The sequence below is a fragment of the Pelodiscus sinensis genome, chromosome 3, assembly GCF_049634645.1.
Source record: "Pelodiscus sinensis isolate JC-2024 chromosome 3, ASM4963464v1, whole genome shotgun sequence".
NCBI lineage: Eukaryota > Metazoa > Chordata > Testudines > Trionychidae > Pelodiscus > Pelodiscus sinensis.
Genome location: NC_134713.1, coordinates 13,167,474 through 13,239,562, shown reverse-complemented (window position 1 = coordinate 13,239,562; position 72,089 = coordinate 13,167,474). Strand labels below are relative to the sequence as shown.

At 44.7% G+C, this 72,089-nt stretch overlaps 1 protein-coding gene and 1 pseudogene across 1 annotated transcript; one reads left to right on the top strand and one right to left on the bottom strand.

Annotated features, from left to right (window-relative positions):
• Positions 1–21,793: 21,793 nt before the first annotated feature.
• On the bottom strand, positions 21,794–22,940 carry LOC102454705 (E3 ubiquitin-protein ligase RNF149 pseudogene; annotated as a pseudogene).
• A 13,439-nt stretch (positions 22,941–36,379) lies between these two features.
• Positions 36,380–41,290, top strand: PTCHD4 (patched domain containing 4). Its single transcript, XM_006120686.4, has one exon. The coding sequence runs from the start codon at positions 36,474–36,476 to the stop codon at positions 38,004–38,006; it is 1,533 nt and encodes a 510-aa protein (XP_006120748.2). The 5' UTR covers positions 36,380–36,473; the 3' UTR covers positions 38,007–41,290.
• The last annotated feature ends 30,799 nt before the right edge of the window (positions 41,291–72,089 follow it).

Here is a 72,089-nt window from a genome sequence, read left to right as displayed (position 1 = left end):
GCCTGGTAATGCAGCATTAGCAAGTAGCAGAAGGGAGAGGAGCAAAGAGGCGCTCCAAGCCATTTTTCACAAGAGGGCACGCAGAGAGGAGAGTGCCCAGCTGCTGGGTATTTCTGGACTCTTTCTGCTCTCCCCTTCCTCTTGTGAAAAGCACTTTGGTGCTTCCTCTCACCTATCCCCCCCAAACTGAAAAACTTCTCTCAGCTCTGCCTTCCTCCTGCAATGACTGTGATCAGCTCTTCTTTCCCTTAGACCATCTGTGTCATGAAGGCTGGAGCTTCTTTCCACCCCAGTCTTCAAAAGCTATTGATTTGCATTACGCATGAGGCCTCATGATGCTCCCCACACCACAGTCTTTCCCTACTATAAAGAGCTGGCCATAGGGGATAAAGATGAGAAAATGACAATAAACCTAGTTTTACTCTTGCATTTAGAGATGAGAAGTGATTGAGACTCTGTGGCCAAGAATTATGCCTGACACACTGGAGCAGACGATAAATTTGATGAGTACCATGACTAAAGAGACTGAGACTAGAGAGACGTTGGGGTTTTTTACCCACAGTGAAGAAGCAGAAGAGGGAATAGAGAATAGCTGAGGTTTCTGGCATCAACCTGTAACACAGGCCGGAGGGACCTACCACACCACACCACAGGTGGGGAGCTGCTTCAGCCGGGCAGGGCCTGGCACAGTGCAGTGGTCCCAGCAGACCTGGAGCAGCTCCCCACTCATGACACAGCTGGCCCACTGGAGTAGATTTCACTGTACAGAGTTTTTTACAGGGGAAAGTCTCCTGCTTGGGGGTTTCTTTAAATGGAGGAAAGAGATGAGCCTGAACCCAAATTTATAGATCCAAACATCCTCAAGCATTACAAGGCCAAACAAAAATCAGTTGTTCAGCTTGCAAACCTCTCAGTATTTGTTAATATTTTGTAAACCTAAAGCTTCCCAGTGCTAGGAATCATTCTGTATCCCTTGGACAGAGTCATATCAGTAGAAAAGTACTTTATAGTAGCATAGTAATTCCTGCACAGGAAGGGCAGTAAGCTATACTACTGTCAGTTGTCAGTCCCCGTAATACACGAGGTTCGAAGGGATGCCGGAAAGGACGAGACCACAACTGGGAGTTTCAAAAAGCACAAACTGATTTTATTTTGATGGCGCCAGACAATCATCAGAACAAAAATTAAACAGATTGCCAGACAACACAAAACAATTCCCTGAGGCTTTTCTAAATCACAATAATTTCCAATAACTGCCCAAGGGTTAGGAACAGTTGAATTAACACTGGTATTGTCCATAGGGCTGATTATTTACACAACTTTATACAAGGAAACAGTAAAAAACCTAAACCACAACTATTTATAAACTAACTTAGTAACTTTTTAGCCACTGTCACTTGGCAAGCAATAAGGACAACTAAAAAATCAATTAGGATAGGGATGATGGGGGGGGGGGGGGGGGGGGTGTTATACCAGTTCTGGAGACAGCAGGAACACAAGTACCGGTCACATGCTCATAAACTGTCTCCACTCGGGTCGACCAACTCGGAGTACGCTCAGTAAGACTCAAGAGCGGGGGGTGCAAGGCGTCTGGGTGATCAGGCCAGGCATTCACTCAATGCGAATCCCCAGTGAGAGAGGGGCTGCCTGCCTATTTTATTGCCTGTGAACTTATCACCCCATAGGTTGGTTTTTGCTGCAGTGGGTGGAGTAGCAGGCCTGAGCACCAGTCAGCCCACTGGCTGATCTGTTACTGCAATGGGTGAAGCGAGCAGGGGAAGATTATTAATTTACATGCCCTTATATGGAAAACACTCCACCTCACAGACAGAGCCCCCTATACCAGCCTCAGAGGTATTACAGGCTATGGCTCCCTGCGACGGGCAGCCATTTCTGATGTTCTGTCTCAGACATGCCCCCGTGGCTGTCCGGAGCAAGCGGTAAGGGGGTTGCCTAAGGTGAGAGCGCACGTAAGGGTAATCAGCAAGAAGCCAATTGGGTAAATTGAGGTTCTGGTGAGCTGCTGTCTTCAGAAAGGGGAGAAAGGAAAAGTAAGCAACAGTAACAGGGAAAGCGGAAACAACTCTGTGGATAAGAGCTTTTGCAACAGCAATGCTCACTAAAAAGGCTAGTAACACAAGAGCACATACAATCAACCACTGCTTAATGGTGGATGCCCAAGTACTCAGTCCCCAAGAGGAAAGTTTTGTTTGCCACCAGTCCCATTCTTCCCGCTGTTCGCGAATCCGAACTGCAAGTGAGGTCAGCTGTTGGGTGATGGCTGAAATGTTGTTCCACCCGGGCTTGAAACGCAAATGGTATTGGTCCTTAAACCTGGGGTCAAGGTCCTCGAGTGCCATACAAAAGTCCTTCTGCAATATAACCTGTATCATTAGACGATTCTTTTCGGCATAATGAGCTAGTACAGTGAGAGCCAAATCGACTTGTCGAAACCCTTCAGCGGTCAAATTAGTGAGGGCTTCGAGATTGCGGGACATTTGGTAACATATCTCCAAACGAAAGATTCAGTGGCAGACTTAAATTTTTTCCATCTTGATGGTTCTCGTCGGCTCCGGAAGTCAAACAGCCGGTGGGGGGCTCGAATGGATTGGTACCTGAAAAACAAAAAGGGGACAAACAACGCCCTCAAGGCGGGCTAATTAAGATCGAAGAGAAAGCCAATTGTGATGGACTAACGTAGGTTGCTTCAACGCTATTTAATCCCTGTACAAAGACTATCTTTCCAGAGGGGGTGTGGGGCATATCGGGGGGGATGATGGATACCTGTGCCCCCGTGTCTAACAAAAAGGGGATAATTGTCTCGTTTTCAGTAGTCAGGTTTTGATAGGGTCAAGGGTCATTTAAATCGGGCCGAGTGACCGCTAGGCACTCGGCCGCTCCCCATTTTTTGGCTGCGGGGGAATAGGGCGATCTTCCCACCCCAATTTCACAGCCAAGTCTTTCTGTTGATCACTATTCATTTTCCTAATCGCTTCCTTGGTGAGTTCCTTACCCAATAAAAATCCAAAAATCTTACGCTCGATGAACGAACGCTCGGGGTATTTGGGTTTGGGCGCCATTTTGGACCCTTTCACCAGAGTAGAGGGGGTTGCAAGTAGGGCGGCCTTTAGTGTTGCCCACTTCACCCTCTCTACAGCGTCGTATAGTCGGCCAATAGGTTGTCCTGTGTATCCCCTTAGCCACAGAAGAGCCCCTGTGTCTAGATTAGGACTGTTGTCCACGGCTAGGGTAACAGCCGCATCTTCTATGGGAATCTGAGTGGGATCATCAACAAAACGAAATGGGTTTTGTGCTACCGTCTGAACGTTAGTTAAGTTGAGGGGGTGTGCAGTGGGATCCCAGAGCAGAATAGAACTCCCAGCGATTGCGTACATAAGGGTAGTGGAGTTATTCACACAATCAGGTGGCATCTGTACTGCGCGAAATCCCCCTTGTATTTGGAGGTGCGCGGCAGCTGCGGCCGTTACAGGCCAATGATTATTCACTGCCAATACTCCCCCCATAAGGCCCCGCGACCAACTCCCGGTACGGGTTAACGTTAAGGCTTCCTCCCGGTCAACCCAGTCACTCCCCTGTTCCAAGGCTAATCTCCCTACCCAGATTATAGGAGGCTCATCCGGACGTCGGGCAGTATCCATGATGAACTCCTTCATTTCCGCCTTGGTTCGGGGGCGGGTCTCAGTTACCTGAGAGGTATTCCCCTGACCATCCATTTTTAATCGGGTTACAGTCACAGGGAGGGCCTCCGGTACAATCAGGTCGGGAGCTGTGGGTATGGTTGAACTCAGGGTAGTCAAGCCAGGGTAAATGTTTGGTGGGTCATGAGAGCCTTGGTATGGGGGAGGAAGTTGTGTCTCTAAAGGAGGCGTCTTTGGCGCCTGAGGGGAAAACTCCGGTTCTCCCTCCGACTGCGAGTGCGCCACCCCACGGGCGCAATTTGTAACGGCCCCATGGTAGACGGTAACTTTATCAAGGGCTGCTGCTAGGGTATTGCAGATGGCAGCCAGAACATCCTCTGATTTATAAGAATCAGGGCGTAGTTTTTTAACCTTTTTTATCCCATCTAACCTTTGGACCAATCCTATTAACAGGTGGTGTGCAGGTGATCCATGTGGGGCTCTTGGCTCGGGGGCCAAGATGGAGGGGGCTACCCCACAGAGTTTAATTACCCTGTTCACCTCTTTCCAGAGGCTAAGAGGGTTTGAATTAGGGGCCGTTTCACCCACTTGAGTGAGACGTAGTTGAAGGCTATTATCGGCCGGGGTGGCCCTGAAGGTGGGATGGCAAGTTAGCAAGCAGCCCACATCGCTCAACCCCAAAGGAATGGTGTAGGTCCTACAATCATGGCCGTGTCCTATGACACAGACCCAGTCAAAAGTGTTAGGGGCCCCTTCGCGCTGTCGAGTACAGAGGAGGTGGTATTGCAAATGATTAAACTGATCCTCCTCAGAACCTGGGGTCTCAGTTTTAGCCCAGGGGCAACTCTCAGAGTTGTCATGGTCTCCGGGGTTCCGGCATCCTGTTCGTGACGCCATGTCAGTCCCCGTAATACACGAGGTTCGAAGGGATGCCGGAAAGGACAAGACCACAACTGGGAGTTTCAAAAAGCACAAACTGATTTTATTTTGATGGCACCAGACAATCATCAGAACAAAAATTAAACAGATTGCCAGACAACACAAAACAATTCCCTGAGGCTTTTCTAAATCACAATAATTTCCAATAACTGCCCAGGGGTTAGGAACAGTTGAATTAACACTGGTATTGTCCATAGGGCTGATTATTTACACAACTTTATACAAGGAAACAGTAAAAAACCTAAACCACAACTATTTATAAACTAACTTAGTAACTTTTTAGCCACTGTCACTTGGCAAGCAATAAGGACAACTAAAAAATCAATTAGGATAGGGATGATGGTGGGGGGGGGGGGGGGGGTGTTATACCAGTTCTGGAGACAGCAGGAACACAAGTACCGGTCACACTCTCATAAACTGTCTCCACTCGGGTCGACCAACTCGGAGTACGCTCAGTAAGACTCAAGAGCGGGGGGTGCAAGGCGTCTGGGTGATCAGGCCAGGCGTTCACTCAATGCGAATCCCCAGTGAGAGAGGGGCTGCCTGCCTGTTTTATTGCCTGTGAACTTATCACCCCATAGGTTGGTTTTTGCTGCAGTGGGTAGAGTAGCAGGCCTGAGCACCAGTCAGCCCACTGGCTGATCTGTTACTGCAATGGGTGAAGCGAGCAGGGGAAGATTATTAATTTACATGCCCTTATATGGAAAACACTCCACCTCACAGACAGAGCCCCCTATACCAGCCTCAGAGGTATTACAGGCTATGGCTCCCTGCGACGGGCAGCCATTTCTGATGTTCTGTCTCGGACATCAGTCACCTTTATTTTGGTAGAATACGCCCACACTAGGTTTGCACCTGTATACTCTGTCAGCAAAAAGTCACACCCCTAACCAAAATAGCCATACTGGTCCAAAAATGTGTGCCCTTAGGAACGTATATTACAGGTTGTGATACACAGAGCAACAAACCTATCCGAAACAGGGTTCCCAGTCCGGTCCTTATTCCTCCCTCTTTTCTTCCAGGTTCTGTTTTTCAGAAGGAAAGGACGCATTCAAAATAAGATATCAGAATGGTGGACAGCTAAGCAGGCTGACACTACCCTAATGAGGGAGGCTCCAGACACAGTGGAGACAGTTTTCAGATGCTATGTAGAGAGCAGCCAAAAATGTAATGATCCCCTGTTGGGACACACAGCTAATGGTCATGTTTCATACATATTAATGAGCTATTAATGACCTGCTAAATTCTGTTAATTGGACTGTGGGTATGTGGCAAGGAGAAACGCTGGGGATTTTGAAGGTTTACACGAGCCAACACAGCTCATGGCGATAAAGCTGGGCAGGGCTGAAATCCAAGGGAGTGGTGCCCTGTGGGATATGCTAAGCTAGCCCATTTTATGCAATTGGTATTAGATAGGAGGATTTAATCAGGTAGGGGACTGAACAAAGGGCAACTCTCCGCTTTGGATTTAATTCTCTTGAAACGTTTTGTATTGTCTGCAAATTTTGGCACTTTGTTGTTTACCCCTTTTTCCACCTCTGCACTGTGCACACTCAACAGTGGTCTGGAGATTTATCAGGGTTGTGCAGTGAAATCTATTGCTTTTCGCACCACTGCCTCGTTTGGCGCAGCAGTTAGAAGGTGTGCAATGAATGAGGCACAGGCTTGCAAGGAGAGAGAGGACAGTTTCCTGGTGAAGGCACTTGAATGCCACCCTGGAGAACTGGATTCTCTCCCGGCCTCTGCCAGAGCATTCCTGTGTGTTGCTGGGCAAGTCACCTAAATCGAAATGTTTGCAGGTGGTTACTAATTGTGCGCACCTCATTTTCTGGGAGCCCATGTTGGACCATCTGAGGTTTGATTTGCAGCAGAGCTGAGCACTCACAGCTACAATTGAAGTTGATTGGAGCTGTGCTTTGAGCACAAACAGTTCTATAATGATGGTAATTACTCTGGAAAATAGAAGCCTCGATGTCTCAAGTTGGGTACCCAGAATTAGTGGGTATTTGACAATTTTAGCTTTAATCTCTCTGTGCATCAGCTCCCTATTTATAAAGCGGGGATGATCATATGACTTACCGGCACGTGTCTATTTTGAATGGAAACTTGTTGATGTTTGCAATGCACTCAGACGCCGTGGCGAGACCACCTTAGAAACACCCACAAGACTATTAATAATTCTCTGTTCAGTGCAGGGTTTGAATGGTGTGCAATAAATAAGACTTAGGGCCACACATTCAATGAGGCGAATACTCATAAAACTTCCATTAAAACTACATTAAAAGTACATTATGAAGTTGGCAAAGTCAAGCACTCAGAAGTTAGGAAATGCCAGATGTAAGGTTGTCTTGCATGCCCTTAATTCTGGAATTTTGCATACGCATTATGATACAGTCTTTAATAACATAGTAATTTTCCATAAGATGCCTGTCTCTGTAAGACACCAGGCGGTGGCTTTGCTCGGGTGTCCCTGGTCTGCTGGGGGGGTCCAGCGGCTGGGGGGGTCTGCTGGGGGGGTCCAGCAGACCAGGGAGACAGGAGCAAAGCCGCACAGGAGGCATCCCGCCGCCTGTGCGGCTTTGCTCGGGGGCAAAGGAGCAAAGCCACACGGGCGGCGGGGTCCCTCCGCCTGTGCGGCTTTGCTCGGGTCTCCCTGGTCTGCTGGGGGGGAGGGGGCACAGCTAGTGTGCCCCCCCCCCAGCAGACCAGGCTTTTGTTGAGGGATGCCTCAGGTAGAGCAACTGGGGTGCTGCCCAGTTGGTCCTGTGGGAACCTACCGGGCAGCGCCCCAGCTGTTCTGTCCCAGGCTCCAGATTCAGCAGCTGTTGAAACTGATCAGGCTGATTCCAGGAAGCTGGGGGCAGAGCAACTCTGCCTCCGGCTTCCTGTAGTCAGCCTCTGGTCAGTTTCAGTGGCAGCAGCTGAATCTGGAGCCAGTTCCGACTTACATACAAATTCAACTTAAGAACAAACCTATAGTCCCTATCTTGTACGTAACCCGGGGACTGCCTGTATAAGACTCTGTCTTCTCTGCAAAGAAAAAAAGGTGTGGTTTTACATCAAAAGTGTGAAACAAAGCACTGCAGATTTTTACCTCAGTGTGGCGACCTGAGGTAGACTCCAGGTGAAGATGAGGTTCATTTGACTAGCTGGATCAAGAGTGGCAACAACTACTGGTGCTCTGCCTCCAGCAGGATTTTACATCAGGAGAGTTATTGAAAAAACATGCCAATGTTATTCAGCAAAGTTCGCCTTTGTTAGACTATTTGGTGTATTTTGAAAGCAATAATAACATAAGCAAAGTGTCATAGGGCCAGATCTTCAACTGGTGTACATCAGCACAGCTGCATTGACTTCCGTGGTATGCTGATTTACACCAGCTGAGGAGCTGACTTACAGATGTCAGAGCTGGAAAAGACCTGTTAAGTCATCCAACCTAGCTCCCTGTCAATGGCAGATTGTTTCCCACAAGCTTTGTCAGTCTAGCTTTAAATTATTCAAGTTCAGCCTCTCCTGGAAGACTATTTCACAGACTATTGGATCTCATTATTGCAACGTTTAATCTGAATATCAGTTAAAATGTCCCTTCATTTTATCCAATTGCTCCTAGTTATACCCCACTCCTTTGGGTACCTCTAAACCAGTGGCTCAGATCCCTTCCAGATGATGTACCACTTTCAGGAGTTTGATTTGTCTTGCGTACCTCCAGGTTTCACCTCACTAAAAAATGACTTGTTTACAAAATCAGACAAAAATACAAAAGTGTCACAGCACACTTTTACTGACAAATTGCTGACCTTCTCCTTTTTACTATATAATTATAAAATAAATCAATTGGAACATAAATATTGTACTTATTTTTCTGGATATTGTTGTATCATGCAAGCAAGGTACTAACAAACTTCAACAGGACTTTATTTACCAAAAGTGAAACCTCTTTAAAAAGCTGCTGCATCCCTCAGTAACTCTCACTCAGCCCCTACCAATCTTCTCCCCACTCCTTTCTGTTTCCTGTTTCCTGTGCTTCCAGACTTCCAACAGCCAATGCTCCCAGTTCTAATAATTACAAGCAGCATCTAAAACACCACATTCCCTTAAGAAGCTCTCTCAATTATAAAATAAACATTGTTGTTCTAACCACAGCAACAAATATGGAACAAGCCACTATACTGTTGGCAGAAATATTATACTGTAAATACTACATAACATAGTCTCTAGTCCAGACAGGTGGTAGTCTGTGTCTGACAGACCATCTCTCAAACCCCATTTCTAGTGCAATGTCTTGTTGTGTTGGTACTATAGTGAAGTCATCCAACACGGGCTGGGTGTTGGCCTCATCTCCTCTTGGAGCATAGGCAGGTGCAAGATAGGAAGCATTCCATACACGCCCATCAGAAAGTTGATAGGTTTAAGGTCCCCTCTTCTCAATGATTTTAAGAGGAGATGTGAATTTATGGTCCCCTTTGCACAGAATTCCAGGTTTTCTTACTCTAACGAAGGAACCACACTCAAACTTTGGTTCCTTAGCACCTCGCTGTTTGTCTGTGAAAGCCTTTTACTTTGCTTGCTTCTGTTCAACTGTTTTTCTCACATCAACCTCTTTTGGTGCATCAGGTCTGGACTTTAACAATCCAGCAATGTTCCGTTTAGTATTCATCTGTTTTCCATGAAGTAACTCTGCGGGTGATCTTTGTGTTATGGCATGTTGTGTAGCCCTGTATGCTTGCAAGAAATCAGTAGTGAAGGTTATCCACGATCGCCCTTCCAGTTTAGCCGTTTGCAAACTCTCTTTCAAGATTCTGTTAAACCTTTCTATTTCCCCATTGGCTTGAGAGTAGTACAGGGATGATCTTCTATGTAAAATGTTCCTCTCTGCTAGAAAAGTTTCAAATTCCAAGGAAGTAAATTGACTACCATTATCCAAAACCAGTTCTTTGGGGTTACCTTCCCTGCTAAAAACTGTAGAGAGGAACTTAAGTACTGTAGCAGAAGAGATTTGTGATGTAAATGCTACTTCAGGCCATTTACTGAAATAGCCTATTAAAGTGATGGCATAATGACAGTCAATTGGTGCAGTATCAAAGTTTCCTATGATGTCAATCGCGACTTTTTCCCATGCAGAATCAGGAAGAGGAACAGGCTGTAATGGTGGAGTACATTTTACTGCTGTCTTATCATGCATTTGGCAATTGACACAGGATTTTATGATTGCTTCAGTTTAGGAGTCCATCCCTCGCCACCAATACAGATCCCATAGTCATTGTTTGGTTCTGACAATTCCTTGATGAGTATCGTGTGCCAGGTGTATGAATTTTGACTGTAATTCTTCTGGCACAAGTAGCTGGTGTGTACCTCGTAGCACACAGCCATTAATCAAAGGAAGTTCATCCCAAATTCTAAAGTAAGGCAGCAGAACTGGATCAAAGCTTTTAAGGTTACTGGGCCATCTCTTTGTCAGAAATTCCCATAGCTTTTGTTGAATTGGACACGCCAAACAAGCAGCTTGGAATTGCTCTCTTGTTACTGCAGTAAGTATGCTTGTAATAAGTGCAATTACTTCATCCTCATCCTCCAGTGAACCATTTGGTGAAGACAAAGGCAGGCTAGAAAGGCAATCAGCTATCACATTTTGGTTTCCAGGCTTATATTCCAGTTCATAATTAAAAGAGAGTAGTCTTGCAGACCATCTAGCAATATGATTTCCTGCTCTTCCTAGTCCTTTCGTGGTTAGCAATGTTGTCTAAGGGCTGTGGTCTGTGCTCAACTTGAATGTGTGGCCTCACAGATAAGTTCTCAATTTTTCAGTAGCCCAGACACAAGAAAGTGCTTCTTTTTCAACTGTAGAATATTTTCTCTCAGCATCACTCGGTGTCCTTGAAGCAAACACAACAGTCCTCTCTGTGTTGTCCTCATGAAGTTGTGTGAGGACAGCCCCAAGTCCATAATCAGAAGCATCAGTAGTCACAATTGTGGGCAATGCAGGACTGAATAGTGCAAATACTGGACTACATACAATCAAGTCTTTCACAGTTTCCAAACTAGCTTGTGCATACATTGTCCACACCAAAGTTAAACTTCTCCGTAGTAATTTTCATAATGGTTCAATGTCAGAAGCATAATTGAGAATACATTTTGCATACCAGGAGGTAAGACCCAAGAAGGAATGTAAGATTTGCAAATCTGTTGGAGGAGGAGCCTTTGGTTACTAGGATATGATCTGGATCAGGTTTTAGTCCAGCCAGTGAAATTGTATGCCCCAGAAAGGAGCGTTCTGTTTGTCTAAATTTGCATTTAGACAAGTTGAGCTTGAGGCCTGCTATGCTAATGCACTTTAGTACAGACTGCAGATTATTCTCATGCTCCTCAAAAGTCTTTCCAAACACAATCATATCATCCAGATAGCACTGAACTCCATGTTGATTCTTCAGAATCAATGACATCATTTTTGGAAGGCACTTGGGGCAGATGCAAGACCGTATGGAACACGTTTAAAATGAAATAGTCCCTCGTGTAATAAATGCTGTGAGATCTCTGCTATCTTTATGCAGCATAACCTGTTGGTACACGCTCTGCAAATCAAGAGTAGAAAACATCTTTGCTCCACAGAGTTCTGCAAATACTTCTTCTATGTGAGGCAGTGGGTGGCTGTCAATCACAATAGCTTTATTTGGCTCCCTTAAGTACACACAAGAGTGAATGCCTCCATCCTTCTTCTGTGTCACCACTATACGTGAAACCCATTCAGATGAGTCAATCTCTTCAACAATGTCCTTTTGTACAAGTTTTTTAAGTTCCTCTGAAACAGCTTCCCTGACTGAAAATGGTAAGCACTGTAACTTCTGTCGTACAGGCATCACATTATGTCGCATTTTAACTTTGTGCACAAACCCATAAGCACAGCTAAGTTTCCCCTCTACCTGGTCTTGAGTCCCAGCTGAAACTGGTGTGTACTGCAAGAGTGATTTGCTGAGGAAGCTCAGTTTGTCCATTAACTACCTTGAGGTTTAAAGCAGCCAATAAATCTCTGCCAAGGATAGGAGAGCCTTTGTGGACAATGTAGAACTCTGCAGTTACACAGCAATCACCAAAAGTCACCGTTGCTGGCAGGCAGCCACGTACTGGAATTTGGTTTTTCAAATAGCACACTAAGTGAAGTTTAGGTTCAGTAAGAGGCACATCTTTAAAGTAATGCAAATAGATGGAATCAGGTAGTATAGATACTGCTGAGCCAGTGTCCAGCATTAGCTGAATAGGATGTGATTTGCCTGAAGATGTGGCAGAAACATTTACAATGCACCTTATCTGTTCTGGAATATGTGCAGTAGTGATTTTGTCCACACTCAGCACCATAACATCTGGTATTATAACTGCATGCACTTGTTTATTGGATTGACTACTGCGGCATACCTTAGCAAAATGCCCAATCTTTTTGCAGTGATTGCACTGAGCTACTTTTGCAGGACATCTTGTGTAGCTTGCGAGATGTTGTGGGGATCCACAGTGAAAGCATGCTTTTGCTATGCTTTGAATTTGCTGATTCTGTGGTTTTTCATTAGCTTTCTCCTTTTAATTGTTTGTCTGCAGTGATACTGGACTTTTTTTGCAAAGGAGTCACAGCCTGGACTGGGCCTCCTGTATCCATGCTCATTATTTTGTCATCTGCTATAGCTGACTCAATTAGCAATGGTTATTGCTTTTTCCAGTGTAAGTTGTGGTTCTAGAAGCAAGCGTTCTCTTATATGAAGCATGGTTGTTTTCTCAATGAGCTGATCTCTAATCATCTCATCTGCCATATTCCCAAAGTCACAAGTTACAATCAGACTCCTCAGAGAAGCAATATACTGCATTATAGTCTCCTCTGGTTTCTGCTCACGCTGCCGAAATCTGTAGTGACTTTTGGCACAAAAAAGTTCTTTAATGCGGTGAGTGCAGTCTCATATTTATCATCTGCAAGGGGAAAAGTGTAAAATATCCGCTGCCTTTCTGCTCCAAGGCAGTGGATTAGTAGAGCACATTTTCTTACTTCAGAAATCTCTGTAGTACTGATTGCAAGCAGGTAAGTCTCAAACATATGGATCCAGGCAGTAAAAGCAATTGGAGGCTCACCTGGGCTTTGCAGAAAGGATGTAGGTGGGTTCAGAGGCAGAAGATCCATCCTCGTTGCCAAAATGTTGTATCATGCAAGCAAGGTACTAAGAAACTTCAACCGGACTTTATTTACCAAAAGTGAAACCTCTTTACAAAGCTGCTGCATCCCTCAGTAGCTCTCACTCAGCCCCTGCCAATCTTCTCCCCACTCCTTCCTGTTTCCTGTGCTTCCAGACTCCCAACAGCCAATGCTCCCAGTTCCAATAATTACAAGCAGTATCTAAAATACCACAGATATAATATAGAGATCAGTGCAAAAAAAAAAGCCATTGTCCATAGGACGTTTTGGTTTGTACTGACTTCCCTAGGGCTTTTTATGTAGCTTGTTGTAAACCTAAGCAAATATCTAGATGGGTTGATGTACCCTCTGAAACACCTCTTTAAACTCTTAAGAGTATATGCACACCCCTTGTTGAGAACTGCTGCTCTAAACAGTTCTTCCCCTTGCATTGTGAATACATTCTTCAAAAATGTGTGCACTATTCTTTTTTTTGTCACACTCACAAATATCTCAGTCATCCTTGAACCAGACTCTACATACTTGCTCATTTTAGTCTCTCCTCCTGCCCCTTGATAGTTTTTTGTTTGTTTGTTTTAGTTTGATTAGGTTTTTTTGGGCGGGGGGTTGTTTTGGAATCCCACAAATTTGCTTACCACTTCCTAGAAATGAAATACAGTAAATAGCCAAACTCATTGATTCAGTTCGGATAAATGTTTGAGATTGCATCACAATAGCTTACATAGATAAATCAATTTGACACTAGACTAAAATGCTCCCATTCTCTTATGACCTGATTCATAGTCCTGATCTTCCTAGCCATACATCCATTTTGTACCTTTCAGCCTAAGTCTTCTAATCAGCTTCACAAATCTAACCAGCCTTTTTGGAATAAATGAATAAATAATGAATTCATTAGTAACTTGATCTAAATTCGTCTCACGTTTCTCTATGTGTCACTTAAAGTCGATCATCTGATGACAATTTCTATTTCTATTATCACTGTTTACAAAGTTAATCAAAAGAGAGAAAGGAGAAAAAGAAAAAAAAAGATTTTAATCATTTCTAAAGGACAGCGGGAAAATAGGTGGTATTCAAAGGATAGAAATATACAGCTTGCAAGTTGTGATTGAAATGTAAATCATGTGACAAGCTATGAATATATATTCTACATTTAGATCTATTCCAACTCAGAGTGGTTTTTATTATTAAGTATTTTAGTGTTCATTGAACAAAAGAGAGAACATCCAAAATATGTGCTATTGCAAAATATGACTTTAAAACAAAAAGTGCCAAGCTGACCTTTAACTCTGAAAAGTGACAACATGGTTCTGTCAGTAACACATTCTCCTTGGGCTAATAGGACATTGCTCCAAATCCGGCACTAAATTGCAGGCTTATACCCAATGCCAGTTGCAGTGCAGTAACCAAAACAAAGACTGTAGATGCTATAACTAAGGAAAGATTTTAAATCAAATTTGCGAAATTATTGTCTGAAATCTTGAGCTACTTGCAAAGATGTCAAGAGAAGGATGAATCTTTGCATTCATACTCCAGTTCAAACTTTGCTTGGGTTTACTTTGCAGATTTTGATTTAACATTTTTTAACATCTTAATGAAATAATTCCACTGTTTTTAAAATGTAGATACCTCTATTTATTATTAGTACAATTAATGTATGAATGCTATTATTATTCAATCAGGATTAAAGCCCCTTGTTTTGTCCCTGTGTAGATACATATATACACAGTCCTTGCCCTGGAGAGCATACAGTTGGAGAAACACAAACAGATGGGAAGGTTGGGAGCAGGGAGGTAATAAAGAAGCGAATGGACTTTGTGGTGATTGGTATTGTTTTATTAGTCATGTGTTTTGTAGTTGGATTTTTTGTTTGTTTGTTATTTTTAATTGGAGGTGAAACCAGGATGGAGGAACTGGCAAAAAAGGGGTGCTAGTGAAAATAAGGGAATAGGACATGGGAGAAAGAGGAAGGAGAACACTCGGTGCTTGTCACCTGCCTCACTCCTGTGTGCAGCAGTCTGGATGGGCATCATTTACTTACAAAAATGAAGGTGAATATAAAATTAGCATGAGAGCTTTTTAATATTTATCTTCTTCCATCTCCTCAGCATGGGAGTTGCACCATCTCAGCCTTTCTTACTCAGCAGTAAACTGTTCTTTAAGTAAGCTTAATGGAGACTCAGGGCATGTCTTCACTACCCGCTGGATTGATGAGCAGCAATAGATCCAGAGAGGTTGATTTATTGCGTGTACTATAAATGTTATAAATCGACCACTGAGCATTTTCCTGTCAACTCCAGTACTCCACCAAAATGAGAAAAGTGAGAAAGGGATTGACAACTTTAGACTTAGTACTGTGATAATACCATGGGAAGCAGACTTAGTTACAGCAATTTCAGCTATGTTATTCATGTATCTGAAGTTGCGTAACTTAAGTTGACAGCGACAGTACAGACAAGGCCTAATAGTGGGACCTTTGGAAGGGCTTATGTTGGCCTGACTCTATAAATGTCTAATTGTCAATGATTCTAATGGGAGCAGAGTTAGGCCAATGTTGAGTGATCTTGAAACTCTCACCCTTCAATAAGGCTTTGTCTACGCTGCAGGGGTTTTGTACAAAAAGCTTTTTGCGGAAGAGATCTTCCACAAAAACTTCTTGTGCAAACGTGCATCCATACCTCATGTGCTTTTGCGCAAGAGAGCATCTACGCTGAATGGATGCTCTTGCACAAGAAAGTTCTGATTGCCATTAACAGAGTAGCCATCAGAGCACCTGTGCTTTTTCTGATATGCTCTTGTTGCACAAGAAATCCCTGTTGAGCATCCACACATGCCTTTTTGCGCAAGAACTCTTGCGCAAAAAGGAGTTATTCTTTGTAGAAAGAGGTATACCTATATCGCAAAAAGCCTTCTGTTCTGCTGTTTTACTGTACATTTTCTTGTGCAAAAACGAGCTTGAGGTGTGGACGTGCCGTGGGTTTTTGCACAAAAATGGCTGGTTTTGCGCAAAAACCCTGTAGTATAGACATAGCATCAGTGTAAGGGGCAGTTGAGTTTACTCCAACTTCTGAATTTGGTCCAGGAACTATAACCTTCAGTTGCTCATGGTGTCTCTATCACTGAAGAACTTCTAAAATACAGTGAAGAGACCAGAATGATTTGGTGGCTCTGGGCAATAGTCCAAAGACTTCAGAAAGCATCAGCATTAATAGAAATAAATGCAAACATTTAAAACAAAGATGACAGCACTAGTCCTGATGCTCACCTCCATCAGGAAGTGCACAACAATTCATCCTATGATATTTTTGCAATTGCGGTTCATGTGGGAAGTGGAACACAGCAGCAGCTCAGAAACCATCTGTTCAGGCATGCAAAATATCGTTAGGCTGGCATAAGTAGGTTGAGACAGTGGGAAAACCTTTTAGGCATAAATGATTGGGGCGGGGGGAAAGAGGCTTTGCTCAAAGTACTAAACTATAGCAAAATTAATGTCCCGAGACAGATTTCCCTAGAGGGCCCTTTCAGTAAAGACGTCCCGTTCTGCTGGATGATATTTTACTGCGCTTCATTCAACACTTCTGTTAGAGAAGCCAGGTTTTTAAATGAGCCATTGGATTATTAGAGGGAGGTGCAACTTAAAAGAGCAATTCAATACTGAGTACTTTTCAAGAAAGAGAGACACAGCGGGGTACAAGCACCTTTCTTGGTATGTCTGTATAAATCTAATTAACATTAGTGGGTGTTATCCTACACACAATGTTATCAAGAGCGGAATGCACCTGACAGTCTGTTTCATCATGTTTTAAAAAACTATTTTGCTTCTATTCAGTCCTGGAATTATCACAAAGGCCCTGCTCTTCAATGGCTTCTAAATTTGGGTTCAAGCATCTGTTTTTTTATCAGAATGCTTGCTCATAAAGGGTGACTCTGACCAGGCTGTTACAAATGCAGGTGGCAGTGCAGGCAAAGTCCCTGACTGCCCTGGCTCAGCACAGCCCCCAAAGCGTCTGACATGTCCCTGTGGTCCATAAGTGCAGGGACAGCCAGAAAGACTCCATGTTGTGCCCCACCTCAAACTCCAGCTCCATAGCTCCCATTGGCCAGGAACCATGGAGGGAGTCACTGGAATGGAGATGGGTAGTGGAGATGATTGTGTGGTAAAGTGAGCCCTGAAAGGCAGGTCTACACAAGTCATATTTGCTGGCATAGCAGTGTTGGCTAGGGAAGTCGTTTTAAGACCTTTCTATATCCGCAAAAGCCCTGGCATTTCTGTGATGGGGTACTTCTCTATACTGGCAGAAGAATGATTTTGCCAGCTTATTTCACTCAAGAAACTGGTATAAACGATTCCAGGGAAAATATGTTTGCTGATATAAGCTGCATCTCTACGCTGAGTTTTGCCACTATAGCTATATCAGTATTGTTGCATCACCAAGCCTTGTTGAGTCTGCACTAGGTTTTAATCTAAAATATATCATTGTCATAATCTCCTCCTCCCCACCAGCATGGATTTAGTACAAATACCTCTCTTTCTCTCACCCTTTTTAATCTCACTTTATTCCTAATTATTAGTTATGCTGCACTAGTTCCTGGAGGCCCCATCATGGATCAGGGCCTCATTGTGTTTTGTGCTGTGCAAAGAAGTAATGCTTAAACAGTCCCTACCCTAAAGAGCCTGCAGCCTATTGATTATGTTAAAAGGCAACAAGTGGACAAATAGGAGACTGGGAGGTGAAGGACAAGGAAACTACAAAGATGGGTATGTTTGTGTTACTGAGTTAACTCGTTCATCAAAGTAGTGCCAGGCTGCTGCTAGGCCAGTCAATGCCAGGTGTCTGGATTTGTTCACATCCTGGTAGAAGCATGTTTTAAGGGCGTAAGGAAACTACGTTGGGGTATGTCTTCATTAGCCCCCTAGTTTGAACTAGGGAGCTAGTGTAGATATACCCTTGCTGTGAGTTTACAGATTTTGATGGGAAGTTGTATAAGAGAAGGAGGAGGAAGAGCCAAGGAGCTGTGGGAGAAGGAGACAGGCTGATGTTCAAGGCTAAGGTCGATATTAGAATGAATGTGAGGGTGACCTCTGCTTTAGGGTCACCAATATAGTAGGTCAGGATTTACTGTCATGGTGTCCTGATAGGTCTCGTGCTCCATCAGTGATACTAACCAGAAGGCTGTGTGCAAGTGTGTGCTCAATGATGTGGGCTGTGTTGACTTGTGCAATTAGTGAACACAGGAAACTCAGAGAGAACACCCGAAGACCACAGATCAGATAAGGATCAAAGGCATCCGGCCAGGTTTATTGTTAAGCAAAGTACAGTAATAGGTGTCAATAGACTCTACAAAACCACTACGCATATGTATCCAGTACAATGGACTCAGCTCAATCAGTGGGGGGTACTACTGCCCCTTTGGCTGGACAAAGATGGCCCTTTCCAAGACACGACTTTATATCCAGATACAAATAAGTTACACAACCCTCCTGACATGTCAGGTTGCCACCCCCTGATGTTGTCAGGTTACCATCCTCTGATGCTAATTAGATACCGCACATCACTCTGCACCTCGTGGTTCGATTAGAACATCTCTATGCTAGAACATCATTCTGTCAGTTTAGACCCTTTCCTGAAGCTGGGTCAGTATCTATGGGGAGTGTGGGTATGAAGATCTTTTTGAATGAGCTGGTGTTACCACCCTTTCTGAATGTGCTTTCAATTTATGACCACTGGGACCTATTGCCAATTAGTGTTTTACACTCTCAGCCCTGTTCGTGCCAAGTTCTGTGAGCAGGGGCCTGCCTCTTGCTCACAGCTTACCTTTGCTTTACATTAACCAAGTTTTGTCCATTGTTAGCTAGGCCTCAGGCCTCAAACCAAGCCTGTTCTATAAGGGCTTTTGTTTCAGGCCCTCATCTTACAGCAACCTCAAAATAAGATATTAGCTTTGAAAGGTCAGTTATCATCCGCCTGCCAATGTATGATTCATTCCTGCAATGTACTGAGCAGTCTAGCCCCATCAACAAAGCAATCAAGCAATGGAACGTCTAAAGTTGATCCACCTTAACTTTAAGCACATGATTGATTCTCCATCCAGTGAATGGAGCTTTGCTGGCTTTCTGTTCCCCTCTGCTTGCTGTCTATAGTACAGTACAGGGACTTTGTGTAATAATATGCAATAAGTAGCCTGTGACTTTGACCTGGCTCATCCTGAACTTATCCAGGATCACAAATTTCCTCAGTCAGCAAAATCCAAGTTGAGAGGTGCATTTCCACTGAGATATTTTTTTGTTAACTGAAAAATTTCTAACAAAACATGTTTGTTAGTCTTTAAAACGCTGTAAGTGTATTTGTTGGCTTTTCTAAGTTTTTCCAGTTACAGACTAACTTGGCTATCCCTCTGAAGCTTTGGAAAATTTCTGACATGCCAAGTGTTTACACATCACTGTGGACACTGAGTTCCAATGCACACTAGTAAAATAGGCAAAATCTAACATTTTATACTGTAGTTTTCCCTGCTATGAATGACTGTTGAGAGTCTGCTTTTGGCATCATAAGTAGCGAGTGGATAAAAAACATTTTAAATTAAAAAATTAACCCAACTGACTTTTCAGCATACTTTGTTATCCAGTCAGAGTGTGTGAGTTTCCCTAGCATCATGTCTCTGGTACAGTTACAAGGGTTTTACCTCCTGTCTTGCTGTTTCTAATTTCTTTGATAGGTTCAGTGACTGTGGGTATAAATATGTATATATGCAAGTATGTATGTACAAGTCTCAACATTCTATTTCTATTGGTTTCCAATCTCCATCTTTCTTTCTCTGTCCAATGGTAAGTCTGCTTCCATGGTCTGCAGTTCTGTTTGGTCTCCTGATTCAAAGACCCGTGAAGTCAATGATAGTCTTTCCATTGACATTAGCAGACATAGATTAGGGCCTTGATGTAAGGGTATGTCTAAACTTGCTCCCTAGTTCGAGCTAGGGATGCAAATGTAGGCGACCAAAATTGCTAATGAAGCGGGGATTTAAATATCCTGCGCTTCATTAGCATGATATCGCCGGCGCGTTACTCCACTCAACAGCTGATTCAAACCAGGAAGTACGCGTTAGCTCAAACCAAACCTCTTGCTTTGAATTAATGTTACTCCTCATGTTTTCAGGAATAACGTTAGTTCGAACCAAGAGGTTTGGTTCAAACTAACGCATCCCGGTGCTCACTTCTTGGTTCTAATCAGCTGTTGAGCGGAGTAAATTTATTTAATTAATTAATTAATTAATTAATGGAGATTGCCTATCTCCTAGAACTGGAAGGGACCTTGAAAGGTCATCGAGTCCAGTCCCCTGCCTTCACAGCAGGACCAAGTACCATCCCTGACAAATTTTTGCCCTAAATCCCTAAGGGTATGTCTACACTGCCACCCTAGTTTGAGCTAGGGTGGCTAATGTAGGCATTCAAAGTTGCAAATGAAGCCTGGGATATTTAAATCCTGGGCTTCATTTGCAACTTTGAATGCCTACATTAGCCACCCTAGTTTGAACTAGGGTGGCAGTGTAGACATACCCTAAATGGCCTCTGCAAGGATTGAACTCACAACGCTGGGTTTAGCATGCCAATGCTCAAACCACTGAGCTATCCTTCTCCCCCCCCCTTTTTTTTAAGTATGGTTTAATACAATGTAGTGTTGAAAATGCTTTCAGCTTTATGTACATGCTAAACAAACAGTGTAACCAACATTTATCCATACAACTTTTTATATGCTGTTCTCTCATCCTAGTCTTCATCTGTGCTACAGCCCTCTGGAACGCACCAACATTGTAATAATTCTTATATCATAGAATCATAGAATCATAGAATAATAGGACTGGAAGGGACCTCGAGAGGTCATCGAGTCCAGCCCCCCGCCCTCAAGGCAGGATCAAGCTCCATCTACACCATCCCTGACAGATGTCTATCTAACCTGTTCTTAAATATCTCCAGAGAGGGAGATTCCACCACCTCCCTTGGCAATTTATTCCAATATTTGACCACCCTGACAGTTAGGAATTTTTTCCTAATGTCCAATCTAAACCTCCCCTGCTGCACTTTAAGCCCATTACTCCTTGTCCTGTCCTCAGAAACCAAGAGGAACAAATTTTCGCCTTCCTCCTTGTGACACCCTTTTAGATATTTGAAAACCGCTATCATGTCCCCCCTTAATCTTCTTTTTTCCAAACTAAACAAGCCCAGTTCATGAAGCCTGGCTTCATAGGTCATGTTCTCTAGACCTTTAATCATTCTTGTCGCTCTTCTCTGTACCCTTTCCAATTTCTCCACATCTTTCTTGAAATGTGGCGCCCAGAACTGGACACAGTACTCCAGCTGAGGCCTAACTAGTGCAGAATAGAGCGGCAGAATGACTTCACGAGTTTTGCTTACAACACACCTGTTGATACAACCTAGAATCATATTTGCTTTTTTTGCAACAGCATCACACTGTTGACTCATATTCAACTTGTGGTCCACTATGACCCCTAGATCCCTTTCCGCCATGCTCCTTCCTAGACAGTCGCTTCCCATCTTGTATGTATGGAACTGATTGTTCCTTCCTAAGTGGAGCACTTTGCATTTCTCTTTATTAAACCTCATCCTGTTTACCTCTGACCATTTCTCTAACTTGCTAAGGTCATTTTGAATTATGTCCCTATCCTCCAAAGAAGTCGCAACCCCACCCAGTTTGGTATCATCTGCAAACTTAATAAGAGTACTCTCTATCCCAATATCTACATCATTGATGAAGATATTGAACAGTACGGGTCCCAAAACAGACCCTTGAGGAACTCCACTTGTTATCCCTTTCCAGCAGGATTTAGAACCGTTAACAACAACTCTCTGACTACGGTTATCCAGCCAATTATGCACCCACCTTATCGTGGCCCAAAAGATGTATTGCATCTTTCATAGGATCAGACAGACTAGTTTAAAAAATCCTTTTAATACAAAATTCTTAGTTATTAGCCCTTTTGGAACATTAACTAGAAAAGTTCTCAAGATAAAATAAATTACATTGTTATTTTCCCATCAACTAGGCCAAAGTTCATACTAAATTAAATAAAAAGTTCTTTAAGTAGTCTAATCAGTCTTCCATGAAGCTTTTCAGTGGGAATTTCCATTAGACAGATGTTCTCCATGCCGACTATCACTGCTGTCCATGTCAAGTAATGTTGTGGTTTCACCTGCATCCCCCTTTAAACTGTTACATTGTAACACAGACTCATTGGTTGAAGAGGCTGACAAATCGCTTACTTCATTTCCATCATCTTCTTGTAAAGCAATACTCAAACTTCCTACTGATACACTGCCACTTATTGATTCAGGTATTGGAATTTCAAGTGCATCTTCAGGGTCACCCCAATATCCCAGAGCTTTTATGACATCTAGTTTACACATTGGACAAGTTCTGTGGTCCAACAACCAGGGGTCAATGCACGTCCTATGAAAGATATGCTTGCATGGCAGAATCCGGACAATATCTTTCGGTTTATAGTTTTCAATATACACAGCACAATTTTCTGCATTAACTTCTAAACCCTTGTCTACATGCTTCACAGTATGCAACTGAAGCTGATTGATCACTTTCTTGGTTTCCTTTCTGTGGCCCTGGCTTCCAAATTGTGACCCCATGTATAGAAAACGTTGTATATAATATGAGCCAAGCTATTGATATAATCATCATGGTGATAAAAGCAATGGCCACAAACACAACTGATTGTCCACTGATATATTCTTGCACATGTCGTGTGCCAACACCAATGGTCATTTTTACTGGAATCCCTCTGCATACTGGCTCCAAAATTTCTGTCCCTTTTGGATATCCAACCATAATTACCACTGTATTTCCCGTTCCAAGGTGGGACATGGAGACAGTGGCATTGCCGAAGCGGGGCTCATTGTAGATCACCACGGCCACCACCCACTTCCGGGCCGCGTTGGTGACTTTGTCCTTGAAGTTGCAGCCCCCGTGGACCACCAGCGCAATCCAAAGCAGCGGCGGCTCCCTGCCCTGCGGGCCGCATCTCCCCAGCGGCAGAGGCACGTCGTAGTCCGTGTCCGAGGCGCAGCCCTTCATGTGGCGGGCAGAGGCGCCATGGGGGATTCCCACCAGGCCCTGTGCGCTCTCCTTGGGGGAGCTATCCCGTAACATGCCGGCGATATTATGCTAATGAAGCACAGGGTATTTAAATCCATGCTTCATTAGCAATTTTGGTCGCCTACATTTGCATCCCTAGCTTGAACTAAGGAGCAAGTGTAGACGTACCCTCAGAGATCTAAAATCTCAAATAGTTTAGAACATGGGTTCTCAGTTTGGAGTGGGGGACAGTCAGGACAGAGTTGCAACTACCATCCCTTTCTTTCTGACTAGTTGTAAGAGATTCCTAAAATATTTGGGTGCTGTAATGTGGAGCCATGTTGTGGAAAAGGTGCAGTGCCCCTGAGTTAGCAATTAGCAGACACTTAAACTGGTCAAAAAATTTCATCATGATGTTCAATGAAAAGTGGCTTTTTTGACCGAAGTGTTTTTTAAAACATTTGCTGAATAATCACTAAAATAGCACAACAATGTGATGAAGCCAATATTTTGTGAGCTCGGAACACGGCTCATTCATTATTTTAAGGATTTTGTAGATCCAAGGGAAACATGTGAGTTATAGTCTAGTCTATATAATTTCTTACACTGCTTTCATATACATAATACCTGAACACCTACCAGTGGTACATTTTGCTACAACTACACATCTGTCACATGGAATTCATTCTCTCATCTCTTCAAAAGGGACAACTGCATGTGCAGCAACGTGTTCTGTTTTAATAGCATTTTTATTTTATGTATATGTGTTGTTATTTTTCTAACACACAGCTCTGTGTTTGTACTAGAGAATGCAGGTCAAAAAAGGGCACCTTGCACTTGGAACAGAAGGTGGTGAGGTTTGGGATAGCCCTTAGTACTGGTGGGAGCTAATTTCACAGTCTCAAGTTGGCAAATTCAATTTTTAGGTGAAAGATTCTCCTCACCACAGTGACAGCTAAAGATTTAGAGCTGGTCAAAAACGTTCCATCAAAACTCGTTTTCAGCAGAATATTGAGGTATTCACTCAACCAAAAGTGTCTGCTTAATGTTAATTTTTTGCTGGAAACCAAAAGCTTTAAAATTGGGGTGTTTTTTTCAGATTTTGGCTGGAATTTTCATCACTTTTCATCCAAAAAATGAGATTTTTTTGGTGTTAAGTTTGTGTTTTTCAATAAAAAGATGAAAATTTCCACAGAGGATTTTTTTTCTAAACAGCTTCCCCGAAGATATTATTAAAAACAATTAAATCTTAGCTGCTGCAACATTTATGCCAAAATTTGATAGATGTGGAATCCCAGGACTCTGACTATATTCAGTCATTGAGTTTGCTAGGAGCACAGCAGGAGTGGCCTTCTATGTTTAATACAAAATGTACCCCAAAATGCATCCGTGGTTACACAGTACATAAGAACCTGTTCTGTGAGGTTCAGAGGTTCCTACTTTGTGCTGAGTGTTCTCAGCTCCCCTAGGAATGGAGGATGTTGATAAAATAGCAGGGTCAGGCCCGAAGAGCAGAGAGAGAGAGAAAAAGGTGTAGGCAAGGAGAAAATGTATATTTTAAAGACAAGGATGTAGCCTGATGTTCCAGCAAATGTATCTTTCATCATCATGTTAGCTTTCCTTTGCTATAAAACCTCAAGAATATAACTTTAAAAATTCCTATTCCACATATTAGTGCTGTGGAAACTATACTTGTATATTCTTGACAATGCTAATATTTCTTCTTCTTCTTCCCTAGCACTAAGTACCAGATTGTCTCATCCTTAGTCACATGGAGTAGTAGCGCCTTCATCCTTGAGCAGTCTCATTACTTTTCTTCTATTTGATGAGTAACTTGCTGCTTGCATGAGTAAGAGTGGCACAATCGATCCCTAAAATTGTTTAAGAAATAGCAAGGGACTAAAGTTAGAAGGATGCAAACAACAAATGCCAGCATTAGTTAACCTATTTGCTACCATTGCAAAACAATTATATAAATCATGAAGCAATTAATAAAATAATTTTAAATTCAAGCATTTCAGGATAGGCAATCTAAATCTATATTTGGCAGATAAGAAAACATCTTCATTTTGAGCCTTGGGTGCGTCTACACAGCAACCTAAATTCGAAATAAAATACGCAATCTGTGCCACTCAAATTTCGTATCTTATTTCAAAATAGCTTATTTTGAAATTTGGTGCATCTACACAGCACCAAATTTTGAAATAACGCGCTATTTTGAGCCATCCATTAACCTTTGTGGTACAAGGTTTACGTACAAGGCTAGCGAAATTGCACACTCGTTATTTTGAAAAATATTTTAAAATAATGGACGGCTTGTGTAGATGCACATTAGCTATTTCGGGATACCTCTGGTATCCCGAAATAGCTGTGCAGAGTAGCCGTACCCTCAGTCTTCCTATTCAATACAAAGGGCACTGGATCAGCTCCAGAGCTTATTTAGGTTCCTAAATATGGTTCCAAGCAGGGCTGGCCTTAAGCTGCTTTGGCCAATTCGGCTGAATGCCTAAGGGGGCCCCGCACAGTGCACCCGTAAATCGGCTCCTGCGGCTCGGCCGTCTGGGCTCCCCACCCTTACCTGCGCACGCTGTCGACTGCTGCTGCCGCCATGCAGGTAAGCGGGGAGACGCCCGGGAGTGATGTCACGCCCGGGATTTTGAAACTGAAAAGGCAGCGGTGGCACACGTGGTTTGGAGTCCGGCCCCGCAGAAGGCAAACGGTAGGGGAGGGGGAAACTAGGGGGAGGTGTGGGAGAGGAAGAGGCTTGTGCGGAGGGGGAAGAAAGGGGAAGGCACCAAGGTACAATCTGGAGGAGAGACAAATGCCAGGGGGCCAAGTGCAGACAATGAGGGAAATGGCAGGAGGGGAGGTGTCAGTGGAAGGGGGGAAAGGGTGATGCAAGGAGAAGAGACAGGAAGAGCATTAGGGGCTAGAGGGGGCGGGGGGTGCTGGGAGAAGGTTTGAAAGAAGGGGTGGGTATGCAAAAGGTGGGGATGGAGCAAGGCATGTGTGAGGGCACAGGGGCATGAGGGGAATGAGGCAGAGAGTGGTGAGGGGATGGGCATCAGGGAAAAAGGAGGCAGGGGCAGTGAGGGAAGGGGGAGGCATGAGGAGGGTGCAGGGCTAAGGGAAGGTGCAGGTGCCAAGGGATTCTGGGGGTGAAGCAGAAGGGCAGACACGTGCAGGGGAGGGACCAGCACCAGAGGAGAGAGGCAGGACAGGTGTGTAGAGAGAGGTGTTAGAAGAGGGGTAGCTCACATGATCAGTGTGGGGCTACTAGAGGAGTGGGCACAGGGGGGAGAGAAGGGCTGGTGGAGGGGGGCAGGTCGCAGGAGAGCTCAGGGCAGTGAGAATGGCAGGAGTCAGGACAGCAGAGGAGCGTGAGGAGTTTGGGGGCAGCAGGTACCAGGGGACATGATGGAGCAAGGGGAGGAGACATGGCAGCAGAGAGAAAAGGGAAAGGTTTATAAAATATTTATTAATAACTTGGTATGCTGCCCATGGTCAGTTTGTTTGCGCCCCGCGGTGCTGTTTGGGTTTATGTGGGGATCAATGTGGCCGGCGAGTGGGAGCCAAAACAAAAAAGTAGTCAGTGTAATGATCTTCTGTTGATATGTTTTAGTAGTTAAATTCTTGCACTGTCATTGCTCATGAAAAATGCTGTCACATGGGTTGAAATCGGGTAAATATTGCATTTTATTAATATCAGCAGAACTGACTTAAATGGGGCCTGTGTGTTGTGTAGTCTTGCCTTAATCTTTGTATTCATGCCTGTCAGTGTGAGAGAAGCTATTTGTATATATTTGCTTGCATATGCAACCACACTTAAGTTGAGGCCCTCAGCATGTTCTGTAAGTATCAGTTTGGCCACGGGCTTCCAAAGTTGAGTTGCCCTAGCTCATCCCTGACAGGTGTCTATCTAACCTGGTCTTAAATATCTGCAATTTAAGCCCATTGCTTCTCATCCTAACCTCAGAGGCCAAGCAGAACAATTTTTCTTCCTTCTCCTTCTGATACTCTTTTAGGGAATGTCTACACTACCCCGCTAGTTCGAACTAGCGGGGTAATGTATGCATACCGAACTTGCTAATGAAGCCCGGGATTTGAATTTCCTGGGCTTCATTAGCATAAAGCCGGCGCTGCCATTTTTAAAAGCCGGCTAGTGCGAACCCCATGCTGCGCGGCTACATGCGGCACGGGCTAGATAGTTCGAACTACGTAGCCATTCCGAACTATCTAGCCCGTGCCGCGTGTAGCCGCGCGGCACGGGGTTCGCACTAGCCGGCTTTTAAAAATGGCGGCGCCGGCTTTATGCTAATGAAGCCCGGGAAATTCAAATCCCGGGCTTCATTAGCAAGTTCGGTATGCATACATTACCCCGCTAGTTCGAACTAGCGGGGTAGTGTAGACATATCCTTAGATACTTGAAAGCTGCTCTCATGTCCCTTTTTGGTCTTCTCTTTTCCAAGGTAAACAAGGCCAATTTCTTCAGCCTTGCCTCATATCTCCTGTTCTCTAGACCTTTCATCATTTGTGTCGATCTTCTCTGGACTTTCTCCGGTTTCTCCATGTTTCCTGAAATGTGGCACCCAGAATTGGACATAATACTCCAGCTGGGGCCTAATGTAGATGGCTCATTCTCTGCCTAGGAGACTTAAGAACCCCAGGCGTCCCCAAGTCAGCTGCTGCTGAAACTGATCAGCGGCTGATTCCAGGAAGCCCGGGGCAGAGCAACTCTGCCTCGGGCTTCCTGTAGTCAGCGCTGGTCAGCTTCAGCAGCGGCTGACATGGGGACACCTGGGGCAGAGCAGCTGGGGTGCTGCTGGGTTGCTCCAGTAGCGCCGCTCCTCGGCGCTACTGGACCAACCCAGCAGCACCCCAGCTGCTCTGCCCCAGGCGTCCTGATTCAGCCGCTGCTGAAACTGACCAGCAGCGGCTGAATCAGGACGCCTGGAGCAGAGCAGCTGGGGTGCGGCCGGGTTGGTCCAGTAGCGCCCAGAGCGGTGCTGCGGGACCAACCGGCAGTGCCCCAGCTGCTCTACCACAGGCGTCCGGAGAAAAGCCTGGTCTGCTGGCGGGGGGGAGTGGCGCACGAGTTGCGCCCTCCCCCCCACAGCAGACCAGGGAGACGCGGGTGGCGGACCGAGACTTTGCTCCGCGGCTGTCCCGGCTGCCGGAGTCCTCTGAGGCTTTGCTCCCCGTCTCCAGCAGACCAGCAGACCAGGGAGACATGGAGCAAAGCCGCTGTCCCGCTGCCGGCGTCCTCCGAGGCTTTGCTCCCCATCTCCCTGGGGAGACGGGGAGCAAAGACAGCAGCGGCGCGTCTGGGCTGTCCCACTGCCTGCGTGCTCCGCGGCTTTGCTCAGCATCTCCCATGTCTGCTGGGGGGGGTTCCCCCTCCCAACAGACCAGGGAGACGCGGATCAGCTTTTCTTGCCCCGGAAGACGCGGGCAGCGGGACCGCGGCGCATCTGGGCGTCCTGCCGCTGCCGTCCTCCAGGGCGAGAAAAACCCCGTTCGTAACTGCGGATCTGACATAAGTCGTGTCGAAGCAAACGCCTCACTCAGTTTACGCGGCTAAACAGACAGTTTTATTGGCCAATAAAAGCAAAGTGAGCCAAACGTGGTCCCAGCAAAGCCGGGTCCAGTAAGGCTGCTTAATACAATCAATCCTAGTATTTTATACCCTTAACCAAACAAGTCTGACGTCAGGGCAAGAAATCAAAGAGAACTTCAAAGAGGAATTATTATCAGCATAGAAAGAAACAGGTTAAAAGGGAGTTCGAGCTTCAGCTCAAAATAGTTCATTAACACATTCCAACAGCGCATCCCTCTGGTCTCTCCCCACCTCGGTGAAGGCCAGCTCACTCCCTCGTGCAGACACAAGAAACTGAAATGGCTTTTTGTTATACAGAATGGCTTCTAGCTAAATATGAAATAGCTTCTACAATCTCCCCCCTTTTAGCCTTTTAAAGGCTAACCATTAAACTGTTTTACATCTCCATTTTTATCAAAGCCTTTATATACATTTCTTGTTCCTCTCTCTGCTCATCATATTTTAACATCATTACTTCTACATTCCCTTTAGTGAGGGTCTGTCCTTTGTTTTCTAGAATACAAGAAATACAGCATTTGATTAGCAAGAAACAAAAATAAGCACAAAAGAATATAGCCAATACTAAAACTACTCCTTGCAAAATCCAAGTTCCCACATGTCTAAACCAGCCTCCCAACTAATCCCAGAGGGTCCAGTCTTCCCCTTGCTTTAGGCGTTCCACAGTTCTTTCAATCTCTGAGGCATCTTCCTCTACTTCTTTGCTGGTGTCAGAAATATACCTACAGCATTCTCTTCTTACTAAGGCACAAACCCCGCCTTTACTAGCTAGGACATAGTCTAGGGCCATCGGTTTTGGCTTTTTCTTACCTTGGCTCCTGAACCATTACATGTCCAGCAGTACTTTCCAATTGGGGTCAAGGCTAGGCGGATATACCCTGGGTTAGTAAACCTTTTATCCTGCCAAGTATCATTTGGCTTTGTTCACTAAACAGTGTGCCATATTTGAGTGTTGTTTAGTGGGACTAGAATCATTGGGATGCCTCTTTCTGAATGTACAGGACTGTGAGCACATATCCAGCAACCTGTGGAATTAAATTCTTGGGAAACTTGGTTCATTAAAAGCATAAATACATTTGAACCATATAGGTGTTAACGGCTAGGTATTAAAAACAAGATTAAGCATAAGCTTAACATGAATTGTTTGTCCAGCCTCATGCTGGCTGTTCTTCAGGACTTCGTAGATTTCTTCACCTATCGCTGGCAGGTCTTTCTGGGCCGCAGCTGGTACCTTGGCCTCGGTCTTTCAGGATCGTCTGCTTCAGGGCTTGGATTGCCGGTACCAAGCCTGTGCTGATCCTCGTCTACTTCTGGACCTGGATTTCTGGTACCAGGCCTGCGCTGATCCTCGTCTGCTTCTGGACCTGGGTCTCCGGTACTAGGTCTGTGGTGCTCCTTGTTGGGGCCAACTTCTGTAGGGGCCAGGACAGGTTTGCAGTGGGATGCGTGAATCCAGGTGGGCAATCCTTCACACTTTACAGCAGTATGGGTGGTCAGAAGGACTTGGTAGGGACTCTTCTACCTGGGTTCCAGGGCAGTCTTCCGTTGGCGAACTTTCACGCAAACCCAGTCTCCTGGTTGTAGTTTATGGCACGACTCAGTCGGGGCCTCTTGGAAGGCGTCCTTAACCTGTGAATGATAGGACTGTACACACCTCATAAGTTCCTGACAATACTTGACTATGCTTCCTTTAATGAGTATGGCATCAGCCAGGTTAATGTCTGGGCTGCTTAACAGTCTCATAGGTCGGCCACATGCAATTTCATGTGGACTGAGTCCAGTTTTCCGATTAGGAGTGGCTCTCATGCTCATTAGGGCAATCGGAAGCGCTACTATCTATGTTAAGCCAGAGTTCTCACATATTTTAGCAAGTTTGTTCTTTAAAATCCTGTTTCATCTTTCTACTGCTTCTGCGCTCTCCAGGTGTCGTGCACAGTGCAGTGCTTGTCTGGTAGAGTAGTACTTTTCCAGTTTTTTTTTAAAACAATTTTGCCCAGTAAAGTGGGTACCTTTATCACTGGAGATCACAAGGTGTATTCCCCATGATGGGATGTAATGATTTAGAAGTTTCTTAGCTACTGTGATGTCATCATGTTTCCTGCAGGGATAAGCTTCTACCCATCCCAAAAACAAGCAAACAATAACCAGCACATTATTCAAAAGATTGACATTTAAGCAATTGAATAAAGTCCATTTGTAAATTCAGAAATGGTCCCAAAGGCGGAGGTCTGGTTGCCGGAACTGTCTTTACAGGTTTACCCACGTTGTGGGCTTGGCAGACAGGGCAAGCCAGACAGTAATCTTTGGCTGCTTGGGAGAATTTGGGAGCAAACCAATTTTGTTTTAAGGATTGCTACCATCCCCCCTTTTGCCAACGTGCGACAATCCAGGGAGCACGGGGGCAAGGTGAGGTAGCAAGACCACTGGGGCAACAATGTGGCCATCAGAGCTGCACCACAAGTGGTCTGGGCGCAAGGTGCACCCTGCCAGTCTCCACTCCTGCTTTTTTGATTCTGGGGCTTGGTTTCGCAGGAGGGCCAGTTCTGAAAGAGACGGCGTAGGAGCTGGCAATGGTAGGAGAGAAGGGAAAAACAGCAGGTAGAGGAGCAGATTCCGCTACATTCCAGACAGTACAAACTGCATAGCCTGCTACTAAAACTCTACTAGAATTATAAAGGCAAGAACCATTTATATAAAGCACAATGTTAAGATTATTCAAGGGACTTAAATTATTCTTTCATTAAAACAACAATATTGTACACACAACAATATTAGAAATACATATATCACAATTAAGACACACACAAGACAAATCTGGTCAGAACACAGAACACAAACTTATTATGTCATGACACAGAACTATGATTTTTTTTTTCAGTTAATTTTCAGCTGATATTAGCGCTATTTGATGATCTAAAAGACAAAGAAAACACTTGTACCTCCATTGGGGTGGCCCATTATAACTTAAAATACTGCCTAAGATCTGTTAGGAGAACCGGTTACAGCTAGTGCCTTACCACTTCTATGGGCGAGTGAGCTGCAAATTTCTGAGAACAAGAGCGCTTCATCGGTACTCGTGACCTTCCACTCCCTTGAATTACCTCAGAGATGCTAGCCCTCTCCAACAGTGGCATGCCTCAGTTTTCCTCTTGTACTGCAGACCAGGCTTTTTCTTTACTGCTACAGAAACTCTTAGAACAAGGTGCTTGCTAGTTACTATTCCAGCAAGCAAAAAGGTTTTTCTTTCCTGAAAAGAATCACATGCAATGTTACAGACTTACTTATGGGGGACAGTGCCCCCCCCCTTCCAGAACAGACAGGCAGTTTGCAGACACACACAACCTTGGATCTGAAAGCAAGCCAAAGGTGCTATCAGCTCAGCCTTGAACAGAAACACTGTGAAGTTTCTGGGCTTGGATTTTTTTTTAAACAATAATTAGGTTCCTTGGAAGACACATTTAACCCTTAGGGTGCAGGTTTTACAAATTTACAATGTATAGATTCTATTCTTTTATGCCGTTAACCAATTAAGTTTCAGTAGAATTCTTTATTTTCTCTTTAATAGATTTAACAAAGTGTCTGTAACCAAATGTTTAACTTGACTGTTTCATTGCTAAGATGATTAAAAGAGACGACAAGAAACAAGGAGTCATTTCTTAAAGCAGGTTTCCCTTCATATATAACAACAATCGCTTAATTCCGTCCACTCTCCTATGCAGTCACTTCTCACCTTCACATACTCTTTAATCACTTGCTTCGTCCTTCTAAAGAAAAACATTCCTCATTCCTAGTAACTTTCTAATGTCTGTATTTCTACTTTCTTTATTCCTTCTTATGGTTTGTCTTTGCTGAGCTTTACTTTCATCTCTCAGGGCTTTAATTTTTCCTCTTTTCCAATCTGTTAAATGCTTACAGGTCCTTGGACCATTATGCACGTACATGTAGTACACAGGGGTGCTTTTCGGCAGTGTGGGGGGATGTTTAGACTAACCCTCACCTAAACTAACTTTACACACTCCAAAGAAAGAGTCTGCCGGGTCTAGAGTGTCAGACCTTAGCAGCTTATGAAATAAGGGGAGTCGTCACTCCCTCACATATTCATTGAGTCTTGAGGTTCAGCTGACCCCCCCTTGCGTTCAGAGCTCCCTCATGGGAGAGCCCTGGTGCAGCTGGGATCAGCTCAAGTCTCAGACCTATACAGCGGCATTCATTCTTCACTCATTACATTCATACTCATTTTCCACACACAATTTTTTTTCTCCTTTTTCACATTTTTCCTACAGTTTCCACATTTAGATGCATCTTTATTTATTGTCCAGTTCCCATGGGTTTCTATTAAGTGACGCTGCCCTAAGACACCCGGCACTTAATATCAGACTTCATTAGGATCCTATACCAGAAGGCACTTAACATAAAGGCACTGGAATTCCTGTAGACTGACCTACCCCCATTTCCTGCGCGCGCTTAATTCTGTAAGGCACCGAACCAAAGTCCGCCTGCTTACACCATATTCTGCAAGTCACCGAATCAGGATCCGCCTGCTCGCTCTGCGAGTCACCGAATCAGAATCCGCCTGCTTGCTCTGCAAGTCACCGAATCAAGAATTCACCTGCTCGCACTGGTCCCCCCCCTTTTTGTTGCGAAGCACTGGACTCAAGGTCCACCTGCCTCGCAGGGGTTTCCGGCACCTGCTCCAGCCCGGCAGAACACCACGTCCTGGCGCCTGGAGACAGCCTGACGGAATGGGGCACTATGGCCTGGGGTTAGCCTCAGAGGTCAGTACTACGCCCACAAATAACAGAGAGAGACAACAAAGCTTCCCCACAGTTCCGTGTGCCGAGAGAGAGTAATGGCACCACACCAGCTTTTAGCGTCCGAACACAGAGGGTCCAGCGCATGGCTGCCTCACTAGAGACACCGGTGTGCCCTTTTGGAACTGTGACACATAAGACAGGCCTAATAGACAAAGACAGACACAGACAGACAAAAATGTTAGCCGCTCCACAAAATTGAATTCCGTAGCTCCTCTTACCCCGATGGCCGGCCGTCACTCCAAATCCCAAGCCCTCAACCAGGAGATTTCGTAACAGGTATTCCCTTTACCTTCTCTTGAGCGCTCTGAGAGGTTTGGAAGTGGAGTGCCGGTCAGTCCATATGGGCAAGTGGCGCGTTAGGAATCTCGGTGGAACCTCCAAATTGTCGAAGCAAACGCCTCACTCAGTTTACGCGGCTAAACAGACAGTTTTATTGGCCAATAAAAGCAAAGTGAGCCAAACGTGGTCCCAGCAAAGCCGGGTCCAGTAAGGCTGCTTAATACAATCAATCCTAGTATTTTATACCCTTAACCAAACAAGTCTGACGTCAGGGCAAGAAATCAAAGAGAACTTCAAAGAGGAATTATTATCAGCATAGAAAGAAACAGGTTAAAAGGGAGTTCGAGCTTCAGCTCAAAATAGTTCATTAACACATTCCAACAGCGCATCCCTCTGGTCTTTCCCCACCTCGGTGAAGGCCAGCTCACTCCCTCGTGCAGACACAAGAAACTGAAATGGCTTTTTGTTATACAGAATGGCTTCTAGCTAAATATGAAATAGCTTCTACAGTCGGATCCGCGTAACTTGGGGACTGCCTGTATAAAATTTAGTTAAAAATAGATGTCACACATTTTTTAAAGGAATACCATATCTCCTGCCTTTTGTCTATTTGTGTCTCTTTAGGCTCCCAGTTAAAATTTTCAAAAGCACTTGAGTGACTAAAATCATTTTTGAAAATTGGCCTTGGAAATCTAAGCTCAGATTTTCAAAGGTAATTAAGCTCCTAAAGAGACAGTTGCCAACTCGTATCTTGAAAGATATCTATCTGATCTTTACACACCTTTGAAAATCTGGTCATAAGTGTCCTAGTCAATTCTGAACATGAGATGTAGGAGCCTAGTCCTAATTCCTTCAGGCTTTTTTTTTTAATTTGAACATTTATCTACACTAATTCCCCTCCTTTCTCTTTCACGATCCAATAAATGCATGGATCAAAATTATAGGTGCTTTGTGAATATGCTGTCTTGAGAGTGGAAAGATTTCATATTGTCATGTATGATTCCTGGTAACCCATCTCAAATATGAAAAACTAGGTTGATACCTGTTCATATCAGGAGCTGTTGAATTCAGTTCACCATTTGCAGTATCTCATTAGGATGTTTAGTGGAGAAGATATTGGTTTTTTATTTATTTATACTGTGGGCAAAGCATGGGCTCACAAGAATTCCTCCATTGTTTTACCATGAGTCTCAAAACATTTGGTGTTTTTCTAAAGGTCTGGAGTTAATTGATTATGTAGGAATCTCAGCTTTCATTTTAAAAAAGTTCTCTATACTTCTGGGCTTTACGGCTAAGGAGGAAAGCTTTAAAACATGAACCCTAAATACTCAAGAAACAAAAGGCCAATACAAATCCAACATGTTTTATTTTTAAAAAATATTATGATTTGTAGACCATCCTCACAACTTTTCGTAGGCATTCCTTGTGATTTTTGGGTTGGCAATACTGCTCTTTGATTGGTGAATTTAGAGAGGTCTCTCCTTTCAGTTTCCCTTTCCACCCTCCTTTTTTGTCACAGGTCATCAGAGACTCAGAGACAATGGAGAGTAGGGTGAGTCCATGACTATGGTTAATGACTGGTTAGGGTGACTAACTATTATCAGCCAGTGGTCTGAATGAGCTATCTACTGCCATCTGTTAATCAACTGTAGGAAAAGGCTTCACGAGCAGACCTTATTTATATAGACAACCTACTTTGCCACAGAGATCCGTAGACACACTTGCTGTGTTAAGGTGATCAGTTTTGGCTCTTTTGGGTTGAAATTCTTTTGGGAGCTGGGAGAATGAAATGTTGTTATCCATATTGTATGATTAAAAGGTTAAAGACATGAACTTAATATGACCTGGCTTAGGGGCTACCATAACTAGAACACTAAGCAGAGGATAGTGAGTCACATCTAACTGAAAGTTACAGAAGATGGAAGCAGGTTTTATTTCTGGTGGTGTCAAGTCTATTTGGGAGTCCTCAATTATATCTGACACTTTACATTCAGTGTTTAAAGGCAGAGCTGACTAGAATCAATTGAGAGTCCTTGTCTTATCTCAGTGATCACTTGAGCAAAAATCATTGATAAAATCTTGTGTAGACTGACCTTGGACTCAACATGCAGGCAGTGTGTTGAAGGGCAGTGCAAAGGAGGCAATGGTGATGAGGTACCATATTACCTAGTGAAATCATTGGGGCCGAAATCACTAAGGTCTGGAATTTGACCACAGAACTGACACTTTCTTAACAGAGACTCCATTTTTGCTATTTAAAAAGTAAATCAATGTAACAAAAAACTGCAATGCTCTCTGGTAACTTTTTAAAAATCAAACTTTAAACTTTATTGAAAAAATTGGATAGTTTGCAATTGAAAATATTTGACCTACACTTAAGGCAACTGATTAAATTTTGTGTAAAATTTTGCATAATAAAGGATGGCATTTTTTTTTTGAAAATGTTCAACTCTATTGATATACATTTTGATCATATCTACTTCTGATGTGATATTTGTGTGTGGTTGTGGTTTGTTGTGTGTGTGTGGTATGGGGTTTTTTGCTCAACAAAAAATCCTGGGTTGGGGGGGGCGCCAAAATGTTTCGAATTGGGCCTCGCACTTCCTAAAGTCGGCCCTGGATCCAAGTTTTTAACTTGAACACACAGATCTGAAAATTGTACATGTGTTTCGCTTGTGAAGTGATATTAATGGTTTTTTTAAGTCTGTTTAATAAAAAAGAGTGGCCAAAAGTTCACAGTAATGTTGCAGAATGAATAGTGGAAACCTGCATTTATAAATTGTTATTGTTATTATTTTAGGTCATGGAACCAAAGGAGTGTTTGAACTTCTTTCAGGATGGCGCAGAACCAGAGAGAACCTTCCATTCAAGGACAGGGTAGCAGACACCTATTCTGATGTCATGGTCACCTATACAATGACGACCTCCTTGTACTTCATAGCCTTTGGAATGGGTGCCAGCCCTTTCACCAACATTGAGGCTGTGAAAGTTTTCTGCCAGAACATGTGCATCTCCATCCTGTTGAACTACTTCTATATCTTCTCTTTCTTTGGCTCCTGCTTGGTTTTTGCTGGACAGCTGGAGCAGAACCGTTACCACAGTATCTTCTGCTGTAAAATCCCTTCAGCAGAATACCTGGAGAGGAAACCTGTGTGGTTCCAAACCATGATGAGCGACGGCCATCAGCACACTTCTCATCACGAGATTGACCCCTACCAGAATCACTTCATCCAGCATTTCCTACGAGAACATTACAACGAGTGGATTACTAACATCTACGTCAAGCCATTTGTGGTGATCCTGTATCTCATTTATGCCTCTTTCTCCTTTATGGGGTGCTTGCAGATCAGTGATGGAGCCAACATCATCAACCTTCTAGCCAGCGAGTCTCCAAGCGTCTCCTATGCCCTCATCCAGCAGAAGTATTTCAGCAACTACAGTCCTGTGATAGGATTCTACATCTATGAACCTCTTGATTATTGGAATGGCACCGTGCAAGAAGACTTAAAAACCCTAAGCCATGGGTTCCATACGGTGTCCTGGATCGAACAATACTATCAGTACCTGAGGATTGGCAACCTCAGCACTACCAACAAAAGCGATTTTATCAGCATTCTCCAGAGCTCCTTTTTAAAAAAATCTGAATTCCAGCACTTCAAAAATGACATCATTTTCTCCAAGGCTGGAGACGAGAACAACATCATTGCTTCCCGCATGTATCTGGTGGCCAGGACTAGTGAAAACACACAAAGGGAGGTGGTGGAATTGCTGGAGAAGTTAAGGCCACTATCTCTAATACAGAGCATCAAATTCATTGTATTCAATCCTACCTTTGTTTTCATGGACCACTATGGTTTGTCCGTAACTATGCCTGTTCTGATTTCTGGCTTTGGCATCCTGCTTGTGTTAATACTGACCTTTTTCCTGGTTATTCATCCTCTGGGAAACTTCTGGTTAATTCTCAGTGTCACCTCAATAGAGTTGGGGGTCCTAGGCTTGATGACCTTATGGAATGTAGAAATGGATTGTATTTCTATACTGTGCCTTATCTACACTTTGAATTTTGCCATAGATCACTGTGCACCCCTGCTTTACACATTTGTACTAGCAACTGAGCACACCCGAACTCAGTGTATAAAAAACTCCCTTCAAGAGCACGGGACAGCCATTTTGCAAAATGTTACTTCTTTTCTTATTGGGTTGGTCCCCCTTCTCTTTGTGCCTTCAAACTTGACCTTCACACTGTTCAAATGCTTGCTGCTCACCAGCAGTTGCACACTACTGCACTGTTTTGTTATTTTGCCAGTCTTCCTAACTTTTTTCCCACCCTCCAAAAAGCACCACAAGAAAAAGAAACGGGCCAAAAGGAAGGCGCGGGAAGAGATTGAATGCATAGAGATTCAGGAGAATCCTGATCATGTAACAGCTGTCTGAAAGGCTTAGAAAAAATAATATAGATAGATATACATTACAAAGCATTGCACAGAGATGCAGGGAAAATAGAGCAAAGATCTCAGCTGCTTGTGCTGGCCAGGTGTAACAAGGAAAAGAAGACCAAGAAGGGGTATTTCATGACACATCAAGGTGAACTCTTTTAAACAAAATAACAAAAGTGAAAATAATCTAAAATTTTTGTCTTTGAATTCTCATTCTCCACTGTGGGCCTTTAAGTGGTCTTGAATTTCAAATTCTAGTTCTAAATGTGAATTGATCAATCAGCCACACGTAAGACAGAAGATGGGGAGTAGGGTGGAGTAGGAAGTGTTACCAAGAAGAAAATAGTGTAGGCTAGAATGATTTGATAAAATTGCCCAGGAAAAAGCAACAGGAGTTTCAAAACAGCAATGATAAAGATGAAAAATAGGAGAGAGTAAAAATGCCATGATATTTTTCATATTTGTTTTCTGAAGTGGGTTGGTGAAACTAAACCTATGCACTTGGGAAGTAGAGATTTAAATCAATATAAGCCAAAGTACTTTCCAACTTGAATATACAGTATTTAACTATATGCCACAGTTAAATCATTATCATTAATTCAGATGGTAAATCTATACTGCCATATGATACAGGTACTGGATATATGGGTATATGAAAGAGGAAATAATTGTAGTCCATTTGGAAATTCAAAATTTGATTTCTTTAAAATGATATTTGTCCATTCTCCCAATGTGGTTATCAAGGACCTCTTAACTGATGGTTATTAGTATAAATATGCTTTGATACGTGTGGATTCTGGAATTCCCCTTCCATTAACAGATCTTATAAAAGTAACCCAGGCCGTTACCACAATGGTAATTACAATGGTAATTGCAATTACTGCAGAGCTAATTTCTAGATTCCTAAATTCTCAGTGTTAACATAAAATGCTGAATATTAATCAATCAGGAGCTTTAGATACAATGACAGATATCATACTGTAGACACAGTGATGTGATCATGCTGTGACTGAATCAGTTCTGCAGCATGCACTGTATTGGCTTCTATATTTGGTTCAAGGTGCAAAGATACCTATTTGCTGGTCCCCGCAATATGCTACAGGACATGGGATTCTCTGCTTCTGTTAGTAAACCGATCAGTAGAATATGCTTTTTACCACCTGCAGAAAATAATGTTTTAATCAATGTTTGAGTGAGACCGGATGAAATTCTCACTATAAAAAGCCCGATCAGCCCCTTAGGGGAGTGCTGATTGTTATTTTTACTAAATATTTGCGTGTTTGATTGATGTCTGCAACATCAAGCTTTGTTATGGCTGTTGAAATTTAATAGAAGGCAGTAAATCTGCACTTACTGCATGACACTAGAATTATGCCATAAAGTATTACAAAAGGATCTTCCTTGCTTTGTAAACTATACAGCTTAGCAGCTCTAGAGACAGAATGAAAAGACACTTAAACAGTTTTTAAGTTAACCTTCAAGGCCAAATTCTGTCTCTACTTATGCCATGTACATCTCTCATCTCAAATAGTGTTTTAAAAGGGCTTGTTTTATACGCTCTTGAATGCAATCTAGCTTCGTATCAATGGGTGATAGATATATGGTGGTGTTGTAGCTATATTGGTCCCAGGATCTTAGAGAAACAAGGTGGGTAAGGTAATCTCTGTTATTGGACCAACTTATGTTGGTGAGAGAGACAACCTTAAGAACTCTGTATAAGCATGAAAGTCTGTCTCTCTCATCAACAGAAATTGGTCCAACAAAACAGATTACCTCACCCAGCTTGTTTCATCAGTAAATGATGTCTTCCTGAATATATGGCAGCCAGGTGGACACTATAAAAATGGAGTGGTAATGGGGAATGTTTGTTATATCTACTTTAGGATTCCTTTAAAAGATGTCTGAGCTATTTACCTCTGGAACTGTGATACACTTGCACATATTTTGTTCATGGCTGACTTACTCTAGATCAAGGCTACTCAACACGTTGCCCATGGGCCACATGTGGTGCAGTTTGAGTTTATGCAGGGCTCAACATGCAACCTATGGGTGGGATCCTTTGAGCATAGTGATGCATCTCCCAGGTGGGGTGAACATTGAAAGACGCAAGTGGACGGGCTGGTTGGAACAGATGGGTACAGGATGTTGGCATTTCAAGCCTCCAGGGAGGAGGTGCTGGGAGCACTGGGGCATTGTAGGAAGTGCTTTGTATTCATTCCCATCAGTGTGAAAGAAGCTATTTGCATATATTTGTAAATATATTTGCATGTATATGCAACCACACTCAGCATGTGCTGTGAGTATCATTGTGGCCCCTGGGGCTTCCAAAGTTGAGTAGCCCTGCTCTAAATCAATGGGCCAATCTGCAAAGAGCATTACTGATAAGTAGTAGAGTGTGTTCTCATATTTCTCTAAAAGGCTGTCTACCAGGAGCTCATGCTGTATTCCATAATGCCTCTCTTTCCCTCCTGCACTGATTCATTTTAAGGGGGAGCCAGGGAAATTCCATTTACCCCACAAAAAGCCATCTGTTTCCTGGTTCTGAAAGTTCATTAAATGATTCTCTCACCAGGGAGTGAAGTTTCCCCTTCTACATTTTTCTGTGGTATCCATGTCCATTTTGCTAATCATCGGGCCGACTGCTATATTCTATGAATAGGCAAAACTCCCACTAAAGCAATAGCAGTTCTTGCTTGCAACAGGGCTGAAGGAATCATGGGCCATATGGTAGAAAAAGAATCGGGTCCAAATTGCAAAATCTGGATCCAGATCCGAAGTTCAGGAACACCAGATCCAGGGGTTAGGTTTGGCCCAAGATATAAAGATACTGGGGCTATGTACACAAGCTGAGGTCCAGACAAAAACTCTACTAAAGTTCAGGTGGTGTGTGATATTTTGATTTAGCTTTCGCTTCGGATCCATTTTTAGTTGCAGGGCATTACCGATTTCAGTCTCTACCTTTAAGAAGTGGCACCGTTTCCAGACTTTAAAGGGAAATTCATCAATACATGGCAGCTTTTCACCCCTAATCTGAACCTCTAAGGCACAACTGTGAAGTTTGTGGAACATTTTTGTATGTGTCCCCCCTGCCTCAAATCTATGTCGCTCCATGTGAAAACTGATACTGTTTATCCCTACAGTTAGGAAGAGTGCCCTAATTATTCCCCCCTTTAAAAAGAAAAGATTAGAAATTTGTCTTTCCACCCTTTAAACATAAGGCAAAATTCTCCAGTATAGCTAAAAATCAGACTTTGTCCTTCATCATTTTGCTGTATTTTTCTGTAATCTAATCCAGCTAACATATTCCTTTATCATTTATGTTAGAACTATGAGATTAACCTCCAAAGTCTAGAATTATGTGTTTTATAAATTATGACTTAATAAAGTAACAATTTTAGGGCCAAAATAGGTCTGAATGCATGGCTTTCTGCATGACTAATTTTATTAATACTGCACAGATTTTTTTAAGATACTATTTTCAGGGTTACTAATCTCATGTTTTAATTCCATACTATTTCTCTTTATGAAATTACCCACTAGCCTTTTATGTTTATCTTGGTTTATTTGTTCATCCCTGACTTTTAAATTTTTTCTCATAAGAAAAAAATAGGAAGGCATACACAGTAGTTATATCATTTGATCATCTATTTATTCATCTATTCTGTTCTTAGTTAAATTACATAGCACGCTCAGACATAAGTGCTAGGGGATGCCAATTTTCCAATTGCTCAAACCTGGACATTACACCTATGATCAAAATGCTCTGCCTCAAATATATACCAGCATATACACTATCAAACAGCCCCAACATAGATTCACCACCAGCAGTGGAGATACTAGGAAGACACAATAACCAATAGGTTGGGTGAGTGGAGCCAGCACGAGAGGGGAAATTGGCCTTGACATGCCATTGTTGGCATACACGTCAGAGCAACTGAATCCTGCCATTTGTAGCAGCATTTGCTTTCCAAGGCAGAGCCCAAGCTCCCTGGAAGGGGGTCCTGCCCTTCATTGTCTACAGTGTCCTGCCCTGAAATGTCACTTGGATAGGGTGGCTTCAGATTGAAAGTACAGGGGCTTCCTTTAGCAATTCCCTGCCCACAGTAAAGCAATGAGCTGCTAGGACCAACTAGGTGAGTTTCCCCAGTGCACAAGGATCTGGTACCTTTGCCCTTTACGCGAGCCACCCCCAACCAAAGGCTCAGCTCACCAGTCAGAAAAGAGGGAGGCTGAAAGGGGCCATGTGTCTCCTGCTTTGTCAAGCAACAGAGACAAAGAGTTTGCAGGGAACAATGGGGGCAGGAAGTGGGGGGCTGGCGGAGCTTCCTCTGGTCAGCGTAGGTTCCTGAAGGTGGGTCTGACCCAGCCCCCAGAGCAGCCCATGCAGAGGAAGAGAGTCTCCCTCCCCAGCCCAGTCAAGACTAATGGCTGTGGTGCCTCCAGCTCTGCTCTCACCCCCTTTGCCCCCTCCCCCCAGCTCTTTGGGCCAGTGCTCAGGAGATAAAGGGCTGGCTGGACTGGAGGGTAGGTGATAATAGAATGGTGATAGCTACACTTCTGCTGTCCAGTCGGTACTTCTGACTGGAGACTGCACAGGTCCCTTAAAACCAGATACCTAGCTACCTAGTAACTCCATCAACTTTAGTGGAATTACTCCATATTAAACTAAGATATGACCCACTGTCTTTAAAGCGGTACAATATCAAATCTATTTGAGATAAACTCTCTATCATTCCTGAACTACTCCGTTAAGTAAATTACTATTCGTTACAATACTAGATTGTTGGGCTTATTGCTTAATTGTTTTGGGGTGATATACATTCAAATCAAAGTGAATCCTGAGTGATTCTAGATCCCTGTGGGCACTGAGGTCAACCAAGGTCAGGCCCTTCTATGGGTAAAGATGGGTATGTCATGCTAGGAAAAGGCACAACAACATGATGAGATGGGGAAATATATTCTTCATCCATCCAAAACCAAATGGGTGAGAAGAAAATTAAGGATCTGGCACAAAACAATAAAATATCAATAGGAAGGAAATTCACAATCACGGGTGAACTAGAATGTGTGTGAAGCATTCTAGAATGTGTGTGAAGCATTCTAGAATGTGTGTGAAGCATGGCATGTGAAATATGACCTTTGTCCTGCAATGCCATCATATAATGAGAATACGGACACTCTAAGGGCCAAATTCGGATCTATCCCCTCTCACCCAAGTAAGAAGATTTTGAAGAGAGGAGCTACTCAAGCATTGGGGGAGAAGAGAAGAATCATGTCCTATTCCCCCAGGTCATCCATCACCTAAAAATGCTCCTACAATTGTCCTAGATAGAAGAACACTGCGGAGCAAGGGGTGACAGAGTTTTCCACCCCATGTGAGATCTCTGTAGCCTAGTCTCCCTTTGTAAAGGACACTGTCAGTATTGCTCCATCTTGGAATGAACACAGCTCTTGGAAAAGACAGCCAGCAATGCTCCCTGTGTTAAGAAGGGATGGAATACACATCAAACTGAGCATACAGACTAGAATATGCTATTTTTGTATGCAACAAATCCCCATTTTAAGCACCATAACTATAAGCTCTTTTGAGTGCTGAAAAAGAAATACAAGGTGCTGAGTGTGTGCAGTTCCACTGAAGTGATCAGGGGCTCAGAGCACTTAGCAGCTCGCAGGAAGCATTCAGACCTTCACAAGAGGGTCTTTGGTTTTTTTTAGATATGTCCTTCAAGCTGGTGTCTCTTTTCCATATCAGAGCCTCTATTCATCCCACCTCTTCTGCCAGAAAACAGGGCTGACTACAGCTTCTTGTAGAAGCTGCTAGTTCTGAAGCTTTAATCAGGAGAGGATTCTAGGAAGCATTATAAGAGCCTCCCCTCTCTACCCTAAAGGCTAACTGTCCCCTAGTGCCCATGTTTGTGACCCACAAACCCCTTTCTCTTCATAGAGCAGGAAGCAAAAAACCAAACTCAAGATGCAGCTTTCCATTCCCTAAGGAGCAGTGCATAATGCTGCCACTAGACCAAAGAGTCAGCCTCATTTTAGTTCCAGTGTAACCATCATCTGCTCTGGCCAACAGTCTAACTGGGTGTTCTGCCTGAATGTTGTACTCGAGGGGCAGTGCTGGAATTCATCTTTTCTCTCTCTCTCTTTCCTTCTCCCTATGCTATAGCCAGCCCCCCAACTGGCAGGCCTATAGCAAACCTCCCCAGTGGAGGACCAGGGGTTTTTACTCAAAGGGTGTGTCTAGACTACATGCCTCCTTCGACGGAGGCATGTAGATTAGCCAGATCGGAAGAGGGAAATGAAGCCGCGATTAAAATAATCGCGGCTTCATTTAAATTTAAATGGCTGCCCCGATCTGCCGATCAGCTGTTTTTCGGCAGATCGGGGGAGTCTGGACGCGATGCCCCGACAAAGAAGCCTTTCTTCATCGACACAGGTAAACCTGGTTTCACGAGGCTTACCTGTGTCGATGAAGAAAGGCTTCTTTGTCGGGGCATCGCGTCCAGACTCCCCCGATCTGCCAAAAAACAGCTGATCGGCAGATCGGGGCAGCCATTTAAATTTAAATGAAGCCGCGATTATTTTAATCGCGGCTTCATTTCCCTCTTCCGATCTGGCTAATCTACATGCCTCCGTCGAAGGAGGCATGTAGTCTAGACACACCCAAAGAGAGGTAATTTTCCCTTCAAAGCCATATTTCTTCACCCTGCCATGCCCCTTATACTTCCCACAACTCTACAGATTTCGAAACACTAAAGGCACATCTACACCAAAACTGTAAGTCAACATACATTACGTGAACTTACTGCCACAGCAGTAATTACTGTGCTGGTTCATGCCCACACTGTCCTTCTCCTCACCAGAAACACTTTTACCAATTCAAAGAGGGAGGTGTAGAGAGCCTGGGCCTTCAACTCTGTGCACAGTTACCCTCTGTGAGTCAGACTGTACCCAGCACTTTCCCACTCCCAACTGAGCTGTCTCCCTAGGCTTCTGGCTCCCCATTCTCTGCTGAGAGCCTGTCTACCACTAGTCTCCAAGCCAGGAGCCTGGTTACTGCCCCACAGTTCCTAGCTCCCTGCTGGAAGCACAGGGCTGTCCCCTATGTTCATGGCTACCCATTGGGAGCACAACTACTCCACCTGCATTCTTAGCTGCCCAGTCCCCACTGGGAACATGGCTGCCCATCCTGAGCTTTCAGTTCCTCTGTCCCTGCTGGATAATCTTTTTTTGTTGTTGTTCTGTGTTTGTACTGTGCCTAGTTTGTGGTCCATGACTAGGACACCTAGGTACTATGGTGATTCAAATAAAAATAATGAGCTAAATTATCTTGTGCACAGCCCCACTAAAGCAAATGAGGGTGCTTGCATGCAGCTAAGGGCAGAATGTGTCCCAAAATAACAATTTCACAGTAGTGTCCAATGGGCTACAAAATTCCCTTCGAACAGAAATGGGTTTTGATTGAAACAAGCATGGAAAAATGTCAGGCAACCCCCAAACTTCTGTTCTTTATGCATCTTTAGATCTCAGAGAAAAAACAGTGACTTTTTCTTTGCAATTTCCAAAAAGAAATGGCATCCAACTAGGACCTTTGGTGCCAAGTTTCTGTCCTGAGCCCATTTTTACTGCTGATTTATGAATTTCTGGAAATGGAGGTTTGCAATGGAAATGCAGACACAACTTTAACTACAGAAGCATGAATGCCACCTCAATAACAGGCTTTTTAACTTTAAGCTCTCTGCGTCTCCCCAAGGCGGAGCTTTATTAAAGGTGATTTATAGTGGTGTCCCCATTATTAGGAATGTGTATCTTCAATAACTGCTCTGCAGTACTGGGTGTACAGCTTACTGCACGCTTTCTGGACTTGTATCACGCTAAAGCAAGGACAAGATTCATATGGGTCTTGTGGGATAACATTAATAACAGTCACGCTGGTTGAGAGGAGGAAATATGAGACTAGAATTCTGGAGACCCAGCCTTCTGGGTGACCTTGGGAATCCCTTTCCTCTCTCTAGGCCTCAGTTTTCCCAGCTATAAAATGAAGATCATGCTACTAACCTTCGTTGTATATTTGGTTGGAGAACTACTGAAGAAAAATGCTGAGAGCTGGGTAATATGAGCCCTTTCAGACAAACTATGAAAAAACATCAACTGCATCAGTGGATATATCTGATGTGGGCATTTTAATAGGAGTAATTGTAAAAGGTGATAGTTTTTGTCTTAGTCCAGATGGGAAAAAAAAGTGTCACTTGGTGTACGCCTCGCCTTTTATGATGATTTGATCAATTGATTTCATTTCCTGATGAGTGGGAGCTGGAATTCCACATGTTTTAAAAAAGAAATTACTTAGAATATTAAAAACTGTCCATGAGCAGTTAAAATATTGTACTGTTCTATGGGCCAAATGTTCTGTGCTATAAACTGGCACAGCCCCATTGACTTCAAATTTACATCAGTACAGAGTTTGGCTGAATATAGCGAACTAAACTAGACCTGCTGGCTGTCATCTCCTAGGCTGTGTCTAGACTACATGGCTCCATTGATGGAGCCATGTAGATTAGGGTTGTAGGCAAAGGCAAATGAAGCCGCGATTTAAATGATCGCGGCTTCATTTAAATTTACATGGCTGCCGCGCTGAGCCGACAAACAGCTGATCAGCTGTTTCTCTGCTCAGCGCGCTAGTCTGGACACTCCTGTGCCGACATCAAAGCCCTTTGTTGGCAGCCCCGTTATTCCTCATGGGATAAGGTTTACCGGGGCTGCCGACAAAGGACTTTGATGTCAGCAGGGGAGCATCCAGACTCGTGTGCTGAGCGGACAAACAGCTGATCAGCTGTTTGTCGGCTCAGCGCGGCAGCCATGTAAATGTAAATGAAGCCACGATCATTTAAATCACGGCTTCATTTGCCTTTGCCAAAAAAACAAATCTACATGGCTCCGTCGACGGAGCCATGTAGTCTAGACATACCCCTAGAGACCATATGGGCATTGCTAGCGCACAATACATTCCAGCCCGTCCTTCTGCACATTCCTCCTGAATTCAAACTTGCCCCTTCACCAGATTGGTCATGTGACAGAGGTTCCAGGTCTCTGTACTCCCTAAATCTGAGCACTATACCTGCCTTCAGAAAGTTGTGAATTGTGTTTTCTTTTAAGAGAGTAGGGGAATAATTCATTGATGCAAAATTAAATATAGGCAGGAAACTTGTTGACAAAAATAGAACTGGAATGTGTGTTAATGCAAGGCATCTTTCTATTTGCGGAAAGGGAGAATGCAAATATTAAATAAGGTATTGTTTTACTGAATAGCATAGTATATAGTTCATTTGGTATAGAATTTCAGGTTCAGTAAAATACGCTGTATCATACACTCTATATACGCTTCATCTCCATCCTCTGATGCCCTAGTTCTCAGATTCCCTAGCAATAGGCAAATTCCTTTATAGTATTGTGCTGCAAAGACTTTACATGGCGGACAAAAATTTGGTTCTATAAAATGAACTTTTTATTAGAATTTAAAGCACTAACAATCAGGTCCACTGATGGGGGAAGGGGAAGAGGGCAGTTCTCCCAGGGCCCAGTGATTCAAAAATGGGGCTGGAGCCCTGGGCTCTTTAAACTGCTGCTGGAGAGCCATGTGGTGTGCTCCAGGCAGCTCTGAGGGCTTCCTTGATGGGGGCGTGGTGTATTCAGGGAAGTGCTGAGAGCTGACAGCCCCTAACCCCATCCCTTCTGCCCTAGGCCGCACTCCTTTCAGAAGTGCAGAGCCAGGCCTTCCCACACCCACCCCCCACCTTGCCCAGCGGCCCTGCATGTCTGTTGACTCCTCTGCTAATAATGGATATGTTTAAAATTTAAATCTGAAGATTTCAGCCTGTGTCTTCATTCACAGTGGTTTTAGATTTTGGGTGGGAGACAAATGGGATTCTAACTGAGCAGTATTAAACTAATAAGCACTGGACATTTCTTTCACCTTCAAAAATACATTAAATGCCAAAAAATGAAGTTAATGAAAGTGTGTAATGTTGGCATTTACATGCTCTGACTTAGTCTAGGAAATTCACCCTTCAACAGAAATCACTCAGGTTGTGGGACAAAGTTTCTGCCCTTGAGGCGCTTGTTGTTTAACTTAAAATGGTTTTCTATGAGATGGGATGGAGAAGGTAACATGATCTCTAAGGATTAGGTGTACATAATATCTTTCTCCGTGAGTAGCCCCATTGGTAAGGATGGTAGAATTGGCCCCACAGTGAAAGCTGTATTTCTGCAATGGAAAAAATACCCTTTTTAATGAAAGCTGGAATATTTTTCAATATTCTAGAATCCTGAAAAAAAATAATCCCCAAAATCATGGGATGAATTATTTTCTTTTCCTTGATGTGAGGGTGTAAAAAGGCTTGCAGGATTTTTCTGTGTAAGTTTCTGTGAAACATTTACAATCAGCCTAAAGCAAACTACCCTAACTCCTGTGTTTGCCAGCCCCTGTTGGATGTGCTCTGAGATATCATCAAAGAATTGGAGCTTCATTAGCTGCCACTAACAATCTTGGCAGAGACCTCATGAACATGCTCAGCAATGTTTATACAATTGCATATAACATTAAAAAATTAGCCAATCAAAGGGATATGGATCCGACCCTACTTCCATTGAAGTTAGTAGCAAAACATCCATAGACTTCAAAGGCAGCAGGAGTTTGTCCTTCCCAAATCTTTTGTTGTTGCCTTGTTTAAAATATGAAGATACGATGGATACAACACTCTTTCAATGCAGCCGTATTTTTTAAATTCTCCAATAATTCAAAAATTAACAAAGTGATTTTTGCCTTAAGTTTTGCAAAAAAAAAGAGAGAAAAAAAGGATGATACCAGAAATTACCTTGTACCTTCGAATGTACTTGGTGTATTCTAGGCACAATCAGCCACTGAAAAGAAGTAGGTCACTGGATTGGGATTAACGAGGCCTCTCTTCCTATTCTACACTATATGGGCTCGTCTACACTGGCCCCTTTTCCGGAAGGGGCATGTAAATTTCATGAGTCGTCGTAGGGAAATCCGCGGGGGATTTAAATATCCCCTGCGGCATTTAAATAAAAATGTCCGCCACTTTTTTCCGGCTTTTAAAAAAGCCGGAAAAGAGCGTCTACACTGGCCCCGATCCTCCGGAAAAAGCGCCCTTTTCCGGAGGCTTCTTATTCAAAGTAGGAATAAGAGCCTCCGGAAAAGGGCGCTTTTTCCGGAGGATCGGGGCCAGTGTAGACGCTCTTTTCCGGCTTTTTTAAAAGCCGGAAAAAAGCGGTGGACATTTTTATTTAAATGCCGCAGGGGATATTTAAATCCCCCGCGGATTTCCCTACGACGACTCATGAAATTTACATGCCCCTTCCGGAAAAGGGGCCAGTGTAGACAAGCCCAATAGGTTTTTCTACCATCCTCATCAGTATAGTATCTGTGCACTTTCAAGCAGTGCATTACCCAAGGTGATTGATGTGTTATATATGGTTCATTCTCTCCTTCATCCTCTCCCCAAGAGATTTGTGTGTACAATGGAGAGTTGGGGGGGGGGGGGGTTAATACACATTCTGCTCTGTGTTTAGATTAGAGACAGCAAATTGAAGGAGTGAGTCTTGTACCTGGAAAGGAAGATAATGAGGTTTGTGAGGGTCCCTGATTCCTATTAGAGTTCATTCCAGTCTCCCACTGATGCCTGGTCATCCTCTTTCTTCTGAACTGATGAGCTAGTCTCTTGTGAAGGAAAGTTCCATTGAGCCTGAAGACAGGGAGTCATCAATTCTAGTCCTCATTCTGGAGCTTGAGGTGATCTTTGCATAGTCTGAGTCCAAGCCATTGTGCATTTGGAAGATAAGGACCAAGAACTTGAATCTGATTCAGTGTTCTATGGGAAGTCAGCAGAGAGGGTGGAGGATAGGTCTGATGTGTTGCTTAGGAGCTGTGCTGCAGTGTTCTATAGCAGCTGGTGTTTCCTAAGTGATGTTGGCTTCATGCCCAAATGGCCCAGATGGTAAGTGACAAAGATGTATATAACCAAGGCCAAGTCATCATCCTCCATAGTGGGATGGAATCTCCTAGCCAGCTGGAGATGGTAGAAAACATTACTGTGGATGCTTCTATTGATCATACTATAAGCAAGGGCTCCAAGATCACTTCTAAACTAAGACCTGAATTGACCAGTTGTGGGTGTGAATTGTTAACCAAGAGATACTTCACTTTAAATGCAGACTCTCTGGAGTGCTTCTCTCTGTCCACCAGCATCATCCCTGTCCAGGCTGGTTTCATCTTCCTAGCTCAGACACTTACATGTTGCTTTGGAAAGTCAATTCTCTGTTCTATTCCTGTTTCCCCTCAGCTTTTTCTCTGTCTTGACTATTTACATGGTTAACTCTTTGGTGGAAGGACGGACTCTGGCTCTGTGTTTGTACGGTGTCTAGCATGGTGGGGCTTCTAAGTGCTACTGAAATATAAATGATAATGTAGGTGTCTGATCCTGCATCACTGATATGAATGGAGATTTTGCCATTGACTACACTGGGAGGATGACATTGCCACTGGATGTAAAATCAGGTCTAGATGAGCAGTGTGTTTTTCAGCTATGACAAATCAGAATGAGCTGACGGCTGCTCTTAGGGAATCTGTAGGAATAAGAATGAAAGGTGAGGGTCTCTATAGTGCAGGTACCAACATACGGCAAGAAATGACTTCTTGCATTTTGTTAGCTGAAGGGGTGTCTTTCACTAAGAGCTCTGGATCTGAGTTGTTAGGGTAGGTCTACACTGAAATTGGGAGATGTAATGCAGCATGTGTAGACATACATGAACTAGCTTTGATCTATTTAGCAATCTACCTTGCATAACAATAAGTGAAGCTACAGCACCATAGACAGCTACATGGACTAGCTGTGCCTTCCAGCCTACATAAGACTTTGGCTCCATGGATGTTACATGTGCAGCAATCACACCTCTTGTCTGCAGTGTAATTCCTAAGAGTGTTGATCAAGTTTATATTCTAGAAAGTGAAAGCTGCACTTCATGAGAGCCAGGCAGAATATTTCCTATACAGGTGATACACACAATTGCAATTTCAGAGCTGGTCCACATTAGAAAATTACATTTATTCAGCTACACTGCTCAGGGCTGTGAAAAATCTACACCTCTGAGCAACATCGTTAAGACAGCCCAAGTCCCTGTTTAGAGAGCCCCTAAGGGAGGTGGATTACCTGCAGTGATGGGAGAGCCCCTCGTGTTGGCATAGTTAGAGTCTATATGTGAGCACTACTTTGGTACAACTGCAGTAGTGCAGATGTAGTGTATCAAGCATAGACAGCCCTTGGTCTGAAACCAGACAAAAATGCCATCAGTTGATCCCAGTGAGCCAATTCCCGAATCTCTGATGTTAACAGGACAACTCGCCTTATTCAAGCTTGGAAAGACAGATCCAATGCATGAGAAAATGTCACGTGCTGACTGGTGGTTGTAAACAAACTTTATGGGACTGCAGGAAACTTGGCCATGCCCATGATAAGTATATATCTGGCTAACTAGAATCATGCTGGACCACAGATGTTGCCAGACCAGAGAGTGCTGGACTAGAGAGCATCATCCATTAGGGACTAATTGTGAATGGGATCTGTTTTGTTCTCAACCAAGTAACAAAACTATGGGGCTAAAAATGAGGTGCAATATAACTGAATAGCAGCCCTGTCACAACCATTGCATTGTTTCTTCTTGATTTTCTGCCACCGAAGTAAATGTTTTCAAGCACGTGTAGCAGAGCTGAATAATGTACTCAACTGCCTCCTTTTCTGCTCACATACAGTCTAGGAGCAAATTATGCTTTCTTTGATATTCAAATTTACTTGAAAATAAATTGTGCATGGATCATTTTTGTGCAGGTGAAATGGTTGCAAACACTGCACACTGGGTACTTGATAATCATCATTCTAAATGTGTAATATGCCACATCAACCACCTAAACATTGTGTCTGTGTTCTGAGTAGATGAGCAGAACTCATGTCACTCTGCTGTAGCAAGCATTGTCCTAGATAGTCAAATGCTTTCATCTACTCATCTGTAATTTTCTGCTGCCATCAATCATTGACACACATTTATTTAATGTGTGTGTGCAGACCAGTCCAATCCTTGGATGGATTGCTCAATTATTTCTGGATCAGGGCTTTGGCAATGGGCTGTGGGCAGTGCTTTTTTTTGTTAAAAAAAAAAAGGTGCCGGTACTCCAGGAGAAAAAATTTTGAGCAAAAAAAAAAAAAGCCAGAGTGGGGCTGCCATTGCCCTTTTAAGAGACGTGGCCCCTTTAAGACACGCGGCCCAGCCAACTGTTGGACATTTGCATACAGAGGTGCCAGTATGCTCAGTTCTTTCCAGGTAAGCTCTGACTGCAGATGCCAGTACTGCATCTGGAGGTGCCAGTACTGTGTACCGGGCAGTACCGTCACAAAAAAAGCACCGGCTGTGGGAACTTTTTGTCTAAATCCCACCCCATTTATAACTGCTGCTTTCAGGGCAAACATGTGCACATTTAAAAGGTGCACAAAAAAGTGGCTAAAGTTGATCATTTCAGTGTTTGCACAAAGCAAAACATAATGAGGTATAAGCACAGGTCAGAGGAAGTGACTTTTAGATTGAGCAAATTCTTATGAAAAACTACTTATGGTGTCTACCCATCGTGTGTGTGTGTGTGTGTGTGTGTGTGTGTGTGTGTGTGTGTGTGTGTGCGCAATGTTTTAATTCACCAAAATGGATAGTAGGAAAAAGTAAAATTTCTTTACAGAAATTATCTGGGCTCAGAAATACTGTACTTGACTTACTCAACATTTCCTTGTAAAACTATCAAAGAGTATATATCACTGTGCTACTGTACATTGAAAAGGAGGGGAATTAAATCGTACATTTTCTTGGAGAGCAACTCAGACAGTTGTATTTCTTAGCACACAAGATTAGTAAAGTTAGGAATACAGAAATCATAGGAAAAATCACTCCACATGCACATTTAGAGAAGTCATTTAAATCTGTGAGCAGCCTAAGAAATGTACAAAGAAACTAAACTAAACTGGAAGTAACAACTCTATTTTTAGTAAATTATATTATTTATAATTAAATCACAGGAGATTAGGCATTTATCAGACCATTGTCTATGTTTTAAATATCTGCTAGAGCACTGAATGAGGCTAGCATTGAATGGCTGACATCAAGGGTATGTCTAGACTACATGGCTCTGTCAACAGAGCCATGTAGATGAGGTTTCTAGACATAGAGAAATAAAGCAGCGATTTAAATAATCGCCGCTTCATTTACATCAAAATGGCTGCTGCGCTGTGCCGATCAGCTGTTTGGCGGCACAGCTTCCCTTGTCAACCACGGAGCATCCAGACTACCCCGCTGTGCCGCCAAACAGTTGATCGGCACAGCGTGGCAGCCATTTTGATGTAAATGAAGCGGCGATTATTTAAATCGCCACTTCATTCCCCTTTTTTGAGTACACTAATCTATATGGCTCCGTCGATGAAGCCATGTAGTTTAGACATACCCAGACAAAAAGAAAAAGGCCATCCTTAGGATTTCTAAACAACGAGTAGCCCTGTGGCATCTTAAGGTATGTGTACACTACCTGCTTATTTCGAAATAAGCTATTCGGAATAATAACTCCTGAAATAGCTATTTTAAAATAGGCGTTATTCCTCGTGAAATGAAGATGTATTATTCTGGAATAAGAAGCCTGTAATTTCTAAATAATTGCAAAATAACGGGCTTGCTGTGTAGTCACTAACCTTGTTATTTTGAAATAACGCTGCAGTGTAGACATGTCCTTAGGGTACGTCTACACTTGTTCCCTAGTTGGAGCTAGGGATGCAAATGTAGGCGACCAAAATTGCTAATGAAGCGGGGATTTAAATATCCCGCGCTTCATTAGCATGATCTTGCTGGAGTGTTACTCTGCTCACCAGCTGATTCAAACCAGGAAGTGAGCTCCTGGACGCGGTAGTTTGAACCAAACCCCTTGGTTCAAACTAAGGTTACTCCTCAAAATATGAGGAGTCAGAGAACACTGCTGTTAGTATATCACAGTAATGTAATTTTCAGCTGTGAAAATCTTTGGGTTTTTTTTAGTCTACCTAATGTTTCCATACAGGCATAAAAACTTTGTACAGGCATTCCCCGAGTTACGTGGATCCGACTTACGTCGGATCTGCAGTTACGAACGGGGCCCATCTCCCTGGTCTCCAGCAGACCAGGGAGAGGAAGCAAAGCGGCGGAGCACGCGGGCAGCGGACAGCCCAGACGCGTCTGGGCTGTCCGCTGCCCGCGTGTTCCGCGGCTTTGCTCCCCGTCCCCCTGGTCTGCAGACGGAGAGCAAAGCAGAGCAAAGCCGCGGAGCCCGAGGGCAGCAAGACAGCCACGACGTGTCTGGGCTGTCCCGCTGCCCCCGTGCTCCGCAGCTTTGCTCCGGACGCCTGTGGTACAGCAGCTGGGGCGCTGCTGGTTGATCCCATAGCACCGCTCTGGGCGCTACTGGACCAACCCAGCAGCAACCCAGCTGCTCTGCCCCAGGCGTCCTGATTCAGCCACTGCTGGTCAGTTTCAGCAGCGGCTGAATCAGGACGCCTGGGGCAGAGCAGCTTGGGTGCTGCTGGGTTGGTCCAGTAGCGCCGAGGAGCGGCGGCGCTACTGGACCAACCCAGCAGCACCCCAGCTGCTCTGCCCCAGGCATCCCCAAGTCAGCCGCTGCTGAAACTGACCAGTGGCTGACTGCAGGAAGCCCCTGCCCCGGGCTTCCTGGAATCAGCCGCTGATCAGTTTCAGCAGCAGCTGACTTGGGGATGCCTGGGGTTCTTAAGTTGAATCTGTATGTAAGTCAGAACTGGCGTCCAGATTCAGCCGCTGTTGAAACTGATCAGTTTCAGCAGCGGCTGAATCTGGACGCCAGTTCCGACTTACATACAGATTCAACTTAAGAGCAAACCTACAGTCCCTATCTTGTACGTAACCCAGGGACTGCCTGTACAACGTTTGCATGAACAAGAGTAAATTATAAATATTTTTTATGCACAGCTTTGAAGTATAGTTCTCATGTACAGGTAGAATTGGTTTTGTTCTGATAACCATTGGCAGTGCCATACTGAAGACAAAACTACAACTGATCAATGACAATGCTTCTATACTGGTGTGCATGCGTGAGGTTGATATAATAATTATTTATCTAAATATTAAGGGTTCCTTCTGCCTGAATAGTTTTTATTTTTTAAATGAGATGAGTACTGATAGTGTCTTATTTTGAATTGCACTTAGCAATCTAAACTAGGAAGGTTTCACCTGTACACAGACCTAGTAATAATTGCTGTGCTGTCCCTCATTAACATGTCAGAAAATTGCTTAGTTGAAGTATTGTCTAATGCCATAGATGATGGTCAGATGCTATTCTATTTCCTAGATACTTATTTATCAATGTGGAGCTGGACATTTTCAGTTACAATGCCTTTTGAAGGGAAAAATGCAGTTTCTACCAATTTAAATTTTCCATAAGAAACTTGATTTTACCAAAATTTTTCACTTCTACACCAGGAAAACAAAGTTATTTAACTTTGTTGCAGTGACCTGAAGTGTTTTGTTTCAACATTAAATTGCATTTCCTTCTGGTGTCACAATCTCTCATATGAGCTGTAGTTCAGATGATGGATTGCCTCTGTTCTTGTTGTTGTTTGTTGTTATGAAGACTAGGACTTAAACAGTGTTGAAAAAAAAGCTAGATAGATTCATGGAGGTTAGGTCCATCAATGGCTATTAGTCAGGATGGATGGGAATGGTGTCCCTAGCCTGTGTTTGTCTGGAAATGGATGACAGGAGAGGGATCACGTGATGATTACCTGCTGTGTTCCGTCCCTCTGGGACACCTGGCATTGGCCACTGTCTGCAGACAGGGTACTGAGCTAGATGGACCTTTGGTCTCACCCAGTATGGCCATTCTTATGTTGTTCCCCATGATGCAATAGCATGGTACATCATAGGAATTGCATACGTTTTGGAGCATCATGGTAGAGCCTGGGCCATACTTTAAAATAGCGTTTCTTAAACTTGTTGGCTACGTCTACATTGGCATCCCTTTCCGGAAAAAGGGATGCTAATGTGATGAGTCGGAATTTCAAATCCATGGCTGCCGCTTTTTTCCGGCTTGGGGATAAGCCGGAGAAAAGCGCCAGTCTAGACGCGATTCTCTGGAAAATAAGCCCTTTTCCGGAGGATTTCTTATTCCTACTTGAAAGGATTTCTTATTCCTACTTGAGACTCGTCTCATTAGCATCCCTTTTCCGGAAAGGGATGCCAATGTAGACGTAGCCTTTAAGATTGAGGAACACCAAATTTTTTTTATGGGAACACCAAGGACTTTTTTCTCAAGCAAAATAAAACCAGGCAGCCTCCAGGGAAAAGCTGTTGAGCAAAACAAAACAAAAATACCCACTGGACTAGAAGGAAGGGTAGAGGAGGGTCTCGAGGAAGGGTGTCTGGCCAGGAGGGAGGGTGCAACAGGGGACTTGGGGCCGGGTGTCAGAGCAAGCTGGGAATGTGGGGTCTTGGCAGGGGGAGGGGAGTGAGGCAGGTTTGGATGCGGGGTCTGGGCATGAGGGGGGACGCTTACCTGGCTTGGCACCCTGCTGCAACAGGGAAAGCCTCCAGGGAGCATGTTCTTCTTCCTCAGGGGAGGAAGTTCCCCTCCTTTGCCCCCTCCCCTTGCCCATGCAGCAGGAAACTCAGCGCAGCTTTAGCACCAGGCCAGGCTTCCTGCTGATACGGTGGGGGGGGAGGGGGAGAGTAGAAACTCCAACCATCCCCACCAGATTAAACTCTGCCCCTTCCCTAGCAGGCTGGGGAGTGTGCCCCAAGGAGGGGAGACAGCAGAGTCTGAATGTGCCCCAGGTGGGGAGGTGGCAGAGCCTGAGCCGGGTTCCCCACAGGCAGCAGTTTTAAAACACCGAGGTCCAGGAGCGGCTCCTCAACACCGGCCACCCCTACCCCTCCCAGCAGCAGCGGCTGCTGTAAAAGCTGCCACCTGCACACGTGGAGGAGGAGGAGGCTGCACAGCAGCAGCAGCCTCGTGGGACAGGGGCCGACCTGTGGGCTGGGGGGAGGGGAAGCAGCTGCAGTGGGAGCTGTCTACAGGTTCTGCAGGGGGCAGAGGAGCAGAATCTTTTCTGTTCTCTCCAGGGCACACCTCTGACTGCCTCCACAATTTAAGAAACACTGCTTTAAAAGAAAGACCTGAGATTCAAATTACAACTCCCAAGAAGAAATGCGCCACCCCTGAAAAATAGTTTAATGTTAAACTGAGTGAAAATGAAATATTTTGAATCACTTCAACAAACCTAAATGAAACAGTAATTCAGAAATAGCAAAATGTTTTGTTTCATTCAAAAATTCCAAAAAGAAAAAAAATCACTATTCCCAAAATCTACATTTTTTTCAGTGTATTTCATCCTATGAACATTTTTGATATTTCGGCCTCGATCCCAATTTGAGACAAAAACAAATGTTGAAAAATGAAGTTTACCCTGGGATGGGAATTCCTTTTTTTTCACCCAACTGTAAACACTTTTATTTGTACAGCAGCAGTGCATATCATCTCAGTCACGGATCAGTACCCATTGGGTTAGATGCTGTGCCAACACAGAACAAAAAGTTGGTCCCTGGCTCAAAAAGCTTATATTTTATGCATAAGACAAGAGACAACAGGTGGGTGCATGGGGAGAAACAGAGAAGCTCAGTGAGCCAAGAGTTACTATTGATATAGCTACTAATAGGGCTTCCATCATTATATTACTGGTGCACCTAATTTTCTGTTGTGTATATCAATTGAAATTCAATGAAGTCAGTGGAGTGACTCTGGAGTTACACAGATGTAAAAACCAAGTATTTTCCTCTCATTTTTCCCCATTTGGTGGTAATTATGATAGGAATTCTTTAAGCTAGGTAAAAGAGCTTTCTCTCTTGCAAATAATGGCTAGAAGGTGAATGAACCTATGAATGGAGCTATGTTTGTACCAAACAATTGGACTGGGCTATTCTCGAGAAAAGGAACATCAGGCAATAGTGGGACTAGAGAAACAGAGGCCCACTATAAGTCTAATTGAAGATATGGCCCAGGAGAACCATACTTGTCTTCATCTGGTCAGGAACTCAGTCGATTATTTCTGGATCAAATAGAAAGGGGCAAGGTTCCCTCTAAGCTAGATGGGGCTCATTAAGCAGCTGCATGGCGGTGCTGCCACACAACTTAGAGGGAACCTTGGAGAGGGGATAAACATCTTTAGAGATTGGGTTGCCAAATAAAATTATGTATAGCAAGGCAGCAAAAGCTTCAAAGACATTTTAAATCCTAGTTTCCTGAATAATGTCACTGCAGAGATAAATTTAGATGGGAGTCTTCATTTCTTATGGCCAATGAATGATTTACTGAGGGGCTGTGTCTACACTGGCCACTTATTCCGGAAAAGCAGCCGCTTTTCCGGAATAACTTGCCAGCTGTCTACACTGGCTGCTTGCTTTTCCGGAAAAGCAATGACGATCCAATGTAAAATCGTCATTGTTTTCCTGGAAAAACTATGCTGCTCCCGTTCGGGCAAAAGTCCTTTTCCGGAAAAACTGCTCCGGAAAAGGGCCAGTGTAGACAGCACAGTAGTCTTTTCTGCAAAAAAGCCCCGATCGCGAAAATGACGATCGGGGCTTTTTTCCGGAAAAGCGCGTCTACATTGGCCACGGACACTTTTCCGGAAAAAGTGCTTTTCCGGAAAAGCATCCTGCCAATGTAGACGTGCTTTTTCCGGAAATACTTATAACGGAAAACTGTTCCGTTTTAAGCATTTCCGGAAAAGGGTGCCAGTGTAGACGTAGCCAGGCTGTCTATACTGCCAGCTTGAGCCGAGTTAGACCAATGCTGAATGCTTTTGAAGCTCTCACCCTAAATATCTGAATCAAAAACTGAACATAAACCCCGACCCAGAAACCATCCACCTCTTCCTATCCCTGCTTTGTGGGTGCCACAACCTGGTGAATCTTCCTCTGGAGATGAGCTGGTTAACTTCAAAGTGAAAGAGCCTTCCAGCAGGCCTATTAGCAGAGCATTGAACCCGTGAAAGAATCATTCCCATGATAATAAGGCCAATGAATTGTTCTATACTGTCCATTTAGGAATGTACTGGTTTAGTCTACAGGATTTTAGTTTAAAACTTGCTTTAAAAGCATTAGTGTGTTGTTGAAGATTATGAAATCATATAGGCTGTGTCTAGACTGGCCACTTTTTCCGGAAAAGCAGTTGCTTTTCCGGAAAAACTTGCCAACTGTCTACACTGGCCGCTTGAATTTCCGCAAAAGCACTGACGATATCATGTAACATTGTCAGTGTTTTTGTGGAAATACTATGCTGCTCCCATTCGGGCAAAAGTCTTTTTCCGAAAAACTTTTGCGCAAAAGGGCCAGTGTAGACAGCAGAGATTTGTTTTCCGCAAAAAAGCCCCGATCGCGAAAATGGCGATCGGGGCTTTTTTGCAGAAAAGCGTATCTAAATTTGCCACGGACGCTTTTCCGCAAAAAGTGCTCTTTTCTGAAAATGCTTTTAACGGAAAACTTTTCTGTTAAAAGCATTTTCAGAAAATCATGCCAGTCTAGACATAGCCATACAGTATTTAAAAATCATCCGTGCCCCCTAGGCTGCCTTTGGGCATAGGGGCACCATTTTAATAGTGCTGCATAGGGCCCCCTAAGTCTACGTATGGCCCTGCAGGGACTAACAGGGAAATGCTGGAGATCATGTCTTCCACTTGAATGAAAGCCCTATGGCATCAATGGGAGTAATTCTATTCACCTCAGTGAGCTGGCCAGGAGTCCCGGTGAAGTAAATCAGATGGACTATGACATATACCTTTCAGAGAAGGAACTCAGAGAAGATATTGAAAAGTGCACACTGCAATGTATGAAAAATACAGCAAGCATGGCTCAAACTGTATTACTGATTCTTTCCTTTAGTCAGCAATGGTTATTTATTTTCAGCAGGGCTCCTGTGAAAATCCAGAAGGAAAATCAGTATAGTAGTAGTTACAATTCATTGTGGTCGGCCAAGCAAAATCACCAACAATTATGCAGCTGTTGTCTGAGAAGTGATGATTTAATAGTGACCAGTTTAGGCTGTGTAATATACGTCCATACTATAGCAATATATTCTGTGCAGTTTGCCAAGTAATTTTCCCAGTTTCCTTTTTATCATATTGAGTCCCAAATGCCTGAAATAAAATGTGACACTGTATAAATAACCGTGTATTTATTTAAATATTTTCTTTAGCCATTAATAAAACAGGAAAGAAAATACCAGGTATTGAACGCACTATGCAAAACAAAAGCAAACAAACAAATCAGACTTTCGATTCTGTTGGGTTAATTAGCTCTCAATTACAAACTAGCCATAATTTTAATGAGGAGCATAAGATAATGTAGCTACTGCCTATTCATTCCACATAGATTGTACTGCTTGGATTTTTTTCCCTATGGAAGCAACTGCTTTGGAAACACACAGTAAATAAACATTGGGCCTTTTGCAAGTGTTCTAGCATGTTGGAGCATGGTACAGCTGACCAGTGAGAATCTAATTTAATGCAGCCTCTAAACATATTCAGAATAAAATTTTGCACTTTTAATCAAAATTTACATGTGAAAGGAGTGCCCTTTTTTTATTTAACTGGAGACTCCCAGCTCATGGGCATGCACACACTTCATAGATAGCACAAGACACCAGCACAAGATATCACCACTCCGGCATAAAACTACAATGTGTAAAATAGCCTGCTTTACTGAATGATTCAATTCAAGTTTTAGAGATAAAAAGTTAATGGACTTTATGGCCTTTTATAGGTTTAGTTTATAAGCTTATTGTGCTTCAACATATTAGGTCACTACAAATTATTAATAAATGATCTAAATATTAGCATTGTCCCTTCAAGTCTTGAACAGCTATCACAAACATCTATGATTTTTAAATAAAGATTGATGACCATATGATATTTGATTGGGAAATGGAGTGTGGGGAAAGAAGATAATTGATGAATGCCATTAATTATTTTAACTTTTTTATTAGGTCTAATGTTCATAGAAAAATATTATCTCTATATCTTACCAAGATTTATCAGCTTGTGTAATTTTATAATAAACTGAAGACTGATTTTCTAATTAAAGTTTTATGAAATAAATACATAAATTGTGCATGTATTATTTTCTGTGTTTGGGCCCAGTGGTGTCAAATAAAATGGTTGAGCCACATTCTACAAGTCACATGTCTATGCATTTCATTACTCTCTCCAAACTTTTTCTCACCTTTGATGATTTGGAGGCATGCAAGGCTAATTTAAGTGAATTTTAACCCCGAAGCACCAGAAAGTATCCACATGGTATTACTTATGCAAGTACTGTAAGGCCTTTTCCTCTTTTCCATCAATAGATGGCAGCAAAGAGCACTTTCCCCTCATAACCCATAGATAACAATGTTGTAAGAGAGACTGGGGACAGTCACAGATTGAAAATATCCCTATTTCAGGATACTGTATGCTACATGTTTCCCTTCACATTTGATCCACACTGATCAGGAGGGATGAATGTCCTGATGCCATGGGAACAGGAAATTTCCATTTGCCATACTTTGCTATGATGCAAAGTCAGTACATAAAAATCTTATTCTTATTTTCAGATCACATTTTATGGGCTTTCATATCAGCTGACACCACTGTAAATCAGGAAAAATGCCGGGGAAGACTATGTAGCTACACTTGGATAATAAATGAGTGGAAAATCAGACTTTACCATTCTGTACTCACTTATCACTTCCTCTTTGAATCACGCCACTAGATCGCTCTTTTCTATTGCCTCAAACATATGGTACTTGGCATTGTCAAGACCCTTCATGGCCTATCCCTACTCTATCTATCATCTTATTGATAAACTAGGCAAATATAACTTAGATAGGGCCACGATAAGGTGGGTGCATAATTGGCTGGATAACCGTAGTCAGAGAGTTGTTGTTAACGGTGCTAAATTCTGCTGGAAAGGGATAACAAGTGGAGTTCCGCAAGGGTCTGTTTTGGGACCCGTACTGTTCAATATCTTCATCAATGATGTAGATATTGGGATAGAGAGTACGCTTATTAAGTTTGCAGATGATACCAAACTGGGTGGGGTTGCAACTTCTTTGGAGGATAGGGACATAATTCAAAATGACCTTAGCAAGTTAGAGAAATGGTCAGAGGTACACAGGATGAGGTTTAATAAAGAGATATGCAAAGTGCTCCACTTAGGAAGGAACAATCAGTTCCATACATACAAGATGGGAAGCGACTGTCTAGGAAGGAGCATGGCGGAAAGGGATCTAGGGGTCATAGTGGACCACAAGTTGAATATGAGTCAACAGTGTGATGCTGCTGCAAAAAAAGCAAATATGATTCTAGATTGTATCAACAGATGTGTTGTAAGCAAAACTCGTGAAGTCATTCTGCCGCTCTACTCTGCACTAGTTAGGCCTCAGCTGGAGTACTGTGTCCAGTTCTGGGCGCCACATTTCAAGAAAGATGTGGAGAAATTGGAAAGGGTACAGAGAAGAGCGACAAGAATGATTAAAGGTCTAGAGAACATGACCTATGAAGCCAGGCTTCATGAACTGGGCTTGTTTAGTTTGGAAAAAAGAAGATTAAGGGGGGACATGATAGCGGTTTTCAAATATCTAAAAGGGTGTCACAAGGAGGAAGGAGAAAATTTGTTCCTCTTGGTTTCTGAGGACAGGACAAGGAGTAATGGGCTTAAAATGCAGCAAGGGAGGTTTAGATTGGACATTAGGAAAAAATTCCTAACTGTCAGGGTGGTCAAATAATGGAATAAATTGCCAAGGGAGGTGGTGGAATCTCCCTCTCTGGAGATATTTAAGAACAGGTTAGATAGACATCTGTCAGGGATGGTGTAGGTGGAGCTTGGTCCTGCCTTGAGGGCGGGGGGCTGGACTCGATGACCTCTCGAGGTCCCTTCCAGTCCTATGATTCTATGATCTCTCCTCCCTAGCAAGAGGTCACTCTTTCTTGTAACCATGCCTTTCTCCCATGATTCCCTCTCATGCGTTGGTGAAGTTCTGCATAAACTTCCACAAAACGAACAAACAATCCTCCTTCAATCCCTGCTCCTGAAACAAATAAAACCAAACAAACCCAACCTCTCCTTTGTCATGACGTCTACAAACAAACAGATGACAGGTAGGGTGCTGGTGTGTGGAGACCACTGTTTATCATGGGGTATGTCTACATAACAAAGTTATTTCAAAATAACTTTCCTAGCGTCTACACAGCCAAACTGCTAGTTCGAAATTAAATCGAAATAGCGGAGGGCTTATTTTGAAATTGGTAAATCTTATTCCACAAGGAATAACGCCAATTTCAAAACGGCTATTTCATAATAAGCACTGTGTAGATGCTCATTTTGAAATAGGGGGCCTCCAGCCCTTCCCAGGGTGCCCTGCTAGCCACCCTGGGCACAAACAGGAAAACTCCTCCCCCTCCCAGAGCCCTTAAAGGGCCAGAGTCTGGCTACAGTCTGCTGTGGCTAGCACCAGGCCTGCCAGCCCAGAGCCACTCTGCCGCAGCCCCTGAGCCTGGCTGTAGCATGAGCCAGCAACCCAGTGGCAGCCAGTCCTCCACCGCTCCCCAGGACCAGTCTGCCAGCTCCAAGGAGCCTGCCAGGGGCTGAAAAAGGTGGGCACCCGCCTGGTGCAGTGCGGAGATCATGGACCTAATTGAGGTTTGGAGAGAGGCCTCCAACGTCCATGATCTCCGCACTAGATGGAGGAATGTGGCCGTCTACAGGCAGATGGCTGCCAGCCTGGCCACCAAAGGCCACATCCAAAGGCCACCAAAGGTCATCCAGGAGCAGGTTCGAATAAAAATCGAGAAGCTGCAGCAGGCCTATGCCAGGGCCATAGGCGGCAGCTCCCAAACAGGGGCAGACCCAGACAGCTGCCCCAATGATGACTACCTGGACCACATCCTGGAGGGCGGGATGGTCCGTGCCCCCTAGGTGGTCATCAACCCTGGGGCAGAGGGCTCTGACCAGGGCACAAAGGAGGAGGAGGAAAAGGAGGAGGGCCAGGAGCTGCAGGAGCCCAGAGGGAGCAGGCTGCGCAGCCAGGGCCCCCGAGCCGTCCCAGCAGACCTGTGGCCAGTGTCATCTGCGGCTGGGTAGGCAACAACATGTGAGTGCCATCACTGTCCCTGTATGCGGGGGCGGGAGGGGCAGGAGCCCAGGGATCGCTCGCATGGGCCTTGCTGGCCACGGCTCACACAGCAACCTGTGCATGTGCCGTGCCATCCCTGGGCACGTGGCCCCCAGCTGGCTGCCACACAGGGGCCTTGGCCTGTTACCCACACGTGTGTATGTATGAAGGCACATGACGTGCTCCTGACCCCGGGGTGGGACACTGCACAATGGCCTCCCTCCACAAGCCCCCTCTACACAAAGTCAGGGGACATCTCCCCCTCCCCTCCCCACACACACTATATACAGCACAGGAGCATGGGTGCAGTCCCAGGCCAGTTCCCACTCCCGGGGACAACAGGACATCCTGAACACGGCCTGTGTGCAAGCACATTGGTTCTGATGGTGCGGCGACCTGCCGTCCTCACCTTGCAGAGGGGGGCTGGGCTTCACCCACTGTGTCCCCAGGGATAATGGATCACTTCTCTTGTTTCTCCGCAGCTGCGCGTGCAGGGCGCACCACCCTGTCCAGGACATCCTCCCACACCCGGGCCAGCAGGGAACTAGGAGGAGAACCAGAAGCAGCACCTGGCGATACTGCGGGGCCTGCACCGCACCCTGGACTACTGGGTGCATGAAGACCTGCAGCTCCAGCAGGAGAGCTGCTTTCCCAGGGCAATGCAATCTGTGACCACCTGCAGACCCTGGTGCGCAGACTGGTGCCTCCTGCCGCTCCAGCCCCTGCTGCCTTGCCACCAGGTAGTCTCAAAAAAAAATACTGGACACACTTGATCAGGGGTGGGGGGGAAGGGACCAGCTGGGAGGGGAGCGGGGCTGGCTGGGAGGAAGGGGGGGTGGAAGGAAGGGGGAAATGGGAAGCAGAGCTGGCGGGGGGCCAGGAGAGGGGCAGCCGGCGGGAAGCAGAGCTGGCCGGGGGCAGGAGGGTCAGAGGCAGCGGTGCTGGCCAGGGGAGGAGAGCGAATTGGCCGGCGGGGAGCAGGACTGACCCAGGCACGAGCAGACTCCATGGCGCTGCCTGTCCCATGCACGGCCCCAGCAAAGCGAGTCCGGCTGCAGCTCCACCACGCGCTTGACCAACGCTCAGGAGCTGGGACAGGGCTTTCCCTCCTCCTCAGATGCAACCAGAGGCTCCCAGTGCTGATCCCACCCTGCCTCCCAGACACTCTCCTCGCCCCCCCAGGCTTCTGTCCGGTGCCCCGCTGGAAAACCAGAAAATACTAGACATTGCACCTGTCCGGTATTTTCTAAAAAAATTTACCACACAGAGGCCCCAAAAACCGGACTGTCCGGTATAATACCGGACACCTGGGAACCCTATCCCCAGCTACCACTCCTCTTCCCACTCCTGCTCCCTCTCTCCCACCCAACCCTCCTTACCTTCTCCCCCAGGGGATGTCAAGGCCCCCGCACCTACAGTGCTGGGAGACAAGTGGGCCAGCAAGACCCCAACCCTGAGCTTCTCCTCCCTCTTCCTCCCCTTGCCTCCCCCTTCCAGCTCCCTCCTCCCAGATTTACCCCTCCCCTCTCCCACCCTCTCACTTCCCCTCTCCTGCCCTCATTCCCCCCGCACCCGAGTTTTGTTCAATAAAGAGAGTTTGTTTTCATCCACACGTGTCTTTATAATACATCAGGAAAGGAGGTTAGGGAGGGGTAAGTGAAAGGATGTGAGGGTGGTGAGGCACAAACCCTCAGTGGGGCACACAAGGGAGACTTTAGTCCTCCTCCAGGTGGAAGCTCTTCCGCAGGGCCTCCGAGATATGGACAGCCCCCCGATGGGCCTCCTGGCTGGCAGCCATGCGCGCCTGCATGTACAGGCTAACCAAATGCTCAACCTCTGCCATCCAGGCTGGCAGGAAAGCCTCCGCACAGCACGCCTCCGCCACGTGCGGAATATTCCACTTGGAGAGGTCCAAGCGGATGAGGAAGCATCTAAAAATGGGCCTTCATCTGGTCAAAGGCACCCTCCATCACAATGCGGGCTCTTCCAAGCCTGGTATTAAAGGCCTGAAGGGTTGAGGTGTCCCATGTAGGGCTTCATGAGCCAGGATTGTTGGGGGTAGGCTGCATCCCTCACCAGGCACACAGGCATGTCCACGTCCCTGACCCTGATGTGGCACTTGGGAAAGAAAGTCCCGGCATGCAGCCTCTGACATATGGAGGAGTTGCGGTAAACCCACGTGTCGTGTGCTTTGCCAGACCAGTCCACGTTAATGTCCACGAAGTGGCCCCAGTGGTCAGACACAGCCTGCAGGATGATGGATAACTATCCCTTCCAGTTGATGTACAGGGAGGCCTGGTGGTCCAGGGCACGGATGGGGATGTGTGTCCCGTCAATTGCCCCCTCCCCCCCCAGTTGGGGAAGCCCAGGCCGCCAAACCCCTCAACCACTGCGTCGACATCAGTGAGGCTAGTGACTCTGAGGAGCAGCACTCTGTTGATGGCCTTGACCACCTGCAGAGGGACACACAAAACTGAGAGTTACTGGGGTGCCAGGGTGGCTGAGAGTGCTCCTTCCCTACCACTGCCCTGCTCCCCCACTCCCCAGGAGCAACCCCCTCCCCCCCGCAATCCTGGCCACGGCGGCCAGTCCTTAGTGCGGGCAGGACAGACCAAACCCTCCCATGGAGGGGACTTGCACCACCTCCCCCCGTTTTCCCTAGGGCAGTCCATCTCCTCCTTGCACCTCCACTCCTGGCACAGTGGCTGGAGACTGCCATATCTGCATGAGCACTGCTCGGACTGGATCTCCCCATGCCAAACGGGTTCCCCACGGATCAGTAGCTAACCAGCTTGGAGAGCTTCCAGAGGGTGATGGCCACACACTTCTGGAGGGGAATGGTGGGCCTCATGTCCATGTCCCATCACTGCAGAGCAGGGGCAAGCCATCCACAGAGCTCGAGGAAGGTGTCCTTCTTCATTCTAAAGTCCTGGGTCCATTGTTGATCTCCCCAGCGCTCCAGGACAATGTGGTCCCACCAGTCGCTGCTGGTGTCCAGACGCCAGATGCGGTGGGGCACCCTGGCATCCAGGCATTGCAGCTGCTCCTCCACGTACCCCAGGAGGGTCTAGAGGATGGCCTGGGTGCCGGGCTGCAGCAGATGCTATGAGGCAGCCTCCAGAAAGTGCTGCCAGGCTCGCAGCAACACATCCAAAAGAAGCACCAGAATGCCCAGGGGCAGCTCCAGCTCCATGGTGCAGAGTGCTGTGGTGTCCCAAGTAAGGGCAACCAGAGCACGCAGAGAAAAAATGCTTTGCTGTCCCTCAGCGAGGTAGGCAAGCAAGCAGGGAAACCTGAAAACCGGCTGTCCAGGGGGGTCCCTTTAAGCACAGGCCTCAGATAGCCTCAGGCAGCAACCACACAAAGTAACTGCTGACCTGATGCCCTGCTGGAAGTGGTTTCAGCTGCCCTTAAATGCAATTCAGCGTCCAATCAGTGTGGATGCGCTATTTCGAAATAGAAAAACGCTATTTCAAAATGCATTTTGTGTTTATCTTATCTACCTATTTTGAAATTAGATATTTCAAAATAATGCTGTAGTGTAGCTATACCCTCGCTGACTAATGTGGTCTCATTGTTTCTTTGTGCCACCACGCCATCTGTTTGTATCCAATGGTTGACTCTTATCTTGTACACACACTCCCTCCCCAAAGAGCTTCTGGTGCACAGTGGGGGCCTAGTTCTTGATAAGGGCTCCTAGACACAGCAGTGAAACAAATAAATAATAATAGTAATAACAACAAATACGATAAAAGTCAATAAACAGGAGCAGAATATATAAATATGTAAGCAGAATTAGCTCCTAAGAAAAAAAGGGCCAAATTCTGCTCTAAATTGTACCATTGTAAATTCAGCATATCTCTGCTTATGTAAGTGTAACTGGGAGCAGCATTCAGCCCCAATGAAGTTGTTTCACTGTAGACCATAATGGCTCTTATTTACACTTGGTCATATCAGTAATATGCATATTCAAGGCCTATAATACCTATTTAGCATTTTAAAGCCTATCTGAATAAGAATATTTAAACCTCCTTAATTATGTGTTGGCACAAATTCAAACCTTATTGAATTAGCTGTTACAGTGCATCATTTCAATAAGCCCTAGAATGCTGTGACTGTGATACGAACAGTAGCTGTTAACATTTTAATATAAATACTCAATTTAGGAAAATAAATAAGAAAAGTGTATTTTACTAGTTTCTGAAATATCACTTTTATCACCCTGGAACCAAGAGAAACCCTTGGGGTACGCCTACACAGCAGCCTTATTTTGGTGTAACTGATTTTCTTCTGAAATAACAGTGTGTGTCCACACTACGAGCCTTTATTTTGAAATAATGTTGAGCTGGAGGACTGCTTACTCTGACTCATGGGCTACATCTAGACTGCAAGCCTCTTTCGAAAGAGGCTTTTTAGAAAGATACTTTCGAAAAAGCCTCTTTCAAAAAAGAGCGTCTAGACTGCAAGCAGTACTTTCGAAAAAGCAAGCCGCTTTTTTGAAAGAGAGCACCCAGGCAGTCTGGATGCTCTCTTTCAAAAAAGCCCTGTTTGCATTCAAGAACGCCTTTCTTCGAAAGAGCACTTTCGAAAAAAGGCGTTCTTCCTCGTGAAATGAGGAGTACCGCCGTCGAAAGAAAAGCGATTTAATTTTGAAAGCATGCGGCTGTAGTCTAGACGCAGGTGAAGTTTTTTCGAAAAAAGGCTACTTTTTTCGAAAAAACCCTGCAGTCTAGACACAGCCACGGTAACCCTACTTTCACGAGGAATAAGGGAAGTAAAAGGAAGAGTGTTCTTCCTTCAACTTCCTGCTGTGCAGATAGCACCAAAAGCCGAGTTAAGCTATTTTGACTTCAGCTATGCACTCAACAAAGCTGAAGCTGCCTAGCTTACTTTGACTTTAGCCCAGCTGTATAGACGTGCCCTGGAATTAACATATATGATCCGTCCTTTGATACATCTGTTCCAGTATCCTATCTCCTGTAGCCATCAAAAGATGCATACATAGAATATGAAAAATAATCTTTTGCAAACAGATGTGGAATAATCTGCCTAGCTGTGGAAGTCTCCTTATTCCTAATATATAGCGATTGGTTTAAGCCTTGAAGCATGAAGGGTTTTTTTATCCATTCCCTACGCTTTTGTTTGCTTGTTAAGCATTCACTAGTATAACTTCAAAAAAAACAAAAAAAAACAAAAACAAAAATATCTCCTCTGGAGATATTTAAGAACAGGTTAGATAGACATCTGTCAGGGATGGTGTAGGTGGAGCTTGGTCCTGCCTTGAGGGCGGGGGGCTGGACTCGATGACCTCTTGAGGTCCCTTCCAGTCCTATTATTCTATGATTCTATGATTCTATAACTGTGGATATTATTGCTAGCCTCAGAAATATCTAATCCCTCTTTCAATGTTGCTAACTCACGTCCCTTTTTGAAGAAAGAAAGAAAGAAAGAAAGAAAGAAAGAAAGAAAGAAAGAAAGAAAGAAAGAAAGAAAGAAAGACACAGGGTTTGGGAAATATTCCCACCTTATTTACCTGTTTTTACTAAAATCAAAAATAAAGTCAGGAATTATTACTGGAATCTCTGGCTGAACAATTGTGACCATTAGAGGCTTGTCTGCAGGGAAGCCGACAGCCTGCGCAGGCCCTGGGGTAAGGCAAGAGAGAGAGGGGCGGATCCCACTCCCAGAAGGGACGAGACGTTGGGCAGAAAGGGCAGGGTCAGGGGTACTGCCCTCTGTGCTGCCCAGAGTGCGACACCTTCTCTCTGCCCCCTGCCCCCCAAGCCCTCAGAGCGACATTGAGTGTTCAGTGCAATGCTCCAGCAGTGATTTAAAGGGCCCAGGATTCTGGCTGCTGTTTCTGCCCCTTTGAATCACTGGGCCCTGGGGCAACTGACCCTTTTGCCTCCCCCGCCCCCTGTCAGAAAAATCCCACCATCACTGTCAGATGTTGGTAGCCTCTTAGTGAAGAAGTTTATACCATGTATAGTACCGTATTTCCAAAAGAAATACTCCGTGTTCTATGGTTCTGCCTGGCATGGAAGAACTTGAATGGAAAAAGCAGGCGACACACACACTGTCTTGAAGGCGATAAAAACAGTTTAAAAAATGGTACATTTGTATAGCACCTTTCAACTCTGCACCTCAAGGGCTTTCCAGATACCAACTGAAACTCCCAATATCCTTGAGGTAGCTAAGTCTAAATATGGGGGTTTGATAATGCCTAGCATTAATCCACACAGCACGAAGTGAAAATAGGGACGGAAGCCTCATTTTGCAGAAGTACAAATTAATAAACACAGAATGTTTAGGGCCTAAATTTTCACTTATTTTGGGGTGCCCAATGTGGGACACATAGGCTATGTCTAGACTGCAGGCTTCTTTCGAAAGAGCCTCTTTCGAAAGCATCTTTCGAAAGAGGCTCTTTCGAAAGAGCACGTCTAGACTACAATGCGCGGATTGAAAGATCGATCCGCTATTTCGAAAAAGAGCGTCCAGACTGCTGGACGCTCTTTCGAAATTCAAAGCCACCCGGAACTGCTTCTGCCAGGGCATGGGGGCAGCATTTCCTTCCGGGTGCTGCCTGCCTGCCCTTTGCAGAGACGCGTGGTTAAAGGGACACTCCTGAACACCCGTTGCTCTGCTCCTGCAGCTGCCTTTGCTGTCCCTCGAGGAAGTAAGCAAGGCATTGCAGTGCTGGTTTGGAGTGCTCAGCTTCCTGGGACACCCCAGCAGCTTTTTTCTTGTGAGGTTTTTCTGCTTGCAGACCCTTATTTTTGGCATGGAGCCAGAGCTGCCCCTGGGCAGGCGATGGCCCCACACCACCATACTGCAGCTGTTGCTGCATCTTCATGACACAGTCATGACGCTCCTTCCCGAGCTGCTCCCAGACCAGAGGGACGAGGGGTTCCTCCGTCAGACAGCCGCACTGCCCTTGCCTCCGAACTTTTTCGTGGACAGGCGTGTTTGGAGGTTTGACACCAGCTCTGAATGGTGGGACCGGCTCGTGATGGAGATCTGGGATGACCAAGACTGGCTACGGAACTTCCGCATGAGAAAGACCACTTTCCAGGAGCTGTGTACCTGGCTCGCCCCTGCTCTGGAACGGCAAGACACCCACCTGCGGCCCGCCATCCCCCTGGAAAAGAGGGTCGCCATTGCTCTCTGGAAGCTGGCAACCCCCGACAGCTACCGCTCCGTGGGACACCAATTTGGCGTGGGGAGATCTACTGTCGGGGCCGTCTCGATGGAGGTAAGTCATTGTCTGGGGACAGTCACAGTTTGGGGTGGGGGGAAGGGAGACTGTCAGGAAGGTCCAAGTGGAGTGGGAGTGGGAGGGAGCTCCTCCACTCACCCTGAATTGTGGGGGGGGGGGGGTTCCGAGGAGGGGATTCCCGGGGTGTTTGAGAGGGAAGGTGGGCGGTGGGTTCTCCTCCTAAGACATAAGGCACCCCTTCTAACACTTTGTTGTCTGTCTCGTTCTGCAGGTGGTGAGGGCCATCAATTCGGAGCTGCTCAACAGGCTCATCTGTCTACCGGATCTGGACAGTGTCATGGCCGGCTTTGCTGCCCTCGGCTTCCCGAATTGCCGAGGAGCGCTCAATGGGACACACATTGCCATCCGTGCACCGCCCCATCGAGCAGCCCAATTCATCAATAGAAAGGGCTACTTTTCTATGGTCCTCCAGGCCCTGGTCAACCATCGTGGACAGTTTTCGGACATTTGTGTTGGGTGGTCAGGGCGGGCACATGATGCCCGCATCTTCAGGA

Coding starts and splice junctions, on each gene's coding strand:
- PTCHD4 (XM_006120686.4), top strand. CDS start 36,474: ATGGTCACCTATACAATGACGACCTCCTTGTACTTCATAGCCTTTGGA.